Source organism: Podarcis pityusensis, assembly GCF_964106645.2.
Source record: "Podarcis pityusensis genome assembly, chromosome: 6".
Taxonomy (NCBI): domain Eukaryota; kingdom Metazoa; phylum Chordata; class Lepidosauria; order Squamata; family Lacertidae; genus Podarcis; species Podarcis pityusensis.
The window spans coordinates 66,740,459-66,801,406 of NC_138030.1; the positions used below are offsets into that span (position 1 = coordinate 66,740,459).

The following is a 60,948-nucleotide window of genomic DNA, read 5'->3' on the forward strand; positions in this document are numbered from 1 at the left end:
ATTTCCGTTTTTAAATTTACTTATTTTCTGGACCTCCTCATACCTCCCTCTTTTGTATTCCAGTCCAAATTGTTTGTCCAGCAATTTCTTTTCCACTTTTTTAATCCCAATCTTTAATCTTAATGTAATACAGCATAAAAGTTTTACCTCTTAAATATCAAATTTCCATTTCCTTAAGATTCTTTAATCCTAATCTTTAATCTTAGTCTATCTATAACTTTAATCCTGTACAGCTGGAAACCACTTATTTTCAATCCAACATCACTCTAACATTCTTTAATTTTGCAATGTTTCTGTAGATAATCTTTGAATTTCTTCCAATCTTCTTCCACCGACTCTTCTCCCTGGTCACGGATTCTGCCAGTCATTTCCGCCAGTTCCATATAGTCCATCAGTTTCATCTGCCATTCCTCCAGCGTGGGAAGTTCTTGTGTCTTCCAATACTTTGCGATGAGTGTTCTTGCTGCTGTTGTTGCATACATAAAGAAAGTTCTATCCTTTTTTAACACCATTTGGCCGACTATGCCCAGGAGAAAGGCCTCTGGTTTCTTGGGGAAGGTATATTTGAGTACCTTTTTTAATTCATTATATATCATTTCCCAGAAAGCCTTAATCTTTGGGCACGTCCACCAAAGGTGAAAAAATGTACCTTCAGTTTCTTTACATTTCCAACATTTATTATCGGGCAAATGATAGATTTTTGCAAGCTTGACTGGGGTCATGTACCACCTGTAAATCATTTTCATAATATTCTCTCTTAAGGCATTACATGCCGTAAATTTCATACCTGTGGTCCACAACTGTTCCCAGTCAGCAAACATAATGTTGTAACCAACGTCTTGTGCCCATTTAATCATAGCCGATTTTACCGTTTCATCCTGAGTGTTCCATTTCAGCAGCAAGTTATACATTCTTGACAAATTCTTAGTTTTGGGTTCTAACAGTTCAGTTTCTAATTTTGATCTTTCCACCTGGAAGCCAATTTTCTTGTCCAATTTAAATGCCTCCATTATCTGAAAATAATGAAGCCAGTCTCGCACTTTGTTTTTTAGTTTTTCAAAACTCTGCAATTTCAGTCTATCTCCATCTTGTTCCAAAATTTCCCAATATTTCGGCCATATTCAGGGTATATTTTAGTAGGGATGATAAAGTGTTTTGAAAACACAACTGTCATTATAAACGGAGCTTCAAGCAGGGTGTGTGGTTATGGGGTTATAGTTCTTTAGGGGTGTGTCAGGAAGGCATTGACAGTTTTGAGTTTAGAGACAGAGAGTCATAGAAAAGTCCTGTTCATACTTGCATTTGCACACTCACTTTTCCATGCTAGTCATGGGACTCGGCTACACTCGTCATTTTATAATGTTATAACTGCGTTATAAACATGTGACACCAGATGGCACTGTAGAGCAGCCAAAAATCGCCTATGAGATTTTACATTAGGAGTTTTTTTCTTACAGTGATTTATGTATAGCGTTGTTTTTTCTGTGTGTAGTTCCAGCCATGGTTTCACTTAGTGTTATGTGCAAATGAAGTCAGGCTTCAGTGATTCCTGATTTCCACTCCAGATTCATGTAATTCTTATACAGGGTTTTCAGAGTTCCAGACTGATCAATTTCCCATTTATAATGGATTAAATACATTTGATTTATTAAGATTATTTTCATTCCACTTGGATGTTCACACTTAAGCATGGTGTGAACTGGGGCACTGGCAGTGCAATCCAATGCATGTCTACTCAGAAATGAAAATACATATAGGATTCACATGAAAATACATATAGGATTGCAACATGACATTAATTATCTCTTAACCCTGCGTACAACGGATACAACTGTAAAATTTGATTTCCAGCTTAATTCCTAATTCTGAAAATGTCTTAATATATCAGCCCTTAAAATAACAGAATTGTTCTTTTGTGGGCAGTGATCTGGAGATGCAAGAAAGATTTATAGCAATTGTCATCCTTCCATAAGTTGCATGATGGATTTCATGTCATCTGGGTGCCATGCTTAGCTTCCATAAAAGGACTTTGTTCACAAAAAAGCTTTTCTGTGAGAGGGTTATATTTTAAAATTCAAGTGTGTGTGTGTGTGTGTGCGCGCGCGTGTGCACGCACACACACACACACACACACACACACACACACATCACCATAAGATGAATGAGGTGTTTCAAAACTCCCAGATCTCTCTTAAATGATATATATCACCAGTCTACACTTTCATGCATTTTGTCAGGTCCTTTGAAAGACTCCAGAAATGAAAAGCATCTGAGAAGAGTGGGAGGTAAAATTGTTCAAAGACAGTTTAAAACTGTGCTTAAGAACAAATTGCTATCAGGTGTCTATTGCGCACACAGTTCCCTGTTTCCCATCATTTATGTACTCCATGCAGACACACAGTTGTGCAGGATTTGCATGATATCAGCCTTTATTATTTAGGGAGTGGAACTGTGTTCATGAGGCATCAGAGTTACTGGGCATCATCTGTATGGTGGGCTCATATCTTCCACGAAGCTGTCATGGTTGATTCTAAGAGGAAATATATTTTACTTATAAAAATTCTTGCCCAGCCTTCACTAGAAGGCCCCAGGCTGTCGCATCCCATAGCATCACTTCCTCTTCACAGAGGCCATGTTTGCAGCGAGGTAGACTGCCAAATTCATTAAGAATGTCCGTGAGTGCTCAGGCTTCCAACTCATGGGGACAGCCTATGCTTATTCAGTAGACTACCTTGCCCATGGATAGGGCTGGGAGGGGGACAGTGCTGGGCAAGATAGTAGGGTTGTTGTTTTTTGGTGTGTGTGTGTGTGTGTGTGTGTAACAAGTGCCATCAGAATCCCCACCCTTATGTGATTATCACCACTTGTTTCTGAATGCCTAAACAGAGCTACAGTCTCCAAATGCCTAGCATTCTAGTACCAGTGGATTGATATTGTATTCAGATAGACAGTTTATTTGGGGGGTGGGGGAATTCAAATTAGCTCTTTTACCATTTAATTGCCATATTTTAAAGCGGAGTTGTACATTCAAGGTTGCTACCTTTCATCCAACACACACTTACCTAAGAGTTAATGTGATTCAACCAAGCAAGACCTGCTTCTCAGTTGATGTGCATGAGATCGTTTTGTTATGCTTATGTTCAAATCATTTTTTTAAAAAATAACTTTTGGCTTGCATTGTCTATTGTCCATCCTAAATGGGTGCTTGGTTTGGGTATCCTGGTGGTTGGGAGTGGCACTAGCAATAGGATTATGAAATGTGAACCTAATATTTAGATGAAGTGGCCGGAACGAATTCCAAAGTATAAGGAAGGGGACTAGATTCAAAGTAGTAAAGAAGGAGGCAGAGAACTTTACATGATGTCATGCTTTTTACTCATTGGAAAAACTCTGGTTTGGGTGGTCTTTTAGGTCTGAGGTGGTAGATGTTGAGCTGTGGTGGGGACTGGATCATACAGATACGAATGTCAAGTACAATTTATTCTGTCTGTGGAATCCTGACCCTTGCATAATTGTTAGGGACGGCCAATCTTGTCAGTAATTGTTTCTCTCCATTTCTCATTTTTCTGAACTTCACTTCTCCATGTCAGTTTCCAATTTTTTTTTAATTAAAAAAATTCTCATGAGAATTAATCAGCATTGTAATTTCTCCCAACACACATTTATCATATGCAATATTGCATAATAATTTAAGACTGCCACCCCATCTCAGGAATCACCATGCTTTAGTTTGGCAATGATATCTTGAGAGGCAGCCAAACCTATATAGCACAGACAGACCACTTTCCAAAATATCTAGTAACCCCTGACAGTATGCGTTTTCTTTTTATTCTTCAGCCGAATTTTTTTTAAATGTAGTTTATAATGAAAGTAACTTCTAAGGACTGTGAACTGAAATGACTAAGTATCAAAGAGAACTTTCTTTTATCGCCCTTGGCCTTCCTTTAAAAAAGATTAGCCCTTTAATTGGCCTTTCTCTTTCATTTAATGCTTTGAGAAATTGAGATTCAAGTACAGTCAAATAAAGTGATTTTCAATTTCAAATACTGACACATAATTGTTCATGACTAATATTATCCATGGTAGCAAATGACATTTAAGGATCTGGTAGTGTCCTGTTTGATTTTCATTGTTCACAGCATATTTCAATTTACTCTAATACTGTGAGATCTTATATGGTAAACTGTCAACAGCATCAAGATGTATGACAGGCAATATGTTGAGATATGGGATCAGGGATACACACACACACACACACACACACACACACACACACACACACTATAAATAAGATTTATTTGTGATTTATAACCAGTTACTCTCAATAAATCTGACACATCCCAGCTGATGAGTATAAATATTTCCTTGTCCACTGAACTATACTGTTTACTCCTTTTGGTCAATGAGTTTCAAAATAAGATAGCTTAGCTCAGGGTTTTATTAGGATCTAATACAATCTGGAAATATTCAGGAAGTTCTTAGTAGCGTGTGCTCCTTTGCCAGAAATGTCATTTCCCATTTTAGTAAACTGATTGCAGGGCGATTACGGTATTAACTTTTCATTCATTAAAATGTATATAGATATTGAAGATTATGAAATATTCGCTAACTTGTATTAATTGCAGAGCAGACTGCCAAGGACTGGCGCAACCATGTAAATTATTCTATACTAGAAATACCAAAAGTTGCAGTCTTGATTCCTGGCAGCCTGAGCAGGTTCTGCATTTGGTGCTAGTGAAAGAGCATTGATCAAGCACCCTTGTTGTTCTGTGGTGTACATAAAAAAATCTTATGAAGCACCAGCAGGTAAGTGAATAATCCACAGCTGCCTCCTCCAGCTCCCAACATAGCCCAAGCTTTAGTTCAATAGCCCATAGTATAGAATTATTCTCCTCCTGTTTGTTGAGACTCCTTAGGGTAGTGATAAAGCAGGATATCAAATCCAAACTCTTCTTCTTTAGGAGCAAGGGCTGATGCCAGACTCTCAAAACCACATTGACTGTAAGCCTGACGATATACTTGGTGTGTTACTAAGGTTCTTATTGCCTCTCTGCAGGCCAGCTCTACAATAAAAGTCCTGTGGTGGATCAGGAATTTATTAAGTTGCAGGAAGCATGGCGTGGACAGCTCTCTGGATAGAGGGAGGTAGAAGGTGGAGTCCACAAAGAATTGGTATTGTTGTCCGACTCTTTGTGACTCCATGGACCAGAGCATGCCAGGCACTCCTGTCTTCCACTGCCTCCCGCAGTTTGGTCAAACTCATGCTGGTAGCTTCGAGAACACTGTCCAACCATCTCGTCCTCTGTCGTCCCCTTCTCCTTGTGCCCTCAATCTTTCCCAACATCAGGGTCTTTTCCAGGGAGTCTTCTCTTCTCATGAGGTGGCCAAAATATTGGAGCCTCAGCTTCAGGATTTGTCCTTCCAGTGAGCACTCAGGGCTGATTTCCTTAAGAATGGATAGGTTTGATCTTCTTGCAGTCCATGGGACTCTCAAGAGTCTCCTCCAGCACCAGAATTCAAAAGCATCAATTCTTTGGTGATCAGCCTTCTTTATGGTCCAGCTCTCACTTCCATACATCACTATTGGGAAAACCATAGCTTTCACTATACAGACTTTTGTTGGCAAGGTAATGTCTCTGCTTTTTAGAATTCATATTAGGACCTATAATAATGTGGCTTGATAGTCCCCAAATGGCAGTGCATTCCAAAAGTGTGGGGCCACTGCAGAAAAGGCCCCTCTCCCTAGTGCTCAACAATCTAACTGTTCTTATAGCTGAGAAGGGCCTCTGTTGCTAAACTTAAAAGTGTGGGCAGGCTGATATGGGGGAAGACCATGAAGTAATTTCTCCCAAGTGTTCATTAAGAGTTAGTTCCATTGAACACAGGTGGACATACTGCTACTTCTGCATTAACATGCATAGAAGGATATTGCATAGGAAAATTTATCACATGCAGTTTGTCAGGCACTTTTTGTACTTTACATTTTAATATTTCCCATGAACATTTATTTGAAGCAGCTGGTATCACAGCAGCAGGTTTCCTGGATTCTGAATCTTATTTTTACTTTTTTTTTATACAATCCTCAGTTTTATTTTTGAGATACGGTTGTGGTTTGCTTTTATCTAGTTTTAAGGATTTTTATTGAATGTTGCTGTTTGCATAAAAACTGAAAAAATCCAAACTGCTTAGAGATTCCCTCCCCCCTGTATTAAGCAACTCCAGCAACTACATAATTATCTCTTATTAAAAGAAAGTATTAAATGAGGACTATTTTGAGATAAATATGAACACCATGGTGGAAAAAAGAATCGTCTGGGACGCAAGTAAAGCCGTTATGAGGGGATTCTTGATACAACAGAATGCAGTAAAGAAAAGGACACAAAATGAGAGAAAAGACAAGATTTTGGACAAAATAAAAGAATTAGAGAAGAAGTTAAGATTAAACCCGAAGTCACAGCCAACTCTGAGAGAAATTAAACTCTATCAAGCACAATATTCTAAATTGATAAATCAGGAAATAGAGTGGAAGGTCAAATTAATGAAACAAAAAACGTTTGAGTCGGCGAACAAATGTGGAAAACTGCTAGCTTGGCAGTTGAAGAGAAGACAAAGATTAAATACAGTTACAAACTTAGAGATTGATGGAAGAAATATTCAGAATCCTGTGGACATTAGAAAGTGTTTCCAGAGATATTTTAAAAAATTATACACTCAAGGGCCGCAAGATGAGGTTGAGATTAAACAATTTTTGGCAAAAAATGGATTACCAAAATTGTCACAAGAAAATAGGACAATCCTGAATTGCAAAATAACTCGACAAGAGATTGAACAGGCCATTCAGAACATGCAATTGGGCAAATCTCCAGGGCCAGATGGGCTGACCTCCAAGTACTATAAGACACTAAAAGATTACTTGATACAACCTTTGATGGAGGTCAGCAACGAAATTATGGAGGGGAAGAGGGCGCCGGAGTCGTGGAAGGAAGCGTTTATCACATTGATACCAAAGTCGGAAGCTGAAAAGACACAACTTAAGAACTATCGTCCCATTTCTCTTCTAAATGTGGATTACAAAATATTTGCAGACATTTTGGCAAGTAGACTTAAAAAAGTTTTAAATGAAGTAATCCACAAGGACCAGGCAGGCTTTCTCCCAGGTAGACATTTGTTTGCTAATACAAGGAATATTATTGACATTTTGGAACTTTTGCAAACAGATATAAACACAAAAGCAGTCTTAATTTTTATAGATGCGGAGAAGGCCTTTGACAACATTTCCTGGAAATTTATGAAGGGAAATTTAAAAGAAATGGGAGTGGGACGGGGCTTTGAGAATGGGATTGAGGCGATATATTCAGAGCAGAAAGCTAAACTGATAGTTAATAATGTGGTTACAGAAGAGTTTAAAATTGAAAAAGGAACACGACAAGGCTGCCCTATTTCCCCTTTGTTATTTATTTCGGTTCTGGAAGTGCTCCTGAATATGATTAGAGGGGATCGGTTGGTGGAAGGAATTCAGGTCGGAAAGAAACAATATAAGCTTAAAGCTTTTGCAGATGACTTGGTTTTGACCCTGCAGGAGCCAGAGTCTAGTACGAAAAGAGTATTACAACTGATTTATGACTTTGGTCGGGTGGCGGGATTCAAACTAAACAAACAGAAAACTAAGGTTTTGGGAAAAAACTTGACAGATACAGAGTCAGAACGGTTTCAGAGAGAAACAGAACTAAACGTGGTTAAAAAAGTAAAGTACCTAGGGGTAAACATAACAGCAAAAAATCTGAGTTTATTTAAGGATAACTATGAAAAATGCTGGTCAGAAATTAAGAGAGATTTAGACAGCTGGACAAAATTGAAACTTTCTTTGTTAGGCCGAATTGCTGCTATCAAGATGAATGTATTGCCAAAGATGTTGTTTTTGTTTCAAACACTCCAGGTTGTGGATAAGACGGAGTGTTTTCAGAAGTGGCAGAGAGATATCTCTAAGTTTGTCTGGCAGGGCAAAAAGCCCAGAATTAAGTTTAAGATAACTGATGCGAAAGAAAGAGGGGGCTTTGCCCTGCCAGACTTAAAGTTGTATTATGAGGCCGCAGCCTTCTGCTGGCTAAAAGACTGGCTACTTCTCGAAGACACTGACGTGTTGGACTTGGAAGGGTTTAACAATACTTTTGGATGGCATGCATACTTATGGTATGACAAGGTTAAAATCAATAAGGCCTTTAAGAACCATATTGTCAGAAAATCACTGTTTAATGTCTGAATAAAACATAAAGACTTGCTGGAAAATAAAATTCCAAGGTGGCTTTCACCTTTGGAAGCTAAGGCCCGAAAAAGACCCAATATGGAGGCCAAATGGCCAAAATACTGGGAAATACTAGAAAAAGATGGAGACAATTGGAAATTGCAGAGTTTGGAAAAAATGAAGGATAAAGTGCGAGACTGGTTACACTACGCTCAGATTAAAGAAGTTTTCAAAAATGACAAGAAACTAGGGTTCCAGGTGGAGAAATCGAAACTAGAAACAGAACTGTTAGAACCAAAGATTAAGGTACTTTCAAGAATGTATAACTTGCTGTTAAAATGGAATACACAAGATGAAATGGTTAAATCGGCTATGATAAGGTGGGCGCAGGACATTGGGTACAACATCATGTTTGAGGACTGGGAAAGGTTGTGGAGTACTGGGTTGAACTTTACTGCATGCAATGCTTTGAAAGAAAATGTAATGAAAATGATATATAGATGGTATATGACCCCAGTCAAACTTGCAAAAATATACCACCTGTCTGATAATAAGTGCTGGAAATGTAAGGAGAGTGAAGGAACATTCTTCCACCTCTGGTGGACCTGCCCTAAAGTGAAGGCGTTCTGGGAAATGATCTATAATGAACTGAAAAAGGTATTTAAGTATACTTTCACAAAGAAACCAGAGGCCTTCCTTTTGGGTATTGTCGGCCAAGGGGTGGCAAAGAAGGACCGGACACTTTTCATGTACGCAACAACAGCAGCAAGGATACTTCTTGCGAAGCACTGGAAAACTCAAGATCTACCCACACTGGAAGAATGGCAGATGCAACTGATAGACTATATGGAACTGGCGGAGATGACCGGCAGAATCCGTGACCTGGGAGAGGAGAGGATGGAGGAGGATTGGAAGAAATTCAAGATTTATCTACAAAAATATTGTAATTTGATTGAATGTTAAACAGGATGCTAGATCATAAATAATTGAGCACCACTAAATTAGATGATTCAGGATGATAAGTGAGATTGAGAAAATGTAAACTTTTTCGAGAATTATTAGACTATAAATAAATAGATGGGACACAAGAATGCAAACAAGATGATAAATTGCTGGTAAAAATTTATAACGATGAAAGTGGGAGCGGGAGATGTGAGGGAGTCCAAAGAAGATGTGAAATTATGTTAGGACATATGTTATATTGTCTATTATATCTGTTTGTACCTTAAACCCCAATAAATATTTATAAAAAAAGAAGAAGAAAGTATTAAATGTTCTAAAGACCACTAGCTTTCATTTCTTAGAACTCATGGTTCTGTTCATAATAAGAGGCTGTAAAAATTTAAAAGCCTTATTAAATATCACCTTGATTTCACGCCATTAGTTTTTGTAATAATTAGACTATGAAACTATTAAACATATTAAACTATGACTGTCAATATGTGTGGATCAAAGTGCATTGCTGGATGTAGTATTAATAGCTCCAAAAGGGATTGGAAGGTACAAACCAACGAAGTCTGTAATTATAAGCAATTAGAAGCATTAGGGATAAAATATATTATAAGGAGGAGCAACAAACAAGTTGGATAATGAACTCCTATACTTTTGATTTATCGAGGATGTGTGTTTGTTAGAAGACACCCTGAAAGAGATTGGAAGCTCATATTTACTATGCATCATTCATTATGCAGTAGATTATTGGTGCCATTCCATGCTCAAATGATACGTTCATAGAAAACACAAGATGGATTCAAGCATCTCAGCACGGCTGGTAGCAGGAGCAGCAATTGTTCCTACTGAGACAACACTTTCCATCTGTTTCAGATGTGGCTATTGCTAGTAAGCAAAAGGAGATTAGTGGATCTGACAATATTCTGAGTCATTGAAAGCCAAGGTTTGCAGTGAGACTTTTAAAGTATAGCAGCAGATCTGGACATAATTGAGTCTGTCTGATGCAACAGTCTCTTGACTTAAAAAATGTATGCAAATTAAACTGCCCTAAAGGTAGAATGGTGAATGTAAAACTTTTCTAAAGAAAAGAGGTGATTACAACATGAATGAGATAAATAATCAGTGTCTGTGAAACCACCAGAAGGCAAATATTTAATTAGTAGAAAGCATTTGCCATTATATTTGCAATAAAAAGTATATACGGACATTCAGTGGGACAACTCTCATTTCACCACCCACCCAACTTTTGAGTTCTAGGTGAAGACAGATTTATAGAATGTGGAAGTATATTGGAAGCAGACTCTGTTTAATTCTAATTTCATCTCCACTGAGGCTGCCCTTTCTATTTTTGCAGAGGAAGCATTGGGAATGTAAAGAGAAGGCAGAACTCCTTGTCCAGTTTGCTTCTCCTATCCAAACTGCAGTGAATCATAAAAAGGGGTAGGAACAAATTTTATGCTTCATGGAAACCCTGGGGAAAGTATGCAATAATAGGTTAGGAGGAAGCAGTGTAAATATGACCTGGGCAAGATCGCTTCTCTCTTTCTCCCTCCTGCACATATGAATAACTCAAGTTGCACTGGTTATCTGCAGCTACGCTGTGCAGAAAACAAATTGGCATTCTTTTTTTCTACATAATGTGCCACATCCAACACTTGAAGATTGTGATTTCTAAATTGGCAGTGAAGGGGTAATAATCAGAACAAGTGGAACCTGGACATATTATTTTCTCATTGAATTTCTGTTAGCCTTTCCCCTCTTGAGCTTCAGCCTAAACTTGTTAAGGCAGCAGTCTCAGTGTCTTTGCTGTGAAGCTAAGGAGTTACTTTGCCATCATGGATCAATTCTGATTAAAGCTTTTTGGGGCCATTCAAGCTGGGAAGCTGATAGGAAGCTATGGTTAAGGACCTAGAGAGAATTGGTTTTTTAAGTAATACATCTCTCTTCACCCACAGATGCTTAGGTGTCTGAGAGATGATGCACTAATAAATAGAAAACCTTGGCACTGACTGATGAATCTTTCACAATATTAGCTGTCATATTTACACATTCACGCTCTATACTCCACAACATAATCAGCTTGATGATTTAGAATACATTTTTTTCTATTGCATTGGGGGGAGGGAACTTTCCAGAGGAGTAGCTTCAGGGCCTTTTTTCAGCTGGAACTCACCAGAACTCAGTTCCGGCACCTCTCAGGTGGGTGCCATTGCCATTATAAGAGAACAAGGGAGGTGATCATGGTGAGTTCTGGCACATCTTTTCCTATAAAAATAGCACTGAGTAGCTATGTCGGACTTTTGCCACAAAAACAACAACCTTATGGCACCTTAAAGATTTAAGAGCAGTATCCACTTACTTGTGCCATCTGTGTAAGGATTTCTTTTTGCACAACAGAACTTTCCTTACTCTCCTCCTAATATGCACATTCACACCCTCCCCAAACTTGCTCTGGAGCATTGGAGAAAACCCCAGGGGACATTCTGGGGGTGCGCACAGGAAGGAGAAAGGGGCAAGGTCCTTTTCCACATAAGGAAATCTTTGGACCAATGGGACGTTTACTTGGTGTTACATTGGATATAAGCTGAATACCTTTGTTATGCATCTGTTCTGAGAAAAGTGATCTCAAATCCAGAGAAGTTCTGATTTCCCCAGCTCTGTTCAAAGCTCTTCTGTAGAGTTTCTGTGCTTCAGCCTATATCTTCCTTATTCACCACATTTCTCTTATTGTAACACTACAAACAGCCAAATTTCTGTGAACCGTCTTGAGACCTGCGGGTATAGAGCGGTATATAAATTCAAACAACAACAACAACATACTGAAGTGTGCAGGACAGTGTGATTTTTCTTCTAGCCCTTGCATAAGAGTTCATTGAACAGCACTGATGCATTTTATCCTTCTGGCCTTGGCTTTTTAGAACTATGCCATTATGTGGTTGGTACAAAACATCTATCTTTTAAAGATGTGTTATATAAGTTTAAAGCACACAATCCAGCAAAAAAACCCCACACTTTAATGTCCCATTACTACATTAGAGAGATATACACATGAGTTTAACTCTACCATTAAACTCTACAAATAGGAATTCAAGTGCTTAAAATTTTGTTGGATTTTGTGTATTTATAGTCATTTGTTTGTATAGTAGTCTCCTATTTTCTTCCATTTATTTTGTGCATTTGACAATAATTTGGACATATCCCCCCTCCTTTAGTATGCTTAATGGATTTGTTGAATCCAGGCCTAAATAAGTAAATTGAGCATAAATCAATATTAAAATATACAGGGTCATCTATACAAGTAGGCAAAGTGCACTTCCAGTGTATTTTTCTTTGTATGGAATCTTCAGGCATTTCTTTATGCTACATCCAGTCACCATGGGAAAGTATGTAAGTGGTGAAAGTCTTGCTTTAGGGAAATAGTAATGTCAGCCCTGCCCTGTTTTTCCTTCTGACCTGCACCCTACCCGCTTGGTGCAGCTAAGGAGATCCCTTTTAAACAAGATTAACTTTTCTTTCTGCAGCTATCTGTAAATTTGGGACACTTGTCCAGCAAAGATTTGGAAAGGGAAAAAAGGATACTTGAAAATCTATGCAAATTGCTGTGCAGTGGTAGGTTAGTTTCTGACACTTGTCATTAGTGTCATCACAGCCATTATCCAGGGACATTTGCAGAGATACAATCTTCATGGCAATCACATTTGAAATTGCAGCACTATCTGGGGGAACAAATTCATTTCACAGCATCTGTATTGGCTCTCTTAATGCTAGGATAATGTGATATCTCTGCAACATAAGTGCTGCTTTAGGTGAAGATACTTGGATATTCCCCAATGAATAAATGAATAAGTTATACATTTGTTCTGTGGACTGCCCTTAGACCTCCGGGTATAGAGAGGTATATAAAAAACACAAAAACACAGAGAAAGACCCTATTCTGTGGTTTTGCGCAGGCTTCCTCAAACTCGGCCCTCCAGATGTTTTGAGACTACAGTTCCCATCATCCCTGACCACTGGTCCTGCTAGCTAGGGATCATGGGAGTTATAGGCCAAAAACATCTTGAACGGCTGAGTATGAGGAAGCCTGGTTTAGCATGTGCCTATTTATACATATTGAGTCATCAAGATTTGTGTTGGAATTTAATTAATTTGGGCTTGCATTTGTCTTTGCTTCACTGACTCTTTAGAACTAATTTAATTACTTGTGGCCTTTTGTTGACAAGTAATTATTGTACATAAACTGTATTTGACATCAAAGCAAGGTATTTAGTTTATTTGTGTGGGAAGCATCCTTAAGAAGGCCTCTTAATCTTTCCATAAAGGCAATAACATTATTTTTCTCTAGTAGATGCAATTAGTTTAATCTGCTCTCTTATATCACAACATTATTAGCTGAATGTGAAAAATGGTTCTTTAATTGTTAATCCCTCCTCTTCTCAACCCCATCCTTAAAGAGAGATGTCTTTGTTTAAGCCAAGAATGCATCATAGTATTGTCACTTGGACTGGAAACAGGCTTGCTTTGTGTGTATTGTAAGGAATTTTATGATATAACCCAAGGAGCAGGGCTTTTCTTAGCCGGAACTTGCCGGAACTCAGTCTGGCACCTCACAGGTGGGCAACATTGCTATTCTAAGAGAATGAGGGAGGTGTTTATGGTGAGTTCCGGCACATCTTTTTCTAGAAAAATAGCACTGCCAAAGGTAAAAGGTAAAGGACCCCTGGATGGTTAAGTCCAGTCAAAGGTGACTATGGGGTGCAGTGCTCATCTCGCTTCAGGCTGAAGGAGCCAGTATCTGTCCACAGACAGCTTTCCAGGTCATGTGGCCAGCATGACTAAAACGCTTCTGGTGCGATGGGACACAGTGACAGAAACCAGAGCACACAGAAACACTGTTTACCTTCCCGCTGCAGCAGTACCTATTTATCAACTTGCAGTGGTATGCTTTCAAACTGCCTGGTTGGCAGAAGTTGGGACAGAGCAACAGGAGATCACCCCGTTGCACGGATTCAAACTACTGACCTTCCGATCAGCAAGCCCAAGATGCTCATGGGTTTACACCACAGCTCCACCCACTCCCTGGACCTGTAAATGACAGAACTATTCACATGAACTAATATTTGAGGTAAAAAGGCTGTGTTAACTCAAGTCCCAGTTATGTAACTTCACTTAGGAGCAGCCTCGAGTATACTATCTGATATTGCATGATGTGTGTGAAGAATGTGTGGATGACATTTCTGTGCCATGCTGCTATCAATAAATAGCAGGAAGGCATCTTTACAGCATGGAATAAGGTGCCTGTGCATGGGAGGGAAAGCAAAGAAAGTGATTATTTGATTTGATATTTGCATACCGCTTTTCCAACAAATGTTGAGCACAAAGCAGCTCACAATAATCACAATACCATTAAAAACAGTAATAGCAATCACTAGAATATGAAACACAGTAACGTATAAAGTAAACAATGACAACAATTTTACAAAAGCAATTGATACAATTCAATAAAGTAATAGTAGCTCAAAATATCAGAAAGAGCTGCTGAGCCCTTGGCTGGATGGTATGCTCTCTCTGGGAAGGGTCGTCTTCTTCCCTCAGTGCAACAGGCAGCACATTCCCAGGCAGCAAAATCATTCATGGTTTTTAATCTTGACTTCTTTTTCACTATGTGTGGATCCACAGATGTGCTTTCAGGTGGAAGTTCTTGGTATAGGTCTTGCTGCAGTCAGTGTAGGTGTGGGTGTCAGTCCATTTGTGGAACCATGAGTAATGGCCCCTCTTGGGGCTTGGCTCCCAGTTGCTCCATTGGTGCGGAGGGTTGGATGAGGTGGTCTGGCAGAGGAGGCTCCCATCAAAGAAAGTGGAGGAGACACTCTGCTGGTAGGGGTGATAGTTGAGAGCCAGTGTGGTGTAGTGGTTAAGAGCGGTAGACTCGTAATCTGGTGAACTGGGTTTGCGCCTTCGCTCCTCCACATGCAGCTGCTGGGTGACCTCGGGCTAGTCATACTTCTTTGAGGTCTCTCAGCCGCTTTGAGACTCCTTCAGGTAGTGATAAAGCGGGATATCAAATCCAAACTCCTCCTCCTCTTCTTCCACTGGAGCAGGTGGGCAAAGCCTGGTTAGTAAGGCAACTGACACTAGTGGCAAGGGAGGGTGGCTTGGCACTGAGACGTAGCCAGAAGTTCATCAGGGTTGGGAGATCATATATTGTTGTCCATCACAAGATAGCTGGGGGTAGAAGCTTCAAGGTTGAGCCAACCTTGAGAAGGTGCTTAGCCAATCTTTTCAAAACTCAGTTGATTTAGATTTCATCTTCAATAGTGTGTCCACTTTCTTAGAAGAGATGTCACTTTAATGATTAACACATTTATTATGCCATAAATATTTGTAAGTGTAAGAAGGTATCCATTTTGTTTAGCTCACAGCCTGAAAAACGTAAATGAGAAATGGTTCTCATTCGTCTCAAGCTTTTGGTGAGGTGGATTATAAATCTAAATAAATGAAGTTTAGCTCATCTGGCAGCTCGCAGGACCACTTCCATCTGGCCTGCTCATTCCCCCCCAATAGACTGAGATCAAGGGAGCTAGAGGTAATAAAATGTGAATGCCAAGTCATAAGGAAAAGGTAGGATGCAATGGATTATGTAATGATGTGACCCCCAAATGGGTTGAGAATCATACAGAAAAGGTGATAAATCATATAGAAGTAGCTTGTGTATGTGTGAGGAAATGCCACACCAGATCAGACCAGAAATGTGCCACTAAAAGTCACATTCAGTTTATATTGTAACTAAAGAAATACCTGTACATCCTCGTGTATCTCTAAAAGAATAAGTAGTATTTGTCAAGGACAAACAAAGAAGTTGAATGACCCTTATACAGCAAAGCAGCACACCTAGTTTTATAACTCTTCAGACCAGAAAGCCACAGTTTGTCTACAAGGTTGAACACAAGCTTGAAAGGCAGCAAATGAATTGGAGTGCTTCTAGAGGCGGGCTTAATACTGCAAAGATGTCATTAAAAAAGGCAAACGTCATAATTAGCAGTAAGTATATACTAATGTTATTTCCTGCCAAAAAGGTGGATCTGGAATAAATGGGAAAAATATGAGCTGGCATTTTGATGCAAACAATATTGTATGGATACTATTAAAAAATCTGCATGCATGAACTTCACCAATCTCATAATAAACACCTGTCTGGAAACACCTATGATTCCACTGAATTAAATGGCAATTTATATGAGCTACACACATGATCTAATGATTTCTAAATGATTCTCACATGCCTACTTTGCATTCAGGCACTTGGATTAAAAATAATAATAATCTCTTAACTCTTTTAACTACTCCAGAACTGCAGGTGAAACAAAATTCCATGTATCTTCATTCTAGCCCACTAGTGAGGAAGAATCTATGTCTACAACCATAACAGATTATTTCATTAGCTTTTGTGTGGTTTCCTTGAGCTAATTAAGATCAACAATTTATTTCTATTACCTTGTGTTTTAATTCTTTCTTTAATTAAAATAGTTCATGTGTTAATGTTGAATTCCAAAAATTCTGCATCCTAAATATGGTGGGCACATAGATATTTGGAATGGGCTTTGCTAGCTGAGGACAGATTGTGGTTGGTGGGACAGTGGCCCATTGACCAGCCTCCACCGAAAAGGATAGACTTATTCAGTTTAATTACTGAGCTGCCACAGGAAGCACTTAACCATTGCAAGCAAAGTAGAGTTGCCAACTGACTGGGGGGGGGGAGGGGAGAGAATCTAGTTTGCTTCTGTGCCTTTAAATAACACTTTGATGTTTGGAATCAGCAGGTGAAGCTTTGCACAGCACAGGGATAGACATCTTCCAAAATTGTATACCAAGCTTCTATATAGCTACAGAGGCCGGCTGAATAGTTGACAACTCTAGAGCAGAGAGAGTGTGAGTCAAGAGCTGGACCTTATCTTACGATGCACTTCTTAAAGTCAAAGCTCAAACCAGGCACATGTTAGATAAAAAAAGCACAGAAGTCCTTCTGCTGAGCCATTACTATATGTGTCAGGTATCTTTGGAATTTGAACCATAAATCAGTTTTATCCTTACCAGTATTTGCTTGCTGATGCAAACCCACTCAGTTCCCATTATACATTTGTGTATATTCCCGCTCTCAATTTCTCAGAAGTTGGAAGGAGCCATTGGTTTGTTTTTACACAGAAGTTTTTGTTGGAAAGCATTTTGGAAAGCATACACTGTCATAAAAGCTATGCCACTACATGTTGTGCCCTGTACTGGATTAAATCAGTTACATCCTTGCATGGGACAGCTGCAAATTCCTGCATTGCAAGGGGTTGGGCTAGATGATCCTCAGTGTCCCTTCCAACTCTCTGCTTCCATGAATATCCCATAGCCCAAGCACATGAGGCGATATCTTCTGGTAGATCAGTGTGGGTGTCAAGTGGAAGGCAGGCTTACACTAGCAGTAACCAACCGGTCCAATGCACTTGTTTGCTGTCAGATGAATGGTACTTAAACACTGGTGATGGGAGAGCATCTTCTATGGTACCTGAGGGCAGTAGGCAATTGGTTTTTTGGGTGGTGGGTTGAAGGCTATGTATCAAAAAACGAAACAACCCAGCCCTGTCCTCCAACAGTGGGAAATGGCTGGAGTGCTTACAAAGAATAGACAGATGGCTCCTGTCCATCTATCATTTGAGGCTATTGCCTCGCCTTGCCCACTGGTAGGGCCAGCTCCGTCTGCTGCTCTTTTCAACCACTTCCTCTGGAAAAAGCCCACCTAAGTGTTTGAGGTTTTCAGCCTTAGTGTCTCCCCTTCTCTTGGACTCCCCCCACCATGAAGGTGACACCAGATCTCTCCCAAGTGAGATCTGTTTCATCCGCCGTGGCTTGACGTAGCTCAGCCTCGTGAAGATGTCAGGGGCTAAGCATTTTTATATGGAAACCTCAGAGCGAGTGCCAGACCGAGGGAACAACCCGCTCCTCAGCTCTGAGGATATTTGGGGTTAAAGCGCTTCCAAGGGAAGCACATCTGCGCCGTTCCGCGGAGACCGAAGCCCTTCTCGTTAAATCTTTGGAAAGCGCGGGGAGTGGGTCTGTTTATTGTCACTTGTGTGGTGGAAAAACTGTCTCTCCCGTCTCCCTGGCCCGCTCCTTCCCGCCAGGTGTATGTTGCTTGGCCTCTGGCAGCGCCTGCCTGACTGGAAAAGAGACAGCGGAGAGAACTCTCCCCCCCGTCACAGGAGAGTTGGAGGGCTCGTCGAGGGCGCGCGGGAGCGAGCCGACAACAAGCGTGACGCTCGCGCCCGCCGAAAGGGGTGGGAATGTGGGCGAGCCTAGGGGTCAAGGCAGCCGGAGCTGCCGCCTCAGTCCGCCCGCTTCGCTGGATGAGCGGGAAGCAGCTGGCGAAGCAGCCTGGGGGCGGCGGCTGCCATGAACGGACCAGGCGAGACACGGCGGACGGGAGCGGAGGAAGGAGCTGAGGTAAACAGCCTTCCCGCGCCTGGCAAACTTCGGTTTCAAGGGCGGCAGCAGCCGAGTGGTCCGGGCGGGAAGAAGCCCACCGTCGGGAAGGAGTTCTACCCGTGTTACTCGGAAGTCCTCCCGTGTTCCTTGGAGGACTTGTTCCCGTGTCAGTGTGTTAAGGGGAGGCTTCCCGCCCCGGTCTTTGAGGGCTGCAGGTGAGCACACGGCTTGGCTCCTCTTGCTCACAGGTAGCGGGATCCAGCCTGGCTTGACTGCAGCCCAGATAGCTCCCTCGGTTAGAGGCGGGCGCTGAGAATGCCGAGGTGGCCAGTTCCATCCCGGTGTGGGGCAGCTGCGTGTTCCTGCATTGCAGGGGGTTGGGCTGGATGATCCTCGGGGTCCCTTCCAACGCGATGATTCTATGACGCTCAACTTTGCAGAGCGCGCGTGTGAATTTAAAACTCTCGGATGAATGGAGGTGGCCACCGGATTGCAGCCTCTTATCTGAGACTAAGCTCCAGTAGTGCTGAGAGTTAGCTCAGTGGCAGAGCGAGCCCATCCTGGGAAAGGCTGCGGGCAGGATCCCTGCATTGCAGAGGGCTGGGCTGGATGACCCTCGGGGTCCTTTCCAGCTCTGCCATTCTGTGATCTGCTTTGCATGCATGGAGAGCTTGCCAGTCAGTGCAGGCAACACTAGATGGATCAATGGTCCGGCTCGGTAAAGGCTGCTTTGTGAGAGATGCGGAACACTGTCTCTGCACATTAGTGTTTGCCACTTCTCCTGTTTCTCGTCCCCATTTCCCAACCGCAAACCCAGTTAATTTCTCTCTGCCCCCTCCAGCTTCCTTTCCCCATAACTTATTGCCATCTGTTCTTCGACAACCTCCTACGTTTCTCAACATCATGATCTTTCCATGGTTAATCGCTTTCTCATCAGCCCTATTCCTTCCCCACTGTTCATCTCACTTCTCCATTACTTAGCCTTTTCCCCAAGTTCTCCATAACTTTTGTATAGTTACACCTTTCTTAGCACGACACAACCACAGGATTGCCGCAATACGATTCAGCTAGTGGATTCCGAATTCCTTACTCATTTCCCCCATCTCCTCAGAATTATGCCCCCTTTCCTTCTTTCCCCTTTCTTTTTATCCTCCCTTTCCCCTCTCCATACTAAATGATTCCTATTGATCCTTCACTCCCTCATCAGTAACTGCCCATCGCTTTAGCCTTCAGTTTTACCTATTATCTTGTGGTATGTATTAGTTTTTGAAATATTCTGAGTCTTGTAAATTGAGCTGGTACTGGAGCATGTCATCCATCCATCTGCTTCAGATTTCTTTCTTGAGGCTGCAATCCTGAGCCCCCTTACCTGGGAGTAAGCTCCATTGATTACATTGGGATTTACTTATGAGAAAACTTCCACATGATTGCTCTTTTCTGGCCACATCAGTTTGGCTGGGATTGGTGCATACCTTCTAGGTAACCTGTCTGGTTGGTGGAATAGCAGCTTAGAATATTGATAAGAATATTGCTAGCATATGTTATGTGCAGTGATTTTTTCCTGGGGACATTCAAGGGTACGCAGTACCGGCACATTTCCCCACCCCCACCCCCCCGCAAATGTTAAAAGTGTGGCACTCAATGTAACAACTTCATGGTGAGTACTGGCACATTTCTTTTTATTTTCCTTTAAAACACTGGTTATGTGCAATTCAGTGGTGCTGTGTCCAGAAATAAGAATGTCTGTTGAATGGCATACCTTGGAGCTTCTTAAAATAATGGGTGCCTTGCAACCTGATTGTGTATGTGTATGGCAAATGACACAAAACAAAGGGTGTCTTTGAAAATGATAATAGGAGAAGCTTTTGAAGCTCCTACATAGCCAGATCAAATGAGAAACAACCTGCATTTCAAGAAAGGTAACCTATGTAACTCATCCACAGACTTCACAAGTGATATGTTTTATACAGAAGCAATCCCTGCATAATTACTATTTTTATGTTGCTGCTTTACTTGCCTTTAATTGTTTAAGGTTGCATGCTTGCATACTTCAACTTATGCTCCCCCATAAGTTGAAATGCTAGAAACAAAACATTTTTTCTCTCCTTATCAGTTCTCTGTGCTAGGAAGCGCACCACTGCGTTTAGGGCAGTGCCTGATATGTTCCTGGAGAGAAATAAATGCTTAGCACTAAGTGTATTAGTATCAGAACTCTCCCACTACTGAATTGGCAAACTTGCACCTGAATTATATAATTTCCATTGACGTCGCACTCCTAATCAAAGCATGTTGAGGCTTGCATATTATAGTGATTATCTCCTGGAAGTCCTACTCTTAAACTGACCTAATCAAAGTGGAATCGTGTATATTGTAATCATTATGGCCCAGAAGGGGAGCTAATTAGTCAGAATCTACTCAGCTGATTGTTCTTATTATTTAAATATAGATAGTATCAGCTCTTCACCAGCAATTTATAGCTTAAAATTCAGAAAGTTGAATAATATTGCTGTATTTTGCAAGGAATTATCAGGGAGTGCATTGAGTATGTGGGCTGAGAAAGGAGGAAGGAATGGTTGTGCAAATGGCCAGTCAACTCATCAGTGAGATTCTCCTGGGTCACTTACCCTTATTTGGAGAAATGCATGACAATGCTCATCCAGCATTACCATGGGGTTTCTGTGTTTTCATTGTGTATTTTTTTTTAATTACAGTAAATACTAAAATTGATATATGTGTGTCGATATCTTACCGCTGATTTCATTTTTAAAAATTTCAATCAATCAAGTATATTCCATATAGTACAGTTACCTCAAGGGGAATTTGAGAAGCAAGTTTTAGAAATAAATAAGTAAATAAATTTGGCATCATTCTCTCCGTTTTCCTACAACTGTAAAGCATGGTGTTTCTCCTGCATTTATATATGCTTTTGAAAATGTATATTTTGCAGTACATACTCAGACCCCTAAATAGGCTCTAGGAAATAAATTTGGTCTACTGTGCTTTTACCTCAGTTTCCCAGAAGTTTTATTGATGAATGAGGAGCAGGGTGTTGTGGTGGATGGCTTCTTTTTTACGCAAATTCTTTTCCTGTGGGAATGGTTGCTGTGACAGTGTTCTAATCCCCTTCATCTCCCAAGGCAGTGTATAATGTTATAGGTATTGGGTGCCAGAGTTTGTGGGTGCAAGGCACCCATGCTCCCTAGATTTAGTAAATGTTAGAATTTAACAAGAGAAGGTGCCAGATGTTTGATTTAGCAGTGCTAAAAGACAGGCTAAATGAGTTTTTTTTTTCTGATCAAGAGATAACTTGGCAGTAGAGCCATCATGTAAAACAGAAGGAAGATAATGGGTGATTAACAAAGCAGTTACTCTCTGCCAAAGAGGGGTGGAAACCAAATCCAAATCCAAACTCTTCTTCAGCTTTGTGTCAGTGAGCAGAGAAAAGAAAGGTTTTAGGATTTCAGTTTGCTTGATGTAGGCTGGGGAGAAATCCTTTCAGTCTGATAGCTGCAACAAGGAAGAGGAAGAAGGGCAAAGAGCACCATGTGGACTGACAAGGACAGGCTTTAACAAAGAGGGAGAGAGCATGGCTGATTTCCCTGTTCTTGGACCCAAGCCTGCTGTGCCTATGGGGGAAGCAAGAGACCCTCCTGGAATGTGAATGCTCTGCACTCCCTCCTTCTAAACTCAGGTTATATATATGTGTAAATAAACCATATATCATAAAGACGCCGCAGTCTCCACTGTGCCCCATAGTCCAAAAGGAAACACAGACCCTGGATAAAGTGTGCCTGCAACCCCTGGAATCTCACACCACTCGTGGAGATTGGGGTGATGTGTAACAATATAGTATGATACCTCTTGCATGGTCATTTGGTGACTGGAGGCTCTAAGAGCATCCTATGAAGGGACTGTGTAAATACAACTGTATGTATGTTATGTAGTCTACTGGAAAGGTAGACTTATGCATTTATGCACATGCATAAATGCAAATCATATTTATTCTCTCATTTGTTCACACCCTCATGTGTAGGATGCACACTAAGCACTGCATAAACCATGTTAAGTGTCTCCAGAGGTTGTGTTAACCTTTAAGGTGCCCTAAGGCTCGTTGAATGTTTTGCTGCAAAATACTAACAAACTTATTGTAGCATAAGCTTTCATGGACTTAAGCCCACCCCGTACATCTGATGAAGTGGGCTTAGGCCCACAACAACTTATGCCATAATAAATATGTTAGTCTTTAAGGTGCCACAAGACTCATTGATTGATCTGTGTGGTGGGAGAGACAGCATGGCACATTTTGTTCAGTTGCATCCACAGGAAACCTGTTGAATAGAATACCTCTACTCAATGGATATGTCGTATATGTTTTTGCCATGGGTAAGCAGGTTAATTAATTGTTAGGAGTTTTGGACAATGTGAATTATTCTGAAAGATTCAATAAAAAATGTGTTCAGTATTGCAAAACTTTTACTCAGCCCAATAGGGTCGCCATTATGGTCTAGTTTCAGCTCCTAGATTAGCTGAATTATTTAGACCTGCAACTTTACTGCATGTATTAAACAATCCCCTTATGCCTCAGCAGATGTATGATAGTATTTCAATGTATTGTTTAAGGTAAGATTAAGTCCTAGTTTTATACCCTGAGAGATCATACATATAAATATAAACAAGAAACACATGATTGGGAGCCAATCAATCAAAGCAGAACATGCTCACATACGCTGATTCTTCAAGGAACCCTTGGCTATTCAAGATGTGTACTACAAATGCAGTAGAATGCACTCCAATATATCAGCACACCATTATTTATATGAAAATTGTTCTTTATTCTATTTCCCCTGTCTCTGTGTTCTCAATATATGTAGGTGTTTGAGCAGTATGAGCAGCCCAAAGTTTCCCAAATACTGATTTCTGCCAACTAATAATAGATTATTTTTTTAAAAAAAAAGTCTCATCCAGCTAATATCCATGAAGACACAGTCTTGTTGAACACACATTAACTGTTGATCCCATTTAGTCATAATATAAGCTGGGTTCAACCATCACTATGAATAATTCAAGTATAGTTTTGAGGCTCATGGTAATTTTTTGCAAGATGAAAAGTGTGGTGAAATTCTTCTAATTATATAGAAGAATTGTATCCCACCTTTAAAGTATTTCAGATTGTTTTCAATTTACATTTTCAAACCCTTATGATTTACTTAACATGACATAAGCTTGCAAACATGGTTATGCAGGGATGGATCCAGACTTGCCCTATGAGTGCAAGGGCTTCATCTGTTCATTGAAAAGGATGCTCAAGCTCCTGGTGGATGAAGGAGAGATTTATGTCAATTTTGGCAACTTTCCACCTGCAGCTCTGCTCATCATTTCCCACCCTGCCCCCAAACTTTTGGAACAGATTTTGGGAATTGCAGGGGATGCGAAGAGGAGGAGGAACTGGAACACGACGTCCCTGCTTCCTCCAACAGGTAGTGTCTTGTGGGTTGGGGATTCAACCCAAAGTCTAGGTATGATAATATTGCCAAGCACTTCACTGACTAGTAGTAAGTCCAAGGATAATGCTACAGAGTTTAGTTTTGCCTAGATGAATGAGAACACTGTAGACTTAGGTTATCTTTGTATTACTTATTTTATTTACAAAGGTGAACAGGTCATAGTAAAAGTAAATAAAATCATTCAGCTACTGATTTTGCATCAGAATCCCAAAGGCAGCAGTGTTTTGCCCACTTCCCCGCTTCCCTCAAAAACTACTGCTAGTTCAGCTAAGCTCACAGTTATAAACCTCATATATCTTCCTTTGCATTCAGAGTCATACAGCAAAGACTCCAATTGGCCTCCCTGCCACTTTCCAAATTTGGGAGGATTCCCAAGACTGGAAACAAATTCCAGCCACGAAACTTCTCATTTGTGCCTGACTGATGTGTGACCAATCTTGTGAGACAAAGCCATCAGGCAGATGTATTCACAACGAGACAGTTAAACATAATATGTTTTCGATTTTGACTTCTATTACATGATCGCTCATTGAAATAGTGTTTTGTGAGTTGTTTTTTTTAAAAAATGTCACAAATTAGGTTCAGGATAGTTTTTTCTTTTTTCTTTTTAAAGCAAGCTAAAGGTTTACTTGTATAATCAGACTCTCTGCATTAGTGAAATGTGAATATTGGGGAAAATAAAATTTACATTAGATAGCATGCAAGTGGGACCTGCAACAAAATGTTGCAGCAGGGTGGACTGCTGCTGTCCAGGATCCTAGCCACTCCACTCCATTCCACCTGCCTCTGGTTTTTTGTTTTCCCTTCCAAAAGTAAGCATTTCATGGTCACTGTCCACACTTGGTTATCAGTGAATTGGTTTTAGGAAGTTCCACCTATAGATTTTTACCTTAGAGAGGATGAAGATGACAACGATGATGATTATCAAACTTTGAGTACTTCTTTATTGTGTATGTGGATAGGGCCCTTTTGGCCACACAAGCAACATCAACCACAGCTTGAATATCAGCAGTAGAAAGAATGATTTGGAAAAACAGAATGGAAGATACAGAAACTAGGTACTCATTTTCAAGGTGTGGAAATCCCACTGCAGAAGAATAGCTCATGGAGGCTTACTTATATGGGCTAAATTATTTTGTTGAAAGATGAGAGCTTTCAGATATATTGCTGTATACTTTTTGGGGAAAAAGAAATGCCCTTTAGTAGTAAATTCTGTTCCTACTTAAGTATTTCTCAACTTTGGTTTCAAGATTTCAAATGTGACACATGCTTTGTTTACATGTGTCTCAGTTGCTGCCTCCACCCTTGCTCAGTCCTGTCTTTTTTCCACTGCCTATCTATGCATGATCACCTAAAGGTATATAATACTCCATATGTGTGACCCATGTAATTCCAAATTATGCACAGGCTCCACTGCAAATGTCCAAGTGAATGTGTAGAGGACAGGGCTAGTGAATACAATTTGACTTTCCTTTTTTGTGCATCCTCCACCCCCCAACTGTCTGAACAGTGGGATTTACTTCAAGGTAAGTGTGCATGGGCTTGCAGCCATAATTAGTTACCGGTAGTTAGCTGCTCTGAAATACTGTGCCACATCACACCTCAAAAGAGTTGTGCAGATGCAATCACTATTACATAAATGTTGGAGTTTCTGCAGTGTATGTCAGCTGAGTTGAGCAATATATTGCCATTTCCTACATTTTAAATAGTTTTTTTTTTTATTTAATGTCTTACAGATGCCTGGTGTTTTCCTGATATGTTTTGAATGCTGAGCTTGCCTTTCCAACAATGAACAGTTCAAAACCATCAGCGTTGCTTGGAACTGGTGTATTCTCCAATACTACCTGTCCCACGGAAAAGAAGATCTCTGTGTTTTTTTCTGTCATCTTCATGACAGTGGGGATTTTATCCAACAGCCTTGCAATAGCAATTCTCATGAAGGCGTACCAGAGGTTCAGACAGAAATCAAAAGCATCTTTTTTGCTTTTTGCTAGTGGCTTGGTTATCACAGACCTGTTGGGCCACCTCATCAACGGAACCATTGCAGTATTTGTATATGCCTCTGACAAAGACTGGATTCGATTTAACCAGTCAAATGTTCTCTGCAGCGTTTTTGGCATCTGTATGGTGTTCTTTGGACTATGTCCCCTTTTTCTGGGCAGTGTGATGGCTGTTGAACGTTGCATTGGAGTCACCAAGCCGATATTTCATTCAACAAAAATGACTTCTAAACATGTAAAGATTATGTTGACTATGGTATGTCTCTTTGCCATTTTCATAGCTTTACTGCCTATACTTCAGCTAAGACCTTATCAAATCCAGGCATCAAGGACCTGGTGTTTCTATAAAACTGAGCACATTGAAGACTGGGAAGACAGATTTTACCTCTTACTTTTTTCATGCTTGGGTTTACTGGCCCTTGGTATTTCATTTTTGTGCAATGCTGTCACAGGGATTACACTTCTAAGAGTCAAATTTAAAAGTCAACATAGACAAGGCAGATCTCACCATTTTGAAATGATCATTCAGCTCTTGGCTATAATGTGTGTCTCTTGCATTTGCTGGAGTCCATTCCTGGTAAGAGGTTAATTATTTTGCCAGTTTTTTAAATGCATGTTTAATGTATGGTGTTTCTCATTTTTAGCCACACGTTTTATGAAAACGCATAATGGACAACAGAAATGGATGCTCCTGATATTAGAACTCACATTATTGTTTTCAGTAGCATAGTCCTAGTGCAGGGGTCGGCAACCCGCGGCTCCGGAGCCGCATGCGGCTCTTTTACACCTTTGCCGCGGCTCCGCAGATCCTCAGGGGCCCTGAGCAGAAAAGCAGAAGCGCCAGAAAGAGGAGGGGGATGGAGCTGGGCAGCCGAGCCGGGCAAAGCAAGGCGGCGGTGGCGGCAGCGGAGCTCGAGAGGCGGCAGCTGCTGGGATGGAGGAGGAGGAGGTGGTGGCGGCCGGAGAAGGTCTGCTGCTGCTGCTGCTGCTGCTTCTGCCGCCGGAGGGAAGTTCTGCCAGGCAGCTTCATGGCTCATAGCTTCCCCCGGGGTAGGACGGGCGGCGGCGGGGCACGCTCTCCCAGGGCACGCTCTCCCAGGGCACGCTCTCCTCAGCCCCGCGTGCGAGGCACCTGAGGCGAGGGAGAGAGAGTGCGCGCGCTCGAGGGAAATGGCGGGGAGGGGTTTTTGTGTGTGTGTGTGAGAGGGGTGGCGGTGGTGCTTCGGGATCCTTTTCCGTGCCTTGCTTCTGAGTGGCCGCCGAGTTGAGGGAGAGCACCTGAGGTGAACCACAAAATGGGCCCGCCCTCCCTGTCAGGGAGGAAGGAGTGAATTACATCAGTGACGAGGAGGGGGTCCAGAGGTAGCCAGCAGGTGCCGTGATGCAGCATCTCGGCCTCAGAGAGAGGCGGGGGAGCACGAGAGCAATTGCAGAGGGAGGGGGGGCTGTTAGGCACCAAAATCCTGCATGCGGGATTTCCCCCGTTCTCTCGTGCCTATGCAATTCCTGCCCTTCTCCCTTCCCCCTCGAGATTTGCTTCAGAGACAAGCAAATGAAGAAGAAAGGGAAGAGTATTAGCTGATATGTCCCCGGATCCCATGGAAAGCACCACAGATTCCTTTGCTTACCAGCTCTTTTTATTTTAAGTTGGCTTCAAACCTGTAATTGTGCAGGTGTATGTATGTATACATATACACACATAAATATTCATATCTCTTTCCTCTCACCTTCCTTTCACCCATGATGAGAAAGTTGCACCAGTAGAAGGAATGGATATGTGCTGTTAGTAAAAAGAGAGGGAGTTGAACTGCAGGGAGGGACAGACACTTTTCTATGTATTAATTTGTATAATGTCCTCTATGCACATGGTGCTTTGCAAAAAATGGATATGAGAGGTACCATACCCCTCTTTGCTATCTGAAATAGACTCAGGGAAAAGAGAGAGAATGGGGGAAGGGGAAGAATGTATGGTTATTTACATTTGGCTTGTTTTGTGGCTCCCAGTTTTTCTTCTTCTTTGGAAACGGGTCCAAGTGGCTCTTTTTGTCTTAAAGGTTGCAGACCCCTGTCCTAGTGGAACGCAGGTCTTTGTATTTGTAAATACCATACAGTTTTCACTATGAACCCGATCTAGCCCAAATTAACGATTTTTAGATCCCATTGTATGTGGTGTAAAAGTTCTTCTTTGACTAGATTGCATTTGCTATATATGTCTTCGAGATCAGTTTGTGCAATGCCTTAGTACAGGCATAAGCAAACTCTGGCCCTCCAGATGTTTTGGAACTACAATTCCCATCATCCCTAGCTAACAGGACCAGTGGTCAGGGATGATGGGAATTGTAGTCTCAAAACATCTGGAGGGCCGGAGTTTGCCTATGCCTGCCTTAGGATCTTTGATAATGTCCTTTTCCACTTATGGTAGGGTTGCCATATTTCAAAAAGTGAAAATCAGGATACAAAAGTTGTTGATCTATTTTGGTAAAATCGCAAGAAATTGATGATTTTGAGCTATTTTAAAGGAAAAGTATCAAAAACGACATTGCCAACATGGATTGCCATATGTACAGATTTCCAGATTTCCCCATACATTTTTGCTGGTTTATGCCTGGACACTTCTTCCGACTGCAGTATTCCAGGTATGTCTGCAAAATTCCAGACATATGGCAACCCTAACTTACGGTGTCTATGGTGAGTAAACATGTATAATGGGGTTCAGGGGAATGGAATGGTATTGCACACATTGTCTCTGGCCAAACCTACTCATGCTCATTTGAATAGTGGGAGAAGCCATCATCATGCAGCTGTACTTGTGTTAGGCTTCCCTTCACCTTGCTTTTTCAGTTGTATTACAAGAGGCTGTACTACGAACTTCAAATGACTATAGGTTGGGTGTGGGTTCTGCTGCCATAGTCTCATCCCACTGCAGTGTGTTCTCTCAAAGCAGGCAATGTCTCAAAAGGGTGTTAAAGACTAAATGTCAAACAGCTGCACAAGTCTGTGGACTGCATGTCTGCTTTATTTATTACCGCTGAGGTTTTTGGCAGAAGGAAAACATAGGTACAACAGAAACAGTCAGTGCACATTAAATTCAACAACTTGGTTATAGGACTGCATCATTGGGTAGACTAGCATCAGATCAGCAATATTTTTTTCAGATGAAAATACTGTATTTAAAGGGATCCAAGAAACAAAAGTAGCTGCGGAATGCATGAAAACATAAAGACTGATATTGTAGCAATGCAGTAAGTTAAAGTTGCGTGAATAGTTTGGTAATCCATATCACTATGAATAAAGCAGAATGGTATGAGAATGCATAATGGGACTGATTACAATGTTTACCGGTATTTATAGAGTGCCTTCATGTACTTTTTCTTTGTATACATGTGAGTGATTGACAGATATAGGTTGCATTATACTCTTTTTTTATATGTGTGAAATTTGCAAAATAATTCCAATACTTTAGTGCTTCCTGGTTGTTGCAGAAATTAAGTTTTTACTAATTCATATCACATTTAGCTGTGCTTTACAGTGCTGGAGTGTCAGCAAGAGCAAGACAACCAAAGTCAAATCTAACTTACAAATATTCATGTTGTGTACCTGACTTGGGAATGATATAAGCAGGATCGACACGGATGCAAAAATTAAACTGATATGAAAAGGCCCCCTCTTATTATAGTTCAAAGCAGAAACATTTCATTAATTACAGTGTACATTCAACAAGAGATCAAAAATGAAGCTAAGGCTGGGAACAAAACAATGAATGTGATGTAATAGAAGCCTGTTTTTCATTTAGCTATGTGTATTTCTCCTGGAATGCTATGGTCTGAGTTAATATGCACTAGTCACCTCTTCTTTGTCTCTTTTTTTCTTGAGCTGATTCCAATTTTTCTGAACTGATTCTAAAAAGAGACAGTAGATACTCTTAAGGATTAGAGTTTAACCATTATATGAGACTTTTTTTTTTTTAAAGTGCAATTTAGCATAATAGGATGGAGTCTGTTCAAGCAACTTCTTACACACTGGCTTTGAGTAAGGCTTCTGTGCCTCCTTTTATACGCAAAATAAGAATAGCTGTAATATATCACACAGGTTATATGAAAATAAAGCAGCTAGCCTAATTTAATGGACTTGTTTCTTTTTTTTAAAAAAAAGTTTTATTCGATTTTATAAAGAGAGATACAAAGATTACAGTGGTACCTCAGGTTACATACGCTTCAGGTTACATACGTTTCAGGTTACAGACTCCGCTAACCCAGAAATATTACCTCGGGTTAAGAACTCTGCTTCAGGATGAGAACAGAAATCGTGCTCTGGCGGCGCGGCGGCAGCAGGAGGCCCCATTAGCTAAAGTGGTGCTTCAGGTTAAGAACAGTTTCAGGTTAAGTATGGACCTCCGTAACGAATTAAGTACTTAACCCGAGGTACCACTGTACAAATATTTAGGTTAAGAATTAATAATTACATTATATTTACAATGTCAAACTGTTTTAGACAGACTTAAGTGGGATGCTATAGATTGAGGAATCTGGAAAAACACCTTGCTTTAAAAAGACAAGCTGGAGATTAAAATTTATGACACTGTTAAATTGAAATACAATGGGCCCGAGAGGGATTCTGGAACCTCTACAGAATGGATGTGTCCAATACTCTGACTGTCTGCCGTACATAATTGGCACTCAGCTTGAAAAGCTTCTATTAAATTTAACTGGACTTCCAAGTAAATGAGCTGAAATCTATGAAACCTGTTGTATACAGTTCAGTATCGTTTATCTTTCCCTTCTACTCACCCCAAAAGTGAAGGCAACTGGCAACTGCATTCTTCCTTTCCCACAAGAAATTACCATAATATTTTAGTTCCCTGTGTGTCACAACCAAAGAGGCAAGACTCAAAAAGTTTAAATGAACTGGGCTATGTTTGTTCATATATTAAACTGAAAATAGATGTAGGCAGAGAAACCAAGATGTGTGGTCTAACTAATAACAAAACCTTGCCTAGGCCAAGGGTAGTTCTTCCTCTATTGCCTCCCCCCTTTCAGGTGAGGTCCCTCAACTCCAAGCATGGATTACAGGTTTACACAAATGTGCTCCATAACCATGGCAGCAGGTCCCACAGCTCTGAATGTGGTTCTTGAGACCACAGCCTTCCTCTGTAATGGTGCCTAAGAGTGCTCACCAAACCTTAACTAGATCATAATTTCCTGCATCTACCTGCCAGTGTGGCCAATTAACTTATTTAATGACTCCCCCCACTCGCCACTAAGTACACCCACCACATCAGTACAGAGTAGATAAAAAGAAGCCCACCAGCTCAGCCAATCAGTTGATGAACAAATAAAATCCTGCTTGGTTCCACAAAAGGTGACCAGCAAAAGCAAGCACTGTCTGTTGGGTGGCAGGGTGAGCGGTCTGCTGAACTGGAGGGCAGGGGTTAAATAGCCCTCACATCAATCCTGCCCCTTCCCCAGCATTGCTGCAGTGTTGATCTGTATGCTGAAGCTGCTTGCCAGTCCCCTTCATTTCCTGAGCGGCTGCAAAAGCTTCTCAGTGCCACAACTGCTTAGGGTCACGACAGGCATGGGATTCTTCCAACCCAAGTACGAAATCACCCTAACCATTTGATTCTCCAGGGTCAAAGAGAACCAAGAGAGCTATGAACCAAATTTCAGTGACCTTTGGTGCTAGAAGTTGTGGAATTGTGTACAGCTTAAGCAGTTGCAGTTTTTCTTTTGGAAGCTGTTCATATATCACGTTTTGCAAATAGTCCTTTTTGTGTATATTTTAAATTAGAAGAACTGGCAGATCTGCCTTGCTATGAAATCGGGCTGGTTATTTTTCAAGGCCTGTCCTCATGTATTCACAATTAACAAATTATATTTACTGTGCATGGAGTCATGGTGATGATGACTCTTCAGTCTGCAAGGCTTATTGTGTGAACTGGTTCTTAATTTCAGTTCAATTTATTGTGATGGTGATGGACTTTAGTAATGCATGTACGTAAGCAGCTTTCTATTTAATGCTAGAATGCTTAACACTTGGGCTAGGGTGGCAGCTGTCGTCTTTACTTATTTATGGCTACAAACTACAAATCACTGCAGCTACAAACTACAAATCACTTCAACTGGCTTCATTCTATTGATTTCAAAGGGGATTAAACCTATTAAGGACAAATTCTCATTTTAAGCAGTTTGAAATTCGTAGTCTGTATTCTCCATGGATGGCTATGACAGGCTTATTTTGAGCACATGAAAATGATAATCTAGATTTATGCCCATAATTATTTTCACAGAAGTGAGTGGGAATACTTGTGAATGCAGACTCACACACACCTGCATAAATCTATAGAGGATTGTGATCCTATTTGTATTTTTCTTTTGGAAGTTATTATCTTGAATTGTGAGTCACATTTGCTTTATTTCAAACAACTCAAAAGGCACCACACCATTTCCCATTGCTGTATTACTTTAACTTTAGTTGGAGAGTAATGAGGTGTGTGTAGACAATGAAAATAAAAATACTGTCAAAAGTTATTGAGAATTCGGCATTGCTGAACTGAAGGAGACTAGACCATATCAGAAATAGGAACTTTTGTGCTGGATGATAACACACCATAACTTCAAATAATCTTCTGTCAGGAAAATAGAATTGGTGAGAGGCAAATAATTCAGTGTTTAGGAAGCAAGAACAAAGGAGCCCAAGATGAAAGAATGTCCTCTAAGTCTTTTTACAATTCCAACCGTGCACTATTGTCAGTTTTCTCTATGGGTATAACTGCATGCAGGAATATTTTGGTGATATGCAAATTGCTTGAGTAACAAGGTTCGTTTAGGTTCTTTCCTACTTCTAAGTACGCAGTTGCTTTGCAAATTGCTCCACCTAGGGTGGGATTTGCTGACTTCTCTTGATGGGTTCATGAGCAAAGTAGCTGATACAGTTACTGAGTCTAGGTGCAGGGAGATCTGCAGAAATAACCATTATTCAGTTTTCCTGTATTGCACTTTTTTAACATGTCTCAGGAGCTCATTGGAAATAAGCATCAGCACAGTTGGTGGGATGTAGTGTGTATGGAAAGGGGAGTAGTGAAATTAGTAGTGCTTGATCCACTCTCATTAAAAAGCAGTCCATGCACCTGCTGTCGTAAGTGGATTGGTTTGGGGCCATATTTTTCAGAAGTTATAGGATTATCCCTGGATTGGGGAAGTTGAATTTACAGCTTGATAGGAGCTGTTTGAGGGGTGTGTGTGTGCCACGTGGACGACACTACTTAAAAGGGAAACACAAACACACAGTAAACCCAGGTGTAGACAAACCCTTAGAAGCTTCACATAGGAACACAGGATGCTAGCACTAGCTCAGTGCTGTTAACATTGACAGGCAGCAGTTCTTCAGGCTTCACAGAATTACCAAGCCTAGATAGAAATAGGGTTACTTAAGAGCTATCTATAAAAAGGAATTGTACCATTAACCAAACCACTTAAAAGGAACAGGAACCTCTTTGGCAACCCCGAGTCTGTTGATACACAAAAGGGACTTGTATTAAATGATACATTTTTTTTTTTACCCCCTTGGAACCTGGTTTGTTCTACTTATTTTCTCTCACCTTCCTTATATAGGTACCTTTTCTTGACAACATGACACACATGGGTTGAACTCATGAAGATAGCCTTTTTCCTGCCCTGGGAGAATGGGTGCGGCAAGGCCAAGCAGGATTGCAATCTTGCCTTTAGCACACATTGGTTGGTGGTTTTGTACAATGAAGGTTACTGAATCAAACTAACGTCTATAATAAATAATGTAATCTTCAATGATAAGTAATAGAACCTGGTGAAGCTTGCGCATTACAATATTAGAAAAGTCAGAAAGATCCTGGTTCTATATTTGTTTTTGCTTTTCTGTTAATGTTGACATGCTAATGTGACAATAACGCCAATGCTGATAAAACTTTTTTTTGAAAGGGGAATCAAGATTTAAAGCTGAAAGTCTAAATTTGCTTACTTTTGGGGTCTTCTGCCGCTGACCAGCTTATTAGGGGTACATAGCAGAATTGAAAATGTACCTAGCAGTGGTCTTCAGCTGCTTAGAATGAGCACAGCAGTGATGTTTTCAATACTTTCTCCTTAACTACAAGGGTGTTAGACATTCATTATGATTTTCAAATTAAAAGCAAAGTTCAATGAACTCCAAACAGATGTCTTCCGGCTAAGATATTTTTAAAAAATGCTTTGTGTACCATCATGTTGTCTGGCAACTTCAAATCCGCGCGTCTAGGTTTTAAAACAAACAGAAATGAATTTGCAAACAATGTTATATGAGCTAATTGTCAAATGTTGTTACTCTTATTTAATATTTCGGTATTCTTTCTTTTGACTGTGAAGTCATTGGGAATGACATTCGTTTTTAATATGCTATCTGTGTAGGATAAAAGTAAAATGGGGTTTCAGCTGAAGGATTCATTTAAAGTAGAGGTCCTAAGCAAGTCTTATTTGGATGTTTTGTTGAAATCGGAAGGTCTCCCCAGTAATTGTGTGTTAGGTATATTTTATGTTGATTCATTTCCAGTTATGGGATTGTTGTATTTGTCCATGTAAACCACCCTCCAAACACTGCTGGCCATCAGTTGAAGGAAATGTAGTGACATACCCACTCAAAGAGGTTCATTAATTGGGATTTGTGCATGTGTTTGGTGGCTTAGTGCTTGGAACTGGACTTCATATCTTGTCATGTAATTCTGAAAGGTTCTCTTCCAGATTTCATATGTGAGCTGATTTATTTCCTTGTGTTATTTTGAAATGTCACATGCAGAATTCCATAATGTTTAAAATAGTACTGTTTTGTTATCTAAACAGCCTGTTCCTATTTTATTTCTCTTTCCCACTGATCTGTTAAAAGCAGTTTTATTTCACAATATGGTTCCATCTGACTCATTTTTTTGGGGGAACTAATACCTCCATTTGTAGGAAGACTGGAGAGCTCGTTGACTAATACTTTAGTGTTTTTGTGTTTTTTCATGGGAGATATTCCAGTAACAAAGTTAAGAGAATGAAAATGCCCTGAAGTCACAAGTAATGGAGATTTCTATTTCTTTTGAATTCTGTGTAGAAAATATAATCAGAAGAAGAAGAAGAAACCTTCTCATTACAAGTCTTTTCTTACTTTGTTATTTTGAAGTGTCCCAAGAGCTCTTGTGCATCAGCAGTTATTTAGTTGGGATTGCAGAGAGAGAAAGAGAGAGAGACAGAATAATATGGTGGTGGAATGGAAAAGAATGCATTTGAGGAAAGATCTTATTCAACTATTCAACATTGCTCTTTTGTGAGAGGACCTATTTTTAAAAAGGGAAAAACCCATTAATTTGAGATGAGAAAACCCCAAAAGTAATTACTACTATCATTTCTACTATGTGGTTTAGATTAATATTTCTAACAAAATCCTAATTATGTGCTACCTATTAGGAAGTGAACTTTATTTCTGACCAAAAGAGGGAATCTTTTATGTCAAAACTCTGCAGGGTCTGACACTTTCTACTTGTGGTTTTCAAAGATTACTATCGCTCATGTTCTCTTATTACTTTTTCACGCCTTGTTTCTTCCCAACTTTTTAGAAAAAGAGGAATGGTCCCATTTGTTGTTATTAATAACTCCTAGTCTCATTGGAAAGTGAAGATAAATTGTACTTGGAATACATTTCCTAACAGAAGGAGAATTTCTTTACAATTCTTAATAATGGATAATTTGGCATTAGTTATGGAACATTATTTTATTTTTTGTATGGTCCTGGCTTGTCAATATCTGATAGCTTTGGACTAGTAATAATTGTAAATCAGGTGACTTACTAGTTCACCCCTCCTTCTTTTCCTAAACTACAAATGACTGTGGATAGGTAGACAGCTCCAACAATTGTGGACTAATGACCTTTGTAGTCCTATTTATATGCAATTTCATTCCAAAATTTTGTTTTTGGGGTAGAATAAAATTCTGCAATGAAGAATACTTGGGAATTCATGGGCTTAATTGAAGTTTATGGACCTAACTTAGTTCATTATTTTATTATTTTCAATAGATCTGCTGTGAGTAGAATTTAGTTGGACATCACCCAATATATCCCACTGAAACCTATGAGATTTAAATGTGCTTAACTTTAGCTGGTATCCTAAGGGTGTGGTTCAAACACATCTGTGCTGGATTTGGAGGTGTCCCTCTGCCCAACCTTGCTGGGCCCTGCCTGCAAAGTGAAGTTGGCATTATTCTACTGATGCAAAACACCACACCCACCCACATTATGTTCACTGAACGTGTGGGTGGGCAGAAATGCTGCAGCTGGGATGCCTGATGGTGCCAGTCAGTGGAAAGACCTAACACAACACATTCTGGGTGTGGGGAGTGGCTGAGCTGGGCTGGGATTCATTGGATCCTGAGCTCAACTCCGCTGCCATAATTGTTGTTCTGCTAGTTTGTTGCTCTGCTTGGTAGGATTGCACCCTAAATAAGTGTTACCTGATGGGCATAGATATTCCACTAGTGCCAAAGAATTCATCCCCTGGCTCCATGGGATTTCTCAGTCTCTGAAATGAAGGTTAAGATGTTGTCTGAGTAGGTTTAATTTTTCCCCCTAGACCAAACTTTCTTTCACCAGCTTGTGTAATCTGAAAGAATGTAAATTGGATATTTTATACTATTTCTCCTCAGAGAGTAGAAATGTTAAATTATGCTATTTTTAATGAGACAATTAAAATGCTAACCATATTCTCACCAGTAACTTTAGATAGCCAATGGAGCAAAATAGTTGATTTTACTGCAAGTGCCTGCATGAGGAATAAATAAAATTGCACATTTTTTTTGCACTTCCCAGTTATAAATTTACCAGCATGCTACAGCTGGCCTATATACAACTGAAAGTTTACCAGTAGAAATATATTATTACTGTAATTTCTTGCCATTGCTAGTTAGCTCTCCCTGCACTAGGAAGTAAAAACTGAATGGAAGAAACATGAGTAACATGTTGTTTATACGAGTTATGTGTATTTGTTGCACTAAGGCATGCTTCTGGTGGGAAGACAGATGACTTATTCCCATCTAGGAATATTTGGAGGATCTATATTTGGGATAGTGGGAAACGAAAAGTCCAGTTTCAGACAATGTTGTAGCCTTAGTTCTGGGTATTGCAAATTAGCTATTTGCCGAAAGGGTTGTAAGGACTCTTATCTCTTGTTAGCTTTTCCTTCCAGGTTGAGCGCTTCCAGATTATTTTGTTCGTTCATTCATGTGCTCACCAAAATGACTTTAAATTATGAAGACTAGGGTAGTCGGCTTTTGCTTTACTGTTCCAGTTGTGCTTTCTTGTAATTAATCTTCCTGGTTAATTGAAGGCTTCCAGGCTTTGTTATAGTGTTCTCTGAAGGGAAGAGGGAAGGGGCTGTGTGTATGCAGGCACAAGGTTGCTCGTATTTTGGATGATACTACTTAGTATCAAATAGTGTAGAAAAACACTGAGGCTACTTAGTGTTTTTCTGTACAATTTGTGTCTATTCTTGTGCCAATAAACTACATTGTAATAAGCTACTGGACCCAGGAGTAAAGAAGTAAGACAGAAGGGATGGGTTTGAAATACAGTGGTACCTCGTGTTACATACTTAATCTGTTCTGGAGGTCTGTTCGTAACCGGAAACCGCTCATAACATGAGGCATGCTTTCACTAATGGCGCCTCCTGCTGCTGCTATGCCGCCAGAGTGCGACTTCCGCTCACATCCCAGGGCAAAGTTAGCAACAAGGGGCATCTACTTCTGGGTTAGTGGCGCGTGTAACCCAAAGCATTTGTAAGGGGGACGGTACATAACACGAGGTACCACTGTATGGTGTAGGAGTTAGAGCGTCCAATTAGAACTTGGGAGACTAGGGTTCTGCCTCTCAGACTAATCTGAGAGTTTTATCCCTACAGAGTTGTTGTGGGAATTAAATGGGATTTGGGAGAACCGTGTACTGTATTTAACCTTGAGCTCCTTGGTGAAAAAGGCTTGATATAAATACAGCCATACCTTGGTTCTCGAACAGAATGCATTCCGGGAGTCTGCTCGACTCCCAGAACTGTTTGAAAACCAAGGTGCAGTTTTCAATGGGTTGCAGGAGCGTCCTGCAGCCAATCAGAAGCTGCAGAAGTCACATTGGATGTTCAGCTTCCGGAAATCATTCAGTGGCTCCCCATCTGTGGTATGCTCTTCCTAGGGAGGTTTGGTTGGTGTCTTCATTATATATCTTCAGGTGCAGGCGAAAATGTTTCTGTATAACCAGGTCTTGTCTGATTAACATTCAATGTCATTTTAAATGTGTTTGTGAGAGGGTGTGGGAGCTATTGGTTTGGTTTTTGTCTTTTGTTACATATTTATGTTCTCATTTTGTATTTTTATGTTGTGATCTTCAAATGAAGGGCAGTATACAGATTTAATAAATAAACAAAGAGAAGATTGGGAACCTAACTTAATTTCAATCTTGGTGAGCCAAGCTGTGCCCTTCCAAGGCATATGTTATAGCATAGACCCAAAGCCTTATGTTGAGTAGGGAGGCCTTCCTGTCCCACCCCCTCCTGGATCCCACAACTCTGGGCAGGTGTGCCAGATTAGTCTCAATAACATTCCATATCCAGGCTGAGGGCCTCAAAACCCAGAGTTGTCTCTGAAAATGCCCTTCACTTTCAAAGGTGCATAAGGGTGCTCACATGCCACACCTCACCACAGCCTTTTCTGCATCTGCCTGCCAACCATGTGACCAACTTAACTATGAAACCAACTTAACCAACCAACCTATTGGGTTGGGGCAACTGGCTAAAATATTTTGACATGTTTTAAATGGTTGTGCTTTTGGTCCCTCTGTTTTGTTTTTGTTGTGTTGTGTTTGGTTAAATGTTTAGTTGGTGTTGGTGGTTATTTTAATTTGGGTATAACTGTAAATGTCTTCTTCTTCTTCTCCTCCTTCTTCTTCTCCTCTATTAATTTATTGGTTTATTTATAATCTGTATAAGATATTCTGTTTTTTAATGTTTGATGTTTTATTACGTTTTTATATATGCTGTAAGCTACCCAGAGTGGCTGGAGAAACTTAGATAGGTTGGATTAATTTTTTAAAACAACAACAACAACAACAATTCAACCTAAACACCAACCCCCTCTGAACCCAATACAGACTAGGTGAAAAAACCTGCTTACCTGTGGAGGGTTGCAAAACACTCCTACTCAGCTACAAAGTGACTGGCTATCTTCAGTGCTATTTTTCTAGAAAAAGAGGTGCTGGAACTCACCATGAACACCTCCTTTGTTCTCTTAGAATGGCAATGGTGTCCACCTGAGAGGTTCTGGCTGAAAATAAAGCACTGGTTATCCTATATTAAAAAAGAGGATGGGTTGGGTAAGACAAATGTCCCAAAGAGGCAATTTAGGGGCCTGGTCAAAGCTTATAAAGCCAATGACCCCCCCCCCCCACCCCAGGATGATAGTCTCTCCATCCAGAAAAATGCTCCCAGACACAGAGTTTCACAGCTGGCAGGAGTGGACTTAGATAATAACATACTAGCTGTATGGCAGTGCCAGAAAACATGCATATGGATTCATTGCATGTAATCATATGCACAGAGAAAAATCATGGTTTGGATGTGATGCCTGTTCAAAGCTACTCTCAAATATGGGGCAACACATTCAGGGGTGTTTTATGCACTGACTTCTGAACTTTCATGACTAAACAGGATGTGGCCATAGACGTGTGCATACTCTAAGGAATGATTTGTAGTTTGCCTTGCAGTCTTTTTGGAAATCTCAACTTTGCACTCTCACAAATCTGGCAGTCAGCTCAGAGCCATCATGTCAAACTGATTCACTGCACTAGCATCTTGATGAAACTTGCACACAGATTTGCCAGTTATTTTCCCTTGGTCTCAATCAGTCCTTATTGCCTAAGACTAAACATAAATATTTTTCTCAGATGCAATGCTTCAATGATTTAAGCAGTTATACCCTAATGAAATTATAACTCTTAACTCTAAAGGCCCTGCTATTTTGTTGCATTTAGTAGAAGTAATGGGATTTCAAAGTCAATAGCCTGTGTTTATCTGTTTGTCTTTTTTCAAACTGATTTTGATCTGATGTGATCAAAGCTGGTGTGTGGCTAATCTAACTGTTCTGCATGGAATGTAGCTAAAGTAAGTCATGATGAGCTGCTTTTAAAACTAATGGAATAAGCTAATCATGATTAATGGGATTCTAGATGGATTGGGCTAATTTAAGTGCCCAGAAAGGTTATCCAAAGCAGGCTTTGACTTTTGAAATAGTTATATGGATTTTAAATTCAATCCCATCTCCTTATTCTTTTGAAATGCATCTGGATAGATCTCTACATCACTTCATTGTGTTCCAAGGATTTGAGTTACTCAGCCATGACCTATAAATGTGTTCTGACTCATTATCTTTTTGTACCACTGCAGGCATTGGTTATGGGAAAATATATTGCTGATGGGGGACTTTGCAAACATAGCCTTGTTTCCCTTTCTCTCTAAGCACCTTCTTGAACATTCTTACATTGGTAGGAGAGAATATTACATGGCTTCACCACATGAGGAGAGTTGATTTAAGAGAGTTTTGCATTTGTCAGTGGCTAGAAAAAATTTCATTGCTCTTGTAATTTACTTTGGGAATTACTTTCTAATGCTATGATTTTATTGATTATAGTAATAGTACATCAACCCATTTTCTGATCCCTCTTAAATGCATTGGTCCTCAGCAACTAATTTCTTTTTTTGAAAGATGTGGCATCAACACCTGGGACCATGGCAAGGTCCCCTGGAATTGATAGGTGTCTTGGGACGTCTGTGCTCAGTGACAAACACAGAACACCCAATGTCGGTGTCACTGAGGGGAATTTAATGTGGCAACTTGGCACTACCCACAATTGTTGCCAGATAAGACCATGGCAATGGAGCTCATCATTTGAGAAGAGCCAACAACAACAACAGCAACAACTTATTATTTGTACCCCACCCATCTGGCTGGGTTTCCCCAGCCACTCTAGGTGGCTTCCAACAAAGATTAAAAATATATTAAAATGTCATACATTAAAAACTTCCCTGAACAGGGCTGTCTTCAGCTGTCTTCTAAATGTTAGGTAGTTGTTTGACATCTGATGGGAGGGCGTTCCATAGGGCGGGAGCCACTACCGAGAAGGCCCTCTGCCTGGTTCCCTGTAGCTTTGCTTCTTGCAATGAGGGAACTGCCAGAAGGCCCTCGGCGCTGGACCTCAGCGTCTGTGCAGAACGATGGGGGTGGAGCCGCTCCTTCAGGTATACTGGGCCGAGGCTGTTTACGGCATATATTAATATGCCTTTTCTAATAATCATAGGATGCAAATTAGTACAAATCTATTTTCTTCAGCACTAATGGAATGGAAACGTGATTCAATTAAAAGAGACTATTATTACTGGTATAATTTTAATTTAAAATTCTTGGATTTCAGGGCAAAAAGCATGTTGCTTTTTAAGATAACCAGAACATACCTGTACCCATGTCCAAGAGAAGCATTAAACATGATATATTGAATTCCAATTAATTATAAATGGTTGAACACATAAGATTCTTCACTTTAATGGAAACAGATGAATTTTAAGATTAGTTGAATAAACAAGGAGTTGAGTGGTTCACGGGAAGGTTATAAATCTTTATGCAATAAATAAATCAGCTTCTGCTTCTTTATGTGACATCTCAAATCACAAATCTTCATCTGGAGCCATATTAGGATGTAACAGATTCTCATGTACACAGATGGTTATACATAGAATGGAATGCCTAGCCATTCCTATATTACGTTGGCGATATCTGTTCAGGATATCATTTCAAATTATATAATTTTTGAATTGTATACCAATTTTAACTCTTAGTAAGAGTAATTAGGTTTGCATGATTAAGTACTAATTGGTAAAATGAGGTTTGTAGCATGGAATTTTGAGTAAATAAAATGGGAAATGCTCCACTAAGAAAGGTAGCATGCAGAAATCAAAGGAGTTAGCAAATTTTAGGTGAGTCAAAGAAGGTACCTAGTAGATGCAGGTTTGGAGAAAAGCAGGTTTGGAGAAACTGGGAAAGCTGTTTATGCTGGCACACAGCTTGGTCATTTCTCTGATGCCAGTACCCAGCCAACCTTCTCCCATTCTGCCTAATTCTCTGTTTGCACCAAAATTCATTGGTCTGTGATAAATCACTCCTTTAACATCATGCTAGCTTTTCCATCCCTCCACTAACTTCCAGGCAGATCTAGTGAGTTTATTTATTTTGTTTCGATCTGTTTGTATGCCAGCTAATTCATTAGTTTTCAGATATTCAGCAGTTTTCATTATTCTGAAAGCAAATTATAACAAAGTCTTTAGAATGAAAGATGATTAATATGGCTATATTAGATGATGTGTTCTGATATCTAATAGAATTTATTTCCTTTTGCAGGTGACCATGGCCAATATTGGAATAAATGAAAATCATTCCCAGGAATCCTGTGAAACAATCCTATTCGCTCTCCGAATGGCAACGTGGAATCAAATTTTAGATCCATGGGTATACATTCTCCTGAGAAAAGCTGTTCTTAAAAAACTCTACAAGATTGCCAGGAGATTTTGTGGTGTGCATTTTATTAACTTGCATACGTGGGAACTTAGCTCCATTAAAAATTCTTTGAAAGTTGCTGCAGTTTCTGATTCACCAAGCAGTTCCAAGAAAACGAATCAGCAGCTACTCAGTTCAGCAGTGCAATAAAATGAAGCATGTAGAACGATGAAATGAATGGGTAATGGTGGTTAAGCTGCTCAAAAATTGGTACAGTGTGAATGGGCTGGGGTTTTTCCATCTCTTCAAAACAGGAAAGCTGGCCCATTTCTGGAAATGTAACAATATGGAGCTGCTGGTTACCTTCCAAAGACTGCTATTTCTGTGACCGGCCCATCAAACCTGGGGCTGAAGACTTGTGACCCTATAAGATAACAGAAAAGCATATATGTTCTGTTAAAAACAGAACGTTAAGCATATAAGATGATGCTGGCAGCTTTGGAAATACTTTTGAATGAAAGAATATTGTTCAATGTTCTTAGGAAAAAGAAAAGAAGCAAACAAATACCTTACTGTTGAAAGTGGCAATGAATTTGTTTGTTAAGTGTAACTTTGAAGATGTGCCTTGCCTTGCAAGTATAACTGTTCCACATTTTCTTGAAAATGTAGCACTCAAATTTGAAAGGCATGCATTGTAGAAGGTCAGTTTTTTGGGGAAGGGACTCAAGACCTTGCAAGCTGAACTTCTCACAACTTAAAAAAAGAAGTCCACAGATAAAAGGAGCTAGAAACAAACCTGCAAGAGTCAATACACTTATTTAACTGTTACAATCCAGGAAATCTACCCTGCTACGTTAAAGGCTAATAATTCACCAGATATAACAGCACATTTACGTTTCAATTATAACCACGTGATTATGAAAACCACTTGTTAAGTATGGTGAAACTTCAAAAATGCATTTACATATTAAAAAAAAAAACACCACTTGTGACATATGTGCCAAATGTTAATTTTAATCATTCAAACTGAGGTCAGAATCAAGTATGTAACAATATTCAGGTGTGGGTTGTTGTTTCTTACAAAAACAAAAAGTGGTTGATACAAATATGAGAATTGCAACACACTTGGGTTGAGCTGAAATAATAATAATTGTAGCACAGAATTATGTAGATTGAATTTAAAAGGAAATAGTAGTGCAGAGCATACTGAGCTTGGCAAATCCTTTGATTAGCCAATGTTTCAGCAAGAGGTTGGAAGAGAAACTAGTTAGGATGAAGGGAGTGTGGTTTCCATTCCATAAGCAAAGGACTTTACAGAGACTCGGGAAAGCTTTTATTAAGAATGTAATAACCTGTCTGCTTAATAATCAGCCTTAAATTTCTGAGATCTAGTATCATATTGTTTAAGATGCCAGGCCCGTGCAGTACTGCATAAATATTTCAAGCCCCATAACATTCCTAGGATCTCAGGCAACTAAGTGCCTAGGATTTTTCCTGCCTTGTATATGCTTTCACTGGTTTGTTTGTCTTTTAATGAGAAAAGAGTAGTGATGGGTAAAGCAGAGATGTTAAATCTGTTCCCACTATTTGTCTGCAAGCAAAAGTAATTTGTGAGTAGAATACTCAGAAACATTTGTGGGTATTCTTACAGAAGTCACAAGCCAGGCCTGTCATAGCTTCTCTCTTCTTTTTTTGTAAAAGAAAAAGAAAAAGAAAATATGCCTGAAATAGTACCACTTGATGCTACTGCTGCTATTGCTATTACGCCTCCTGCTCTTGAACCTTGCACAGTGCTATACAGAAATAGCATCCTGCAAAAAGCTTATAGACTACACTAGACAAACGAAACAGAGTTTTGCAGAGCTTAGGGCCAAATAATTTAACACTTGTAATATCAAATGGAGCCCACCAACCATTTATTGTGTCCTTGTCAGGTGACTTCCTGTTTTTGTATCCAAACAGGCAGCATAATTGATGTGACCAGGAGCTTTAATCACCTTTTATCTCTGAATGCTGGTGGGTTGTATTTGCTCTGGTTAGACACCTGCCTTGGTGGCTCCTACAGGTTGTGCAGGCGTAGTAAAGATGGAGTGACAGGGTTAATAGAAGGTGGAGAAAATAGCATTTTGTTAAAAAAAACCCATTGAATTGTCATATGACGGGGTCATTAGCACTTCTATCACAGGCCCTGGGACACACTAGGCTTTATTTTTTGATAGATTACAATAGGGCCTTAATACCAAATCAATGCTAGCACTCTCTATGGTGCCACTGAAATAACTTGGTGAGTCAAATGTAAAATTGGACATTTTATTGTACAGGTCACAATGTCGGCATTTAATAAATTCCTTCAGTTTTTCATCCTTCTGGGCAAGAAGTTTGCTTCAGTGACAGCAGACTGATGTTCAACCATTAAATTGTGGAAATGCTTGACTAGAAAAAAAAGCATTAAAAGCATTATTTTGTCATGTGAATAAATGTTATGTAGATATTTTTCTTGTGGTTAATGGTTTTTAAAAAATGTATGTATATTTGTTTTCTTCTATGTATTGATACAGAATGAATGAATGTAAGATGCAGTGCCTCATTTAAACTTATTGCTATGTGACTAGAGCAATGATTCTTTTGGAGTGGTTCTCAAGTGCTGAGAAAAGTCTATGCTGTGAAAGTCATAAGTATTAGAAACAGTCTGGGTAGCTTGTACGGTTTAAAGTTGTTCACTATGTGCTTGTAAATAAAGTTTGCTTCTTTTGAAGCTTTGTCCTTGGACAAAAAAAGAGAGTGTAGTATTTAATTTATATACTGTTTCACATTTCAAGAGAACTCTCTAAGCATTCTACAAAATCACTACAAGAAATAAAATACAGCTTTTGCATTCAAAACCACACTACTACCAGCCACCATCATCATTTTACATTTTCGGTAACATAACTAAATGCCTTTAAACACACCAGTCTCCTGTGTGTTCCTTTGTATCTAGGTAGAATGCTATCTCATCTGTCACTGAAATTTGCTTCTGTATCTTCCTAGTCTATGTGACAATCCTGTATTCTGAATAAATTTGTCTTCCTGGGCATTGATAGGAAATACCGTGTTTGGAATATATCACCCCAGACCGCTTGTGGAATCTTAGAATGCTCCTTTATGCAAATAATTCTCATATAGGAAACTTCACATACTAGAGCCTAGCATTTTCCGTTGATTTACTAGTTTCCTGTGCACAGGATTTTATTTCATATGGAGGACCATTTGATGCTGTGAAGCACCACTTGCTTTAGTGGGAACTTGGCATAGTTATGCACAGTAACCTCTCTTGCTTTCAGTTTTTTCTTCTTTAGCAATCACTCGTAGCCGAGTAAGATTGTCTTCCATGAACATGGTCTTACCAGTGAGTCCATATGTGACTGTGGATGCCAATTCTGAATCCACACATCCTTCCACAGTGGGGACATAGGTTTCTGGGTGGGAATAGATCACAGAGAGGGTTTGCCAAACATGCCTTCCTCTTAGTTCGTTTCTCCTTTTCGCCCTGAGTTCTGCTTCTTCAAAGTCCATTGATGCCTTTTGTAAAGGCTGTTCTCCAGCTGGTGTACTCTCAGGCCAATGTTTATCAGTTATCAGTGCTTATGTTACATTTTTAAAGATTTGCCTTGAGAGCATCTTTAAACCTCTTTTGTTGTCCAATGGTATTTCTATTCTTGAGTTGGGAATAGAATACCGTAGTTGCTTTGGAAGACAATAATCAGGCATCTGAGCAACATTACCAGTCCAGTGGAGTTGATGTTGAAACATTGCTTCGACACTGGTGATCTTTGCTTCTTCCAGTACACTGACATTAGTTCACCTGTCTTCCCAAGTGATGTGCTTTCAGTTTATGGGTCAAATGAAATGACATGCAGGTTTTCTGAAGCTACAGCTTTGCAGCACAATCAAGGCTCAAGATCTATGAAAAAGTTTGGATTCAGTGGGTCTTGGGCTCTCCCCACAGTGCACCCACCTCCCTAAATTTAAATCAGTGTGAGACTGGTTTAGATTCTCCCATTGACTCCACTGCCACTATTTCATGTGCATTTTGTGCAAGTAGTATGTATGTGTTTGTCATCTTTGTGTCAGAGGGGCAACTCTGTTAGCCTGTTGCAGCAAAACCAACAAGCACTTTAAAGATGCACGAATGCATTATGACTTAACCTGTCATTGATTAGAGCCTATTTCAATAGCTGCAGAATGGCTAGAAGCGTCTCTCTGGCAGAGTTCTTTCCTATCACCAACCAACCAATGCTTTTAACTGGAAATGCTAGCGCTTGAACATGAGACGGTCTGCGTGGGTATGTACTGTGACAGGACAATGCTAAACTACAGGTGCACATCAAGCTAAAGAAAAAGGTCACTAGTTGAAAGCGAAACAACTTGCTTCATTTTAGCACAGTGAATGATAGCTCTTCGCATAACAAACTGTAGTCGAGACTCATGTTTGCCATATGAAACTGATGCATAATCGTTTCATGGTGACTCGTCTACAGCCAAAAACAACCAGTGAATCTGCTATAAATCTCATCAAAAGAAAGAAAGTCAGAAAACACATGTGTTGAAAAATATTCTCTGTAGTAGTTCCATGAAAGATTGAGTAAATATAATCAAGTGTTTTATACACACTTCTGTATATCACGCAGGGCCAAATTAGCTGAGATGCCATCGACAGAATTAGCTATTGTGCGAGAGGCTTTTTGAAAGTAACAGCAAGTGTATGGGGGCCTGCTCCAGATTGGGACCCTGGCAGGACCGAGATCTGTATCTGGACCCCTACACTTGGTTTGGGATTGGAAGAAAATTTCCCATTCATTTTTATGGACCTTTTTCTGATGCAAATAGGAAGCCCAGTATGGATCAGTACCACTGCAGAGGGAAACTCTACCTCCCTGCAAGGAGCCCAATCTGCATATTCAGTTTGTATTCAGAGAGAACCATATCCCACTTCTTGTGTCTCTTGTGACTGAATCATCCACTCCTCAGAGCTCCCTACCGGAGGTGTATCCTTGGTACACAACACCATGTTGTCCCTCAAGAGGTTTTTTCTCATGAAGTATTCTTTTCCTCAGAGGGATGCTGTCCTTTCCTGAGATCCTCATTCTCCATGGCAGAAGACCCATCACCCTGGGAGTAGGATGCTGCTATGACAGTTTGAAGGCCTTGTAAGAAACCTCTCGGCTTCTCCAAGTCCTTGGTGTTAAGATTACCTGAGAGCCAGGAACCCATTTAACTGAATACACATCTATGATTTTGTCTGGCTGGCAGATAGTCATACATATGACGGGAGAATACACTGGCTAAGCCTCACATCTTTGCTGGCTTCCCACCTTCATAACAGTTTTATTATTCAGAAATCTTTACTTGCAAAGCTAAATTATGAAGACCAAGGGTAGGAAGTTTCACAGTTGCTGAACTTATTTCTTGCTCTGTTGCTGAACTCACACAGTGCTTAATGTGCCTGCCTGCCTAACTGTTTGCCTCAACATTTTGTTATTGCAACCAAGATGCTTCAACAGCTGAGGTTCCCCTCATGGATGTGGAACTTGACAATGATAATACAGCATGTCTGGCTTGACTGAATATGAGAGAAGTTCTTGAAACCAAAATCACAAAACATCTGGGTGGGGGGAGGGGAGGGGAGCTGGATTTGATGAAAACTGGCTAACAGCAAAAGCTCTTCTCTCTGACAAATCTCATCTACATATTTTCCGTGTGGAGTGAAACCAGATGGGGGAATGGTAGAGAGCCAACGAATGTATTCTTTATGGATTTAAAAAGATATTTGACTGATTCCAGTGTTGGAGACAAATCACACTGATGAGGCTCGGATTGTCCTTGGTGACATAAGAAATCTGTAAGGTAATTATAATACTATTATCTGCATTAGAACAAGATCAGGTTAATGAATAAAGAAAAAAAATAGCAACAAGAACAGCTGATTTTAAGTACTTAGCCATCCTTGAATTATTTTACTGGAACACCTAATCATCATTTCTGCTCTTCTTTCCCCCTGTGTACATCTACCTTTGTCACGTTTCCAAGCAAGGAAGACTCAAGAAAGATTGTGCTTGGTACAATCCTTCATTTGGTGTACTGGACCTTGAGTAGAAGTTTTCAAATTTCCCAGTAGTCCCATTCTCATAACTGATCTAATAGCGTTCCAGGGAAGATATCATTCATACAACTACACAAAGTTAACTTTTACAGTAAGCCCCAGTGACCATTCACAACTAGCTTTTAAAAAACACAACCACATGACCTGAATATCAGAAGGTGGTGAAATCACCAGGGCAGTTTCTGGGAACAATGAGCCTCAGTTTTAAAAAAGGAAGCGGAATTGCTTAATTTATTAACGGGGGAATCATATAATGTGTTTTACCCAATGTCTCCATTGTGGCAGATTTCATTTCTTTCTTTCTTTTAGGAATGATTTCAAGTGGTGATGGCTTCTCTGTGGGTTGGAAAGGTGACAGAAGTTCAAGAAAATGTGCACTGGTGGATTGCTCTAGTTTTTGCACTGTACACAGCTCAGCTACCATGTTTGGGGTCAAGACAAATCTCCCAGCCTTTATTTATCTTGGTGTACAGCAAGGGTATGAAATCACAGCAGATTAATCACCTCCTCCACAAATATAATGTTGTGAATTATAGGGAACATTGCTATACTTCCAATATGAATCAGATGAAGGCTTTTGCTGTAATCTCTCAAAGGAAATTTACTCAATTATTTCTCATTTGTGTGTTGGAATATGCTCGATGATTTTGCAGATCTTGCTTCTAAATGTCCCCGTGAACCACAACTATCCAGAAATCCTTCTTCCATTTGAATTGAACACGTAAATTGCAATCACTTCACAGTCAACCTGAGGTGTGCACATTTGACACATCCATGACTCATGGACAGATGACAGCATCATGAATCAGAGTTGGGGATGCTGCATGTGCATGGAAACCAAACAGGTAATGGGTGAAGACATCCCTCCTTTGGTGCGTACAGTAACAGGACCTGAAACCCAGTGGGGATGAAGGTAGAGGGACGACCTTGCTGCACTTTAAGCCACTAATGTTTGCATAGCTTTGAGCTAGCTTCATAAATGTTTTTATGATTTCTGTCACTTCTCCTGTTGGCAGATTGGTTCTGTTTTCTTTAAAGAGTCCATGGTCAGTCTGAAAACAACACAAAACAACACAACACAACACAACACAACACAACACAACACAGCGATTTCCCTGGCACCAGCTTCATTGCCTTGTAAGTGGCAGATTTAAACAGTTTCATTTGCTCATTCTTTTAATGAACAGTGATAATGATTTTTATTGCCTCTGCTGAAATTTACTGTTGTATTGTTTCATTGCTGCAATATTATTTTGCCTTTTACTGATTTTCTGCTCTTTTAGTGGTGTTCTGTAATACACTTATGAATTAATTATAAAGCAATAAAATAAGCATAAGTGTAGATTAAAAATAGGGATGTAACTGTCTCCATTCTCTCTCTTTATGAGAGAGACTTTCTTCCCCTGTCTGACTTTGTCCAACCTGTCAATTTCCTGTTTCTTCCTGCACACACCTTTTATCATGCTCCAATTGTGTTGCTTTCTCCAAGCTCTGATGGCTTTCCAGTGGAGAGGAATTTCTATGTCCTAATTAGCTTCCATTTAGAAAGCATTAAATGACCATCCTAGACTATTAATATCAAATGAATGGTAACTCAGGAGCCCATACACTCAGTTAATATCTGTTTCCCACAATGAAATGAAAGTAATATGACACAACAGTGCTTAAGATTGTAGTCAACTAACTTTTACTCTGAAATTAATGACTATAACAAAGGTAGGTCCATTAATTTCATTGGATCTACTCTGAGTAAAACCCAGTTGATTAGAACCCTATATCTGCTACAAAAATGAAGTGAATGAATTATATAATTTGCCTAAAGAGCTTTCAACAAGGAAAAAAAGAAAAGAAAAGAAACCCCCAGTGACACATGGTACTCTTTGGAAAATAATAGGAGAAAACTGCCAGTTTTCTATTTCTTAAAATATTATATTTTTATTTGGGGTTATGGTTTGGAAGGAAGGCTCTGAGGGTGATTGGTAGAACTTACCTCCCTCTAATTCTGCAATATGCTGAAATTTATTTGTATATTTGCACTATGATCCTCCACAGTTGTTTATTGTTTATATTTTGTAAAAATCAATAAAATAAAATAAAAATATTTTTAAAGACTGAACTTATGGAGGCAAAACAAGGAATTGAAAGATTCCTTACAAATTTTAATAGCTTTGGAAACAACTTGGTTAGAAGCTGGCTAGTTCCAAGGAGATCCGCCTCGATTTAGTTAATTTACTGAGAACACAGACTCCCAGTTCTGAGGCCATATAAATATGACAGCAATGCATAATTCAGTGCCGTGTGATTTATTGAAGCTTTATGAAGGTTCTCACACACCAAGGATTAGAATAATGGAATCCCAGTGCTTAAAGTTACCAGAAGGTTATCACATATGTTTGCTTATCTCACTGCAGGCCCAAGCTCCCTGCACACCAACAGTTTAACCTGCTTGACCCTGGCCACAGATGCATTGCAGTCAGGGAGTTGGAATAAACAAGCACGGCAGGCCACAGTGTTTGAAGAGCAAATAATTTCAGATGACTCAGGCAAATAAATACCCTGAGGCACACACTAAAGGGTAAGGTAAGCAGCTGGTCTGATCCAACACTGGCACAACACATAGAGAGCAATCCAAACACAAGGCTGCTGAGATAAATGGGTTGGGATTCAGCGGATCACTGGCTCAGCCAGCGGGTTCCCAGTATAGTCCCACCTCCTGGTTCCTCCAGGAGCTAAGACCAGTGGATCTTACACCCATGTAAGCCCTGAAAAATTCAAGGAGCACATTTTCACAGCGCTGGTTGTGACCATCAACAATTTGCTTTTCGTTTACGGAAAATATTCAGCTTGCTGCTGCTGCTGCTGAATAGTCACATGTTTTCTGAAACACTGCCCTTCCTAAACTGCATTCCTGAATTTACAACTTGCTGGAGAGGGCAAGCGGCTCTGTCACAAAGGCATGCTCTTCTCAGGTGATAGCTATGTTCATTCCACGATCAGAAAGTGCGCACACATTCAGTACTGGAGGTAGAATTTGGGTGGGAAGGTTGTGAGAATTTCTTCTGAGATGCCATGGCACCATCCAGTGATCACTATTCATTTCAAAACCTAGGGCGCAAATTCTCAAGTTCAGCTCATGCTGCCTTTTAGCAGCCCTTTTTAAAGCTATCTGCAGAAATCTCTTTATTTGGATAATGAACTTTCCACTTTTATTTTTTTCATCCCAGAATATGGGTGTGATCCACAAAAGTGCATTACTAGGAGGAAGCTATTATGAGCCCAGGTAAACCTACAGGCCATGCAACTACCAATGGAACTGTCTGTTTCCTGAAGAGGCATTTTCCTGATACTTACGAAACCTCCTAGTGAGTAAAGTGGGTAACAGTCATAGGAAGAGAAAAAGTGAAATAGCTTTTCTCTTTTACTAGCAATGTTTTCCAGTATAGGGCCTTTGAATGAAATATAGAAATGCTCCCCAAATTAAAATTTAATTTTTCTGGAAGAGCCAAAACAGCTTTTACAGTACAATCCTATACATTTGTACTCAAACTCAATGACATATATTTCCAGGTAAATAAATATTGGATGGAGGCCTTCATTTTTAAAAAATTATTCAGTCACTTCTCTTTTAAAATACATTAAGAATACATGAAGAGGAGCTGTGCTGTTTCAGACCAAAGGCTCATTCAGTCCAGCATTCTGTTCTCAGAATGGCCAAACAGATGCCTATGGAAAACCCACAAACAGAACCTGTGGTTTCCAGCAAATCACATAATTCTGTGGTGTTCACCATCACAGCGTACCAACTTTCATTCCTGCTTATTTTCTCCTGGAGATCTGTGCACATACAATAGAAAATGCAACTCCATACATGTCAGATGTGGAGAATCCTCTCCTCCCCCAATAGCATCAAAAGCAAGAAGCACAAGCAAGTTCATATTTATGGGTTTTATTCAGTCATCTGGTTGCAAGACAGAGAATCCATGTCTCCACGCAAGGGAGACGTTGCCTACTCTGAGCCCCTCCTTTTCCGCCCCCAACAACATCCTGAGTTCCTATGGAAAGTCCCAGGAGTCACACGCCTCTGTATTCTCCGTTCTTGAATGCAAAGTGATTGAGGAGCCCTTGGAGAAACAGGCTCTCCCAGACTCTCCAATGAGGTCTCTGCTGCTTGCTCTGTTACTTCCCGCTCCTCCTCCACTATCTCGTAACTTGGCAGTTTCTTTTTTTTAAATTTTTTTATTAAATTTTCCAACATACATTTATAGTATCCAATCTAAATTTATCACATATTTTCTCTTTTAGACTTCCTTCAACCTCTCTGACAATAATCCATTATTCAAATTTTTAAATATGCATTTCCTAATTTTATATTGCATTTTATAAACCTTCACACACTTAGTTTTCATCAAGACAATAGTCCTCTATCATTTACAGAACTTCTTGAAATCCCACTAGCGTTATTTGCTCATCACATACACATTTCAGATAGTCTGAAAATTTTCCCCAGTCTTCAATGAACTTTTGATCTCGTATATATCTGATCTTTCCTGTTAGTTTGTCCAGTTCAGCATACTCCATCAGTTTCATTCTCCATTCTTCGAGCGTCGGCAGTTGTTCCTGTTTCCATTTTTGGGCCAATAATATTCTCGCTGCTGTTACTGCATATTGGAAAAGTTTACAGTCCATTCTATTTATTTCATTTCCTACTACTCCTAGAAGAAAAGCCTCTGGTTTCTTAACAAACATATATTTCAACATCTTTTTCATCTCATTATATATCATTTCCCAGAAGCCCTTCACCTTCTTACAATCGCACCACGTATGATAAAATGTTTCTTCTTTTTCTTTACATTTCCAACACTTATTACATGTTTTATACATTTTTGCCAGTTTCACAGGTGTGATGTACCATCTATAAATCATTTTCATAACATTTTCCTTTAACGCAGTACATGCTGTAAATTTTATATTTTCATTCCACAGTTTTATCCAATCATTAAACTGTATATTATAACCCAAATCTCTGGCCCAGTGTATCATAACCGATTTAACTTCCTCATCTTTTGTATACCACTCTAGCAAGATTTTATACATCTTGGACAAAATTTTATTTTCATTGTTTATTATTTCTATTTGAAATTTCGATTCTTTTACCTCATAACCTCTTTCTTTTAAGTCCTTTTTAAACATTTCGTTAACCTGATAATAATGCAACCAATCACACACATACCCTTTCACTTCTTCATAGGATTTCATTTTCCATTTTCCTCCTTCCTTTATAATCAATTCTTTATATGTAATCCAGTTCCCCCTCATATTGACTTTCTTAAGACTCATAGCTTCTAACGGAGATAGCCAGTGGGGAGTTCTTGATTCTAATAAACTTCTATATCTCTCCCATATTTCTATGAGAGATCTTCTAAAGATCTGGTTTTTGAAACCTTTATGAATCTTTCTTTTCTCACACCATAGATATGCGTGCCAGCCAAATCTGTTATCAAAACCTTCTAAGTCCAATAACTCAGTATTTTTTAACTTTATCCATTCTTTCAACCAGCAGAGACATGAAGCTTCATAATATAATTTCAAGTCTGGCAGGGCGAAGCCGCCTCTTTCCTTCGCATCCGTTAATAACTTATACATAATTCTTGGCTTCTTACCCTGCCAGATATATCTTGAAATTGCTCTTTGCCACTCTTTAAATATTGCTGTCCCCTTAATTATTGGAATTGTCTGAAATAAGAATAACATCTTTGGCAGCACACTCATCTTAATCGTTGAAATTCTCCCCCAAAAGGATAACTTCACTCGGCCCCACACCTCGGCCCCTTCCACACTGGCACATAATTATTCTGAAACAAATCAATACTCTTGGGGGTTAACCAGATTCCCAGGTATTTAACTTTTTTCACCACTTCTATCCCTGTTTGTTGTTGCATTGTTTCTATCATACCTTGATCCATATTTTTTGCTAACATTTTAGTTTTTTTCTTATTCAATATAAACCCTGCCACTTGACCAAACTGTTCAACTTCCTCCAAAACAACTTTTGAACTTTCCGGCGGTTCTTCCACTGTTATTACCAGATCATCAGCAAAGGCTTTTACTTTATATTCATTACGGCCTACTGACACACCTTTTATTGCTTCATTTCTCCTTATTGAATTTAGGAAAATCTCCAGAACCATTATGAATAACAATGGTGAAAGAGGACATCCTTGTCTCGTACCTTTTGATATTTTTAATTCTTCCGTAGTCATATTGTTTACAATCAGCTTAGCTCTTTGTTCAATGTATATCGCTTTTATTCCATTAAAAAATTCATTCCCCACCTCCATGTGTTCTAAATTTTTTAACATAAAGTCCCAAGATATATTATCAAAGGCCTTTTCTGCATCCACAAATATTAACACTGCTTGTTTCTCATTCCTGGCTGTCAGATATTCTAACAGATTGACTATATTCCTTATATTATCCTTCATCTGTCTGCCAGGAAGGAAACCCGCTTGATCGTAACTTGGCAGTTTCATTCAGTTGTAATTCAACCCTGTCTCCTTCTCCTCTTGAAACTGCTGGAGACAAGGGAGGGGGGCAAATCTTCCTACTCTCCTTCCTCTTCCGAGAGGAGCTGAGGACACAGAGGGGAATCTTCCCAGCCTTCCTGTTCAGTCCAGCCCCTGACAATACAACACCCTCACATTCATAAACATCTGCAATCTGTGCTTGGTTTGACTGGGCAAAGTTACATTGTAGGGACTGTGGATGCACGACATCAGCTTCTTCATATCTAACAAGCTTTGACAGAGGGCACTCAACTGGAGTGTTTGTTAGTCATTTATATACACTTGACATTAGGACTCAACTATCGTGGATGATGGTAAAGAGTCAGCAATTGGTTGGTACATTGTAGCCTTTGGAAACAACTCTGTTGAGCTTTCTTTAATAGCTTTTGTCATTAGAAAACCACAGGGTCAAACTACACTTTGGCTTAGATTCAGAGATGACTTGTAGAAGGCAAGGCAGCACTGCCAAATTCTTCTAATTTACCCATCCTACGGCAGTCCCCTGTCACCCATTGCACATCATCCAGAGAGTCCCTCAAGCCTATTAAAATCTAGCAATCGAATTCAGGAAGCATGAAATATAGCGTTTGAAAGAAAAAGTACACACATTCAGTTCATTCAAGGGATTCCAAATAAATAGGTTTATTATTAGCTTTTTGCAGTCTTTTTCAAAAGCTTCTCCCCTCCTAAAGACACAATCGGTTTCCTTTCAATGCCACTTAAAATGATCAGTTTCAGTTCAAAGAAATGTACATTACAGCAAATACTGTTAAATGATGAAATGAAGCACAGATGCGTGATACGATCACTCAAGCAAGGTGCTTTTGGAAAGCAAAGCAAATGATATGAAAAATCTGGGCTAACTTTTTAATCCTTTTCAGTGAAATGAATTTGTAAATGGTCATCTTGCAACTTATTTTCCAACTGATAATGTTGTTTTCTGTCAGTTATCGCTAAAGATATACAATTCCAACGGAGTATACATTCATTAGGACTGTGGGCATATGCAATCATTTAGGCTCTGATCTTTTACAAACTTGTTTGGAAGTAAGATCTTACTGAAATCAATGGAACTCGCTTGCAAATGCCATTAAGCACTTCCCCCCTACTGCCATCTTTCTGCTTTTAATTTTACGGAGTCATTCGTAAGCGAAGCATGCCTGGGCCAAGTTACTTTGGCTCCCTCATTTTAAGTAACCGCTGTGTTTCTTGGAATGAAAACACTCTGAGGGAAAATGGCATTGAATATTACTCATACTGACGTCATGAAAGCAATTACTAATTAACCAGCAATTCATCACAGTGCATTTAGTGACCAAGAGGTGTTCCCTTATATCTGCTTGAAGACACTGTACAGAGGAACAGAAAATAGCTGTCTGAAGAAAACACAGTACCCAAAATTAATAAAGAGAATTTTCAGCCAGTCCACTTATTTATTTATTCCTTCAGGTTGTGGGTGGGTGGGGGACCAGAACTGCAGCTGCTCTCCAGTTCCCCAAATTCCATGTGTTCATCTGAAGGTTTAAAAGAGTCTGCACACATACAAGCTGTATGTGCACAGAATTTCTCAACATGATCTGAAACCCCGAAAAGTCAGTCCAGTCTTCTGGCTGAACACTATTATGCTCCCCTCCCATAATTCTATCTCATGGATTCACTGAGTGTGTGTGATGCTTGTGTTGTATTTAGGCACAATAAATGAACAGGCACGGTCCCCGGAATCACCCTTGAACAAAAATAAACCCTTCAGCAAGCCTGTATTTTAGAGCCCTGACACACACACACACACACACACACACACACACACATTTTCTGCATGGGCACAATAAGCAATTACAGTTCAAATCAACTGTCATTTGAACATGGGCTTCTGAGATATACAAAATTGTTTCAGTTGTACCCTGGCCAGACATGTTTCATAAAGGGAGAGAAGCTCGCTCTGTGTTATATGTATTTTATAGCCTTTTCCATCCCATCCCCAGCTATGAGTCTATTTAGGGAGTCATCAGATTAATACAAACTTAATTAAATACAAACTAGGATTTTGTACATCACCATAATTTTTCCTGAGAAGAGCTGAGTAATAGCTTGCACAAAACAGCAATTTGAGTTCATGAAAGAGTAAGAAAACCCGTGCATCACATGCAGGGTGTTACCCTGAAAATACATAGAATGTAGAAAATACATAGAAAGACATAGAATGAACATGGCAATCGACTATGACTTCCTCAGAAGTCCATTTGCGGGAAATACAATTAGGATAGGATTGGCACAAATGTAGCAGACAATGTTATTTTTTCACCATAGCACCTCATAAATATTAGTGTAATTTGCATTACTTAATTTGCAGGATCAAAGTGTCAAGAAGTCTATTATTTTAATCCAAGAGGCATGGACTCTGTTTAAAAAATCATTCTTAGCTTATTCATTTAAGCATGAAGAATACAGAGGCTAGCCTATTTTAGGATTTAATAACACTAATAATTGCCTGGTCTTTCATGTCGTTCAAAATCTGTGATTCATTGTGGGCTAAAGGACACATGTATTCAGTTTAAGCAATACATTTTGTTTATATAATTAATTGAGATATTCTGATATCCTTCAGTCAAACTTTCAGGGCTGTTTTTAACAAAGGAATGAAACTCTGAACATATAACAATAATAAACGAAAAGCTCAAATCAAAGGCGGCGATTAAAAACAGCAGAGCAGATAAAACAAAACCCACAATTACTAGAACAGCAGATAATAATAATAATAAAAACCCTGAGAAAGAGGAGAAGGCTTTTTCCTGGTGCTGAAAAGGCACCAGAGATAGTGTCAAAAGAGGTCGTTTCATGCACTGATCACTACTGAGAAGGTCATTCCATTATCATTACCTGCCTAACTTCAGATGATGAGCTGATGCACTGCTAAGGATGACTGTTGGACTTGTGAGGTAGAAGGTGATCTTTCCGGCCCTTGGGTGTTTGAGGCTTTATTAACAACCACCAACTAATCAAATTGCTTGGTTTATAAGATGTTCAAAGCACATGACGGCAAGGAAGAATGTATGCTAGCCCTTCAGGTTATGGGTAATTGGGCAACTCCACTTTGAAAGTTTTAAAGAAAAAAATTAAGTTGATATAGATGGGATTGTGTTTGATACATCTATGTTATATGTCTGAAGGCTTTCTGCCAGCTGTGTGGTCACAAACTTGGGAGCATATTGTTGGAAAGGATTGCAATTCACAGACCCCCATCGCCTGGTGTTTTCTTCACACTAGATACCAGAACAGAGGCACTGGTTCTATTTACCATCACAGTTAGCTCACATTTATGTTCCGAGCACCTTTAATTTAACAGAAGTCAAATCAAAGTTCAAAAATATGTCATGCAAGTTGGCTTTTGAGCTCTAGAAAACAGGTAATACAGATTATAACCCATTTGCTTCTCCACATATGATAATGTACTGAAAACATTCTCCGCAGTGCATCAGGATACCTTAAAAGGAGTGCTGGATGCCTAGGCAATCTCCAGGAAGCAGAATGGAAACCAGGACTCAAAATGATACATTCATTTCTGGGCTCCAGAAGTGGCCAGCTAATATTTTATAATAACCCCTGGGTTTTCAAGAGCTGTGTGGCAGAAATAGGTTTGGCAGCTATGGCCTTCTTCTGTCATTACAAGGCTAAGAAGGAAGAGGTGGTTTATTAGTTTTCTGTGCCACTTATCTGAAAAAACAATCACTCCAAATGGCTTAGAGCATTTCAAGAACTAATTTGCCATAAATCAATTACCTGAAAGTAGTAGCATTATCCAAATATGAAAAAATATAATGCAAAATAGTGAACTACCTTGCCAATGATAAAAGGACACTGACCCCAAATCATAATAGAACTTGAGAAACCTTCCTAATAAGGAAGGAAGTGGCAGCTTGAGACTGCTGCAACCATTATCCTTTCCCAGAGTGCCTGTGGGAATGATACTAGTGTGTTCATGCATACTAGCGCTATTCCTGGAAGAAAGGTGATGGCAGCAGCCACAACTGTGCCACCGAATTCATTGTCAAAGCCAGCAGCTTTTAAAAGTCTTAAAATGAAAAAAACCAAACCAAATTCCAAACCATTTTAAATAAAAGAAGAAAGGAAGTGTAACACAAGACTCTGTCTGTCAGCATAAGTAAGCCCCTCACCTTTACCTGACTCACTTGGCCCTTCCTTTTGTTCCATTTCTAGAGTTCAGCTGAAATATCCCCTCAAATCTGGCCAAACTTCCTGTGAAGAAACTATACAGTCAAACCTTGGTTCTTAAACACCTCTGTTTTGGAACATTCTGGTTCCCGAACGCCAATAACCTGGAAGTAAGTGTTCCGTTTTTCGAATGTTTTTCAGAAGCTGAATCTCCAATGAGGCTTGAGTGCAGGAAGCTCCTACAGCCAACCGGAAGCCCTGCCTCGGTTGTCAGACATTTTGGAAGCCGAATGGGCTTCTGGAATGGATTATGTTCGACAACCAAGGTTTGACTGTGTCTTTACTTAAGGCTGAAAGGACTACTAGCTTAGAGCGACGAATATACAATGAGTAAGTTACACATGGTGCTATAATAAAACACCTGGGCTTGAAATGGTACATGAGGTAAAATTGTATCTGACTTGGCCTCAGCCCTCTGCGAGAGAGATAATAAAACAGGGGGCTGACTCCCAACAATCGCGATGTTAGGTTTGCTAAGGAGAGAGACACAGTTGGCAGTTAGCTGCACCAAAAGAGAATATTTTGGGTATTTTATACAGTTGAGGATCGGGTGGTCATGAACCCTATTTTACAGAGGATTCTGCTATCTGAAAGTGTCCTGTATTTGAATGGCTGCCAGGTCCAAGTCCAATTCAAAGATAAAGAACCATAGGGAGGGAGAGCAAGGAGGCATATTGTCTTTATATGGAAATGTAAAATGGTTAGGTGCTTGACTCTGACGGCCAGCCAAACAATTTTATAATTGGATTCTGTGCGTGCCTATAGTATCAGTTTTCCCATCACAGCCATGTTTTTAAATTGAACTAACAAGCTAAGGGATGTGAGATTGGACAATGCACTAATGATAATATGCTATGTAATTAACTTGGCTGTGATGCAAGCTGCTGAAATCTTCTTGCACACTGATGAAAGTTGGTAGATCCTTTGGACAAGCATGAGGATATCATGGCTCAGGGGAGACATGAAATCTAGTCCAGTTGCTATAGAGAAAACAATTGTAAATCCCCTTCGGAAGTGTGACTATTTCTTGGCATTTAAATGTCACATGGAACGGGTTTTAATGGAGCCTTTTGCTATGATGACTCTTGTGCAACGGAGAATATTATTGAGGAATAGGCTCTATTAAACATAGCTGGACTTTGAGTAATACGTACAGGGATAGTTAGCTGGGTCAGGCCAAAGCAATCTTTTCAGCTCTCCAAGACGCATTATTTTTTGAAGTGGCAGGAAAAAAATTAAATAAAGTAGGCATCTGTGCCCTGATGAGGATGCACATTATCCTTCACCAT

At 39.8% G+C, this 60,948-nt stretch overlaps 1 protein-coding gene across 2 annotated transcripts; it reads left to right on the forward strand.

Annotated features, from left to right (window-relative positions):
- The first annotated feature begins 18,181 nt into the window (after positions 1-18,181).
- PTGFR (prostaglandin F receptor) lies at positions 18,182-45,169 on the forward strand. 2 transcript variants are annotated; one of them, XM_081008774.1, is made up of 3 exons: positions 18,182-18,676; positions 25,899-26,739; positions 42,629-45,169. In XM_081008774.1, exons 2-3 carry the CDS (start codon positions 25,951-25,953, stop codon positions 42,932-42,934), a joined length of 1,095 nt encoding a protein of 364 aa, XP_080864900.1. In that variant the 5' UTR covers positions 18,182-18,676; positions 25,899-25,950; the 3' UTR covers positions 42,935-45,169. The 2 variants fall into 2 exon arrangements, with proteins under 2 accessions (XP_080864900.1, XP_080864901.1); XM_081008775.1 differs by lacking the exon at positions 18,182-18,676 and adding an exon at positions 18,716-18,873.
- Positions 45,170-60,948: the final 15,779 nt, after the last annotated feature.

Excerpts from the sequence above, each read along its gene's own strand:
- PTGFR (XM_081008774.1), top strand. The coding sequence starts at position 25,951 with ATGAACAGTTCAAAACCATCAGCGTTGCTTGGAACTGGTGTATTCTCC. Across the intron at positions 26,740-42,628 it reads TTTGCTGGAGTCCATTCCTG|GTGACCATGGCCAATATTGG; the intron begins GTAAGAGGTTAA and ends TTCCTTTTGCAG.